The 72,089-nt window shown below is 45.0% G+C and overlaps 1 protein-coding gene across 3 annotated transcripts; it reads right to left on the bottom strand.

The window, feature by feature from the left end:
- Positions 1–15,504: 15,504 nt before the first annotated feature.
- LOC141173049 (phospholipase A2 inhibitor gamma subunit B-like) lies at positions 15,505–68,459 on the bottom strand. Of its 3 annotated transcripts, none has more exons than XM_073657682.1 (8): positions 68,318–68,459; positions 68,201–68,237; positions 57,449–57,505; positions 47,267–47,383; positions 45,395–45,550; positions 45,109–45,252; positions 44,275–44,402; positions 15,505–17,061 (listed from the first exon to the last, which is right to left on the bottom strand). In XM_073657682.1, exons 3-8 carry the CDS (start codon positions 57,492–57,494, stop codon positions 17,041–17,043), a joined length of 612 nt encoding a protein of 203 aa, XP_073513783.1. In that variant the 5' UTR covers positions 57,495–57,505; positions 68,201–68,237; positions 68,318–68,459; the 3' UTR covers positions 15,505–17,040. The 3 variants fall into 3 exon arrangements, with proteins under 3 accessions (XP_073513783.1, XP_073513781.1, XP_073513782.1); XM_073657680.1 differs by having other exon boundaries at positions 15,506–17,061; positions 57,449–57,557; XM_073657681.1 differs by lacking the exon at positions 68,201–68,237 and having other exon boundaries at positions 15,506–17,061; positions 57,449–57,557.
- Positions 68,460–72,089: the final 3,630 nt, after the last annotated feature.

Raw genomic sequence — 72,089 nt, 5'->3', positions numbered from 1 at the left:
TTCCCCCAGTGGCACTAAAAACACGCTCTGATAACACGCTAGTGGCAGGGCAGGCCAGGACCTCCAAGGCGTACAGAGCGAGTTCATTCCAAGTGTCCAGCTTGGATACCCAATAATTAAAAGACACAGAGGAATCACGGAGGATGCTGTTATGGTCGGCAAGGTACTCCCTCACCATCTTTTGAAACTTTCCACTCCTTGTGAGAGTACCCCGTGCCTCAGGGCCTGTAAGCTGGGCGGGTCTCAGAAAACTGTCCCAAAACGTTGACAGTGTTCCCCTGCCTCTGTTGGATTGGAGTTGCGTCTCTCTCGCCTGTACGCCTTGGTTGGGCAACGAACTGTGACCTCTGTCGCTAGAGTGTTCAGATGGGAATTTTTTTAACAGTTCTGCAGCAAGGACCTTTTGGTACTGCCCCATTTTTGAAGACCTCTCCACCTCAGGAATAAGAGAGTGAAAGTTCTCCTTGTAGCGGGAGTCTAAAAGTGTCACCAACCAGTAATGACTGTCACCCAACATTTTGACAACGCGAGCGTCACGGTTAAGGCAGCATAACATAAAGTCAGACATGCGTGCCAGATTGGTAACGGGCAAGATGATGACTGACCATGCTCTCCTCCTCCTCCTCCCCCCTGTCCTCAGGCCACCCACGCTGAACCGACAGTATGACAGTTGTACAGGTACTACCGTCTGCAACGTATGATACCAGCTCCTGTTCTTCCTCCTCCTCCTCCTCCTCTCCCTCAATGTCCCCCAATTCACATTGGGATGAGATGAGGCTGGTCTGTGTGTAATCGCCCGCTACGCCATCTTGATCCATCTCATCATACTCTGGCTGCAATGCCTCCTCTTTAATTCTCTGCAGAGAGCCTTGCAAAAGACAGACAAGTGGGATGCTGATGTTAATGATGGCATCATAGCCACTCTCCATCTTGGTGTACTCCTCAAAGTTTGTCAGGATGGTACATACGTCAGACATCCAGGTCCACTCCTGAGGTCTTATGTGAGGAGTCTGACCTGAATATTGACGCCCTTGCTGCAGCTGGTACTCCACAACTGCTCTCTTCTGCTCACAAATCCTTTGCAACATGTGGAGGGTAGAGTTCCAACGTGTGGGGACATCACACACCAGTCGGTGTGCTAGAAGCTGCAAACTCTGCTGTAACACAGCAAGGGCGGCGGAAGCTATAGCCGACTTTCGAAAATGAGCTGACAGGCGGTGTACTTTGACGAGCAGATCTGGCAACTCGGGGTACGATTTAAGAAACCGCGAGGTTAAGCACATGAGCCTGGCATGGTACGTGTGTAATCTCGCCTCAGAGCCGCCACCAGGTTAGGGCCATTGTCACACACGACCATGCCTGGATGTAGGTTCGGCGGTCTCAGACACACATCTGCCTGCTCTTTCACTGCTGTCCACAGCTCACAAGCAGTGTGAGTTTTATCACCTAAGCTTATGAGTTTCAGCACAGCCTGTTGCCGCTTGGCTGAGGCAGTACTGCAGTGATTCCACCTTGAAACTGATCTGGTGATATCTGAGATGGAGGCTGAACATGAGGAGGAGGAGGATGATGCACAGGATCTGTACACTGTGGGGGCAACTCTGACTGACATAGGGCCCGCAATTGAACGCTACGGTGGGATGTGGACGTGGACTTTGATGCTGTTTCTGGAGAAACTGCCATAACAAGTGAAGACGGAGAGGAGGGGGCATCTTTGCATGCAGTATGGACGGGGGATTGCCTTGAACGCACAACAGGGGATTCTCTTACACTCACAACAGTGGAAGAAGCAGTGGTGACACCCGCTGACACTGGTCGTGGACCCTGAGGTTCACCCCACAAAGTCAGGTGCTTTGCTGACATGTGTCTGATCATGCTGGTGGTGGTCAGTCTGGTAGTTTTGTCACCCCTGCTGATGCTGGCATGGCAGGTGGTACAAATGGCCTTTTTGGGGTTATCAGCAGAGTTTTTAAAAAAATTGCAGACTCTGGAAGACCTACCGGTTGTACTGGCAAAGTCCCTCGTGTTGGTGTTACGGGGAACTGTTGCCCGTCTTCTGTGTGCGGCCACCACACTGCTTCTTCCTGCCTGTTGGGGTACTCTGCCTCCCTCCCACTGTGTGCTGCTGGCCTTGCTCTGCGTGTCCTCCTTCCACGTTGGGTCAGTTACTTGATCATCCACCACCTCCTCCTCTTCCACTTGCGCACCACGATCCTCCTACTCACTTCGTGGCAATTGTGTCTCGTCATCGTCCACCTCTTGTGACAAATTGCCAGCGTCGACTTCCTGAGGCCGTGGCTGTTTAAATATTTGTGCATCGCTACATGGGATCTCCTCTTCCACCACTTCAAGCGGAGCAGGCGAGGGGCACAAATATGGAAATGGACCAGTGAACAGCTCTTCAGAGTGTCCAACTGTGGGATCAGTTGTTGTCTGATGACACTCGGCATGGTGGGAGGAAGGAGCATCAGGGTGAGGAGAATTATACGGTCGAGACTCACGGCTACTAAAACTTGACTGTGTGGAACACAGACCGGAGGTGGTGGTGCCCAGGTAACTGGAAGTATTATCTGCTATCCAATTAATAACCTGTTCACACTGATCAGTTCGCAATACTGGTATTGTAGTGTGGTTCCCTAGTAATTCAGTTAAGGATTGGGAGCGAGAAGATGTGGCTTTTGGTTGTGGCACATTTTCACCTTGGCCACGGCCCCGTCCTCTACAAGCACCATCACTAGAAAGTCTAGTTCCACGTCCGTTGCAACGCACCTTGCCCATTGTAAAAGAAGTAAAATAGCTTCAATTCGCGCTATCAATGGAAAAAGGGTAATAAAAAGGAGTTTGTAACAGTGGAAGAGGAAAACCACAGTTCTCTTTCTCTGGCCTACACCAGAATCTTTTAAACAGATATATTTGTGTCTGAACACTGAGCAAGACCCTGAATTATTTTTTTTATGCAAAAAAGTCCAAAAGCTGGATAATACAGAGGTTTGAACTGTGGAACTGCAAAACTACAGTTCTAGTTATGTGGCCTACACCAGAATATTTTAAACAGATATATTTGTGTCTGAACAGTCAGGGAGACACCATTACTGTTTTTTTACGGAAAAAAGGCCAAAAGCTGGATAATACAGAGATTTGAACCGTGGAACTGAAAAACCACAGTTCTAGTTATCTGGCCTACACCAGAATCTTTAAAACAGATATATTTGTGTCTGAACAGTAAGGGAGACACTATTACCGATTTTTTTACGGAAAAAATGGCAAAAGCTGGATAATACAGAGATTTGAAACGTGGAAACGCAAAACCACAGTTATAGTTATGTGGCCTACACCAGAATCTTTTAAACAGATATATTTGTATCTGAACACTTAGCGAGACACTATTATTTTTTTTTATGTAAAAAAGGCCAAATGCTGGATAATAGAGAGATTTGAACTGTGGAACTGCAAAACCACAGTTATAGTTATCTGGCATACACCAGAATCTTTTAAACAGATATATTTGTGTCTGAACAGTCAGGTAGACACTATTACTGTTTTTATTTACGGAAAAAAGGCCAAAAGCTGGATAATACTGAGATTTGAACCCTGGAAGTGCAAAACCACAGTTCTAGTTATGTGGCCTACACCAGAGTCTTTTAAACAGATATATTTGTGCCTGAACAGTCAGGGAGACACTATTACTGTTTTTTTTTTAACGGAAAAAAGGCCAAAAGCTGGATAATACAGAGATTTCAACCGTGGAACTGCAAAACCACAGTTCTAGTTATCTGGCCTACACCAGAATCTTTTAAACAGATTTATTTGTATCTGAACAGTCAGCGAGACACTATTACTGTTTTTTTTTATGGAAAAAATGCCAAAAGGTAGATAATACTGAGATTTGAACAGTCGTACTGCAAAACCACAATTCTAGTTTTCTGGCCTACACCAGAATCTTTTAAACAGACATATTTGTGTCTGAACAGTCAGGGAGACACTATTACTGTTTCTTTTACTGAAAAAAGGCTAAAAGCTGGACAATACTGAGAATTGAATTGTGTTACTGCAAAATCACAGTTCTAGTTATCTGGCCTACGCCAGAATATTTTAAACAGATATATTTGTGTCTGAACAGTCAGGGAGACACTATTACTGTTTTTTTTTACGGAAAAAAGGCCAAAAGCTGGATAATACTGAGATTTGAACTGTGGAACTGCAAAACCACAGTTTTAATTATCTGGCCTACACCAGAATCTTTTAAACAGATATATTTGTGTCTGAACCCTGAGTGAGACACTCATTTTTTTTTTTTTTTATGTAAAAAAGGCCAAAAGCTGGATAATACAGAGATTTGAACCGTGGAACTGCAAAACCACAGTTCTAGTTATATGGCCTACACCAGAGTTTTTTAAACAGATATATTTGTGCCTGAACAGTCAGGGAGACACTATTACTGATTTTTTTCACGGAAAAAAAGGCCAAAAGCTGGATAATACAGAGATTTGAACCGTGGATCTGCAAAACCACAGTTCTAGTTATCTGGCCTACACCAGAATCTTTTAAACAGATTTATTTGTATCTAAACAGTCAGCGAGACACTATTACTGTTTTTTTTATGGAAAAAATGCCAAAAGCTAGCTAATACTGAGATTTGAACCATGGAACTGCAAAACCTCAGTTATAGTTATGTGGCCTACATCAGAATCTTTTAAACAGATATATTTTTGCCTGAACAGTCAGGGAGACACTATTACTGTTTTTTTTTTTTACAGAAAAAAGGCCAAAAGCTGGATAATACAGAGATTTGAACAGTCGTACTGCAAAACCACAATTCTAGTTTTCTGGCCTACACCAGAATCTTTTAAACAGACATATTTGTGTCTGAACAGTCAGGGAGACACTATTACTGTTTTTTTTTACGGAAAAAAGGCCAAAAGCTGGATAATACTGAGATTTGAACTGTGGAATTTCAAAACCAAAGTTCTAATTATCTGGCCTACACCAGAATCTTTTAAACAGATATATTTGTGTTTGAACAGTCAGCGAGACACTATTACTTTTTTTTATGTAAAAAAGGCCAAATGCTGGATAATAGAGAGATTTGAGCTGTTGAACTGCAAAACCACAGTTATTGTTATCTGGCCTAAACCAGAATCTTTTAAACAGATATATTTGTGTCTGAACAGTCAGGGAGACACTATTACTGTTTTTATTTATGGAAAAAAGGCTAAAAGCTGGACAATACTGAGATTTGAATTGCGGTACTGCAAAATCACAGTTCTAGTTATCTGGCCTACGCCAGAATATTTTAAACAGTTATAATTGTGTCTGAACCGTCAGGGAGACACTATTACTGTTTTTTTTTACGGAAAAAAGACCAAAAGCTGGATAATCCTGAGATTTGAACTGTGGAACTGCAAAACCACAGTTCTAATTATCTGGCCTACACCAGAATCTTTTAAACAGATATATTTGTGTCTGAACAGTCAGGGAGACACTATTAGTGTTTTTTTATGGCAAAAAGACCAAAAGCTGGATAATACTGAGATTTGAACCTTGGAACTGCAAAACCACAGTTCTAGTTATCTGGCCTACACCAGAGTCTTTTAAACAGATATATTTGTGTCTAAACACTGAGTGAGACACTCATTTTTTTTTTTTTTACGTAAAAAAGGCCAAAAGCTAGATAATACAGAGATTTGAACCGTGGAACTGCAAAACCACAGTTATAGTTATGTGGCCTACACAAGAGTCTTTTAAACAGATATATTTGTGCCTGAACAGTCAGGGAGACACTATTACTGTTTTTTTTTTACAGAAAAAAGGCCAAAAGCTGGATAATACAGAGATTTGATACGTGGAACTGCAAAACCACAGTTCTAGTTATGTGGCCTACACCAGAGTCTTTTAAACAGATATATTTGTGCCTGAACAGTCAGGGAGACACTATTACTGTTTTTTTTTTACGGAAAAAAGGCCAAAAGCTATATTTGTGTTTGAACAGTCAGCGAGACACTATTACTGTTTTTTTTTCCGGAAAAAAGGCCAAAAGCTGGAAAATACAGAGATTTGAACTGTAGAACTGCAAAAACACAGATCTAATTATCTGGCCTACACCAGAATCTTTTAAACAGATATGTTTGGGTCTGAACAGTCAGGGAGACACTATTCCTGTTTTTTCTACGGAAAAAAGGCCAAAAGCTGGATAATACTGAGATTTGAAGCCTGGAACTGCAAAACCACAGTTACAGTTATGTGGCCTACACCAGTATCTTTTAAACAGATATAGTTGTGTCTGAACAGTCAGTGAGACACTATTACTGTTTTTTTTTTTACAGAAAACAGGCCTAAAGTAGGAAAATACAGAGTTTTTAACCGTGGAACTGCAAAACCACAGTTCTAGCTATCTGGCCTACACCAGAATCTTTTAAACGATTTATTTGTGTCTGAACAGTCAGGGATGCACTATTACTGTTTTTTTTTAACGGAAAAAAGACCAAAAGCTGGATGATACTGAGATTTGAGCTGTGGAACTGCAAAACCACAGTTCTAGTTATCTGGCCTACACCAGAATCTTTTAAACAGATATATTTGTGTCTGAACAGTCAGGGAGACACTACTACTGTTTTCTTTTACGGAAAAAAAGGCCAATAGCTGGACAATATTGAGATTTGAACTGCGGTACTGCAAAACCACAGTTCTAGTTTTCTGGCCTGCACCAGAATCTTTCAAACAGATATATTTGTGTCTGAACAGTCAGGGAAACACTATTACTGTATTTTTTTTTTATGGAAAAAAGGCCAAAAGCTGGAAAATACAGAGATTTGGACCGTGGAACTGCAAAACCAAAGTTCTCGTTATCTGGCCTACACCAAAATCGTTTAAACAGATATATTTGTGTCTGAACAGTCAGCGAGACACTATTACTGTTTTATTTTATGGAAAAAAAGCCAAAAGCTGGATAATACGGAGATTTGAATCATTTAACTGCAAAACCACAGTTCTAGTTATCTGGCCTACACCAGAATCTATTAAACAGATATATTTGTGTCTCAACAGTCAGGGAGACACTATTACTGCTTTTTTTTACGGAAAAAAGGCCAAAAGCTGGATTATACTGAGATTTGAACCGTGGAACTGCAAAACCACAGTTATCGTTATGTGGCCTTCAACAGAATCTTTTAAACAGATATATTTGTGTCTGAACAGTCAAGGAGACACTATTACTATTTTTTTTTAGGAAAAAAGGCCAAAAGCTGGATAATACGGGGATTTGAACCGTGAAACTGCAATACCAAAGTTCTAGTTCTCTGGCCTACACCAGAATCTTTTAAACAGATATATTTATGTGTGAACAGTCAGCGAGACACTGTTACTGTTTTTTTTTATGGAAAAAAGGCCAGAAGCTGGATAATATACAGATTTGAACCGTGGAAATGCAAACCCAAATTTATAGTTCACTGGCCTACACCAGAATCTTTTAAACAGATATATTTGTGTCTGAACAGTTAGCGAGACACTATTATCGTTTTTCTTTACAGAAAAAAAGGCCAAAAGCTAGATAATACTGAGATTTGAACCATGGAACTGCAAAACCACACTTCTAGTTATCTGGCCTACACCAGAATCTTTTAAACAGATACATTTGTGTCTGAACAGTCAGGGAGACACTATTACTTTTTATTTTTACGGAAGAAAGACCAAAAGTTGGATAATACTGAGATTTGAACCGTGTAACTGCAAAACCACAGTTCTAGTTATCTGGCCTACACCAGAATCTTTTAAACAGATATATTTGTGTCTGAACCGTCAGGGAGACACTATTACTGTTTTTTTTTTACAGAAAAAAGGCCCAAAGCTGGACAATACTAAGATTTGAACCGTGGAACTGCAAAACCACAGTTCTAGTTATCTGGCCTACACCAGAATCTTTTAAACAGACATATTTGTGTCTGAACAGTCAGTGAGACACTATTACTGTTTTTTTTTACAGAAAACAGGCCTAAAGCAGGAAAATACAGAGTTTTTAACCGTGGAACTGCAAAACCACAGTTATAGTTATGTGGCCTACACAGGATTCTATTAAACAGATATATTTGTGTCTGAATAGTCAGGGAGACACTATTACTGTTTTTTTTATGGAAAAAAGGCCAAAAGCTGGATAATACTGAGATTTGAACCATGGAACTGCAAAACCACAGTTATACTTATGTGGCCTACACCAGAATCTTTTAAACAGATATATTTGTGCCTGAACAGTCAGGGAGACACTATTACTGTTTCTTTTTATGGAAAAATGGCCAAAAGCTAGATAATACAGAGATTTGAACCGTGGAACTTCAAAACCACAGTTCTAGCTATCTGGCCTACACCAGAATCTTTTAAACGATTTATTTGTGTCTGAACAGTCAACAAGACACTATTACTCTTTTTTTTTTACGGAAAAACGGCCTAAAGCTGGATAATACAGAGATTTGATCCGTGGAACTGCAAAACTAAAGTTCTAGTTATCTGACCTACACAAGAATCTTTTAAACAGATATATTTGTGTCTGAACAGTCAGGGATGCACTATTACTGTTTTTTTTTAACGGAAAAAAGACCAAAAGCTGGATGATACTGAGATTTGAGCTGTGGAACTGCAAAACCACAGTTCTAGTTATCTGGCCTACACCAGAATCTTTTAAACAGATATATTTGTGTCTGAACAGTCAGGGAGACACTACTACTGTTTTCTTTTACGGAAAAAAAGGCCAATAGCTGGACAATATTGAGATTTGAACTGCGGTACTGCAAAACCACAGTTCTAGTTTTCTGGCCTGCACCAGAATCTTTCAAACAGATATATTTGTGTCTGAACAGTCAGGGAAACACTATTACTGTATTTTTTTTTTATGGAAAAAAGGCCAAAAGCTGGAAAATACAGAGATTTGGACCGTGGAACTGCAAAACCAAAGTTCTCGTTATCTGGCCTACACCAAAATCGTTTAAACAGATATATTTGTGTCTGAACAGTCAGCGAGACACTATTACTGGGTTTTTTATGTAAAAAAGGTCAAATGCTGGATAATACAGAGATTTGAACTGTGGAATTGCAAAACCACAGTCATAGTAATGTGGCCTACACCACAATCTAATAAACATATATATTTGTGTCTGAACAGTCAGAGAGACACTATTACTGTTTTATTTTATGGAAAAAAAGCCAAAAGCTGGATAATACGGAGATTTGAATCATGGAACTGCAAAACCACAGTTCTAGTTATCTGGCCTACACCAGAATCTATTAAACAGATATATTTGTGTCTCAACAGTCAGGGAGACACTATTACTGATTTTTTTTACGGAAAAAGGCCAAAAGCTGGATTATACTGAGATTTGAACCGTGGAACTGCAAAACCACAGTTATCGTTATGTGGCCTTCAACAGAATCTTTTAAACAGATATATTTGTGTCTGAACAGTCAAGGAGACACTATTACTATTTTTTTTTAGGAAAAAAGGCCAAAAGCTGGATAATACGGGGATTTGAACCGTGGAACTGCAATACCAAAGTTCTAGTTCTCTGGCCTACACCAGAATCTTTTAAACAGATATATTTATGTGTGAACAGTCAGCGAGACACTGTTACTGTTTTTTTTTATGGAAAAAAGGCCAGAAGCTGGATAATACACAGATTTGAACCGTGGAACTGCAAACCCAAATTTATAGTTCACTGGCCTACACCAGAATCTTTTAAACATATATATTTGTGTCTGAACAGTTAGCGAGACACTATTACCGTTTTTCTTTACAGAAAAAAGACCAAAAGCTAGATAATACTGAGATTTGAACCATGGAACTGCAAAACCACAGTTCTAGTTATCTGGCCTACACCAGAATCTTTTAAACAGATACATTTGTGTCTGAACAGTCAGGGAGACACTATTACTTTTTATTTTTACGGAAGAAAGACCAAAAGTTGGATAATACTGAGATTTGAACCGTGTAACTGCAAAACCACAGTTCTAGTTATCTGGCCTACACCAGAATCTTTTAAACAGATATATTTGTGTCTGAACCGTCAGGGAGACACTATTACTGTTTTTTTTTACAGAAAAAAGGCCCAAAGCTGGACAATACTAAGATTTGAACCGTGGAACTGCAAAACCACAGTTCTAGTTATCTGGCCTACACCAGAATCTTTTAAACAGATAAATTTGTGTCTGAACAGTCAGCGAGACACTATTACTGTTATTATTTACAGAAAAAAGGCCAAAAGCTGGATTATACTGAGATTTGAAATATGGAACTGCAAAACCACAGTTCTAGTTATCTGGCTTACACCAGAAACTTTTAAACAGATATATTTGTGTCTGAACAGTCAGGGAGACACTATTACTGTTTTTTTTTACGGAAAAAAGGTCAAAATCTGGATAATACAGAGATTTGAACATTGGAACTGCAAAACCACAGTTATAGTTATGTGTCTAACACCAGATCTTTTAAACAGATATATTGGTGTCTGAACAGTCACAGACACACTTAATTTTTTTTTGGGGGGGGGGGGAACCAAAAGGTTAATAAGATGCGTATTTGTACAGTCTGACTGAGGAAAAAAAAAATACTGGATTTAGATGAAAAAAAAAAGGATTTTTCCTGGCCCCTGAGACTGGGGGATACGTCTCGCAGTTTGACCAGCAGGAGCACACAGGACTGTAATGCACTGTTTGTTGGTATAACCATTGCGTCTCCTATGCAGCCTGCCTGCCTGATATCTGGCATGGATATTAGTCCTGAGAAGGACTTTTTGTTTGATTTGGCAGGCTTTAGAGACCCTTCATTACCTTTTTCGCAGTATAAATCTCTCCCTAGCTCAGCAGCACTGACCCTACACTGTCTGATCCGGAGCGACTGTGTCCAAGATGGCGGCGCCCGGTTTTAAATACTCGAGGTGACGCTGTGGAGCCAGCCAATCACTGTAATGCCCACAAACAACATGGCTTATGGCATTACAGTGACTGGCTGGCAATCCTTGCATGTCCATTGGCTCTGTAAAGAGCGCCAAACGTTCAGGGCGGAGACCCGAGCTCCCGCCTGAGTAACCCGGAAATGCTCGGTGCTCGCTGAACATCCCGAGTAGTGAGATGCTCATTCGAGTACTAAGCAGTGTCGAGCATGCTCGCTCAACACTAATTGGTGCACTTTAATGAAAGCAAAATCCCTTCAGTAACATTTCTCTCATAAACTTCTTAGCATTAGAATCAGAAGTACCAGTAATATCCCCTTAACAACAGTTCTCTTATAGATTCAATAGTAGTGGAATCAAACCACAAGTCTCAGCAGAATGTACTCACTCCTTGATGCAGACATTTTCTGGACACATTGGTCTGCAGCTTAAGCCTGCAGCATTCAGATACCTGAGAGCACATGGAGTGAGGGCAGGATCTTTAACAGTGGTAGACCAGGCAGCGGTGGGTTTCTCCTGGTAGCCTGGCTTGTCTGCAGGTGTGGTTCAGCTGCAGGATTATCTTCTCACCTCACACACTGGGCTGCGGGGCTGTCAGCACTCACTCTGTGCCTTTGTTAAATAGGAGAAAAGGTTGCTGGGAGTTGTAATCCAGGGCAGTGCAACAAAAGAAGCATTAGTGTATGCTGCTGTGAACATCTGTTTATTATCACTGCCTGGACTACATGGCACATGAGCCCTGGTCGAACTGTAGCGCCCCGAGGGTTCGTTCGCTACAGAGGTATTGCATCTCACCCAGAGGTGTGATATCTCACTTCCGGGTAAGGATGGAGTGTGGCTCAGGACCCAAACACCCACATGCACTACACCACATTTCCGGGGGGCAGGGCGACAATGCTGTCAAGAGTGAGCACAACTGCCCCTGTCACTGGCTGGAGTGGGGGGAGGGAACACCTAGAAAGGGGGGAACCCGGTAGTGTGTGGGTGGGGAGAGTAGATCCAGGGTGCACTGGAAGGAGGAGTATATAAGGTGGGCACCATCTTGGAGTCAGGGAGAAGAGAGAGAAGAGAGAAGAAGACTGGGAGCTGGGGCTCTATACGGGCTCTGCTAAGCAGGGAGGCCAAGTCTCAAGGCCTGAGCCTAGAGAAGAGAAGAGCTGCTGAGTTCTGTCAGAGAGGAGAGGAATGGAGGAGGCTCCAGGAGAGGAGTGAAGGGACCCCAGGGGTGCGGACCGGCCAGTCACCACCGTACGCCCGCCGCTACCAGAATAGGGGGGTTAGGCCAAGAAAGGGAACTGGATCCCTCATCTAGTGGAGGAGAGCAACTACCCTCAGCTAGTAACCGGAGGCCGTGGCATTGCACGTGATACGGCCCCTCACTACACCCGTTAGGAAGGCACCATATAGGGCCCAGGGAAACAGAACATACATTTGCCCACCAAGGCCCGAGGCAGCTGGACAGAAACGTGGTCAATTGTGGGGTATGACGGGCCAGAGAAAGGACACATGAAGGGGGTCCTGAAAAGCATCCAAAAGGTACGTGGGAGCTGGCCGAGCCCCTCACCTGGTGAGCACATTACGACGTGGGCAGCCATTACCTGCAGAAGTGGCTTGGAGTGTAAAACTGTGAGTAAAGACCCTGGACTGCATCGCTGGACTCTGAGTCATTACTGTTGCCCCCGCGCACCATCACCCCCACCATCTGCACTCACTGCCCTGAGGCTATACTCCTCCCGTGGGGAGTTATACTACCCTCTGCTGCGCACATAACATCAGCCTCAGCGGTCTGCCCCGCAGCGGCGGTTCTCAGTGACCGCAATCCACGGGTGGCGTATTCGGACATTTAAACATTAAAAACCAAATTAACAGATCCGCCACTGGTTTGACCACCCTGAGCAACGGGACCGGGTCGCCGCCACAGAGACTACAAACCCCCAGTATTACACAGAGACCCGGCTCCAGGTATTCCCCCACACACGGCCCAGGGGGCGCGTCACATCCACACTAACTCCTCTGGTAAGCAGCTCACCTTCAATAGACAAAGTACACAGAAAGCTAGGGTGTGGGCGGGTGAGCCTTCTGAGCTCTGCTTCATGCTGCATCTAAAAACGCTGATTGTGTAACAATTGCTGCACCCAGTAAGCTAAGTGATACATCGTTGGAATCAGGGTCTCTTTTCTTACATTATGCTGCTTTCAAACCAGGTAGCAAAAACTTATTAGCAGATTCCCTTTAAGTGTGACAAGTTTAAATAATTTGAAACAAGTTTTGACTGTCTCCGGTACAGCAAATCTGTTCTCTCATGCAAAACTGTGTAACGATCAAGCTCATTGCGTACTTGTAAGCAGAAGTATTCATTTGTAAGCTTTCCATCCACTATTCCTGTGTGTGGAACCAGTCTAAAACCAGATAATGTAATATTTAAAGGGGTACATTATCCTACATATCTTTTGTCTGGAGGGTCAATTTCCTAAAACACACTATAAGGACCACCACTTTGACATAAATTTTAGGTTAGGTTCTAGAATAAGACAGTTAAGAATCAGAGCAACAACAAAAGTTTTGGTCATTTCGAGAGTGAGAAAAGGGCTTATTCTGCAGACATTTCTCAGGTGCTGGTGACATAAGTGAGCACGTTATTAACTATAAAAAAGAGAGGGGAAGATTGCACTCAAACTTAACTTTACGAGAGGAGACAGTCTGCCAAGGAGCTATGATAATTAAAATATCTGAACATTTATGGAGTTATGGTAGTAGCATACGCTGAAGTGGAAACACCAGATTTAGTTAAGTGGAAACATGGAAAGTATTTCTTTAAAAAAAAAATCTGTTTTAGACAAAGACATGATTTTAGAGCTAGCGGACAGACAATTGTTTTTTTTTTAAGATAACACTGAGTACAATGTCACAAGAAGAAATATACAATCCTCCACTTTGAAACTGCAACACCAAGAAGGAAAAGTCTTGGAGTTATGGAAATTACAGGATGGATAGACATGATAATGATCTGCAAATGATGGAAACATGGAAACAACATATTCCAAGCATCTTGATTTATTCAGTCTGGAGTATGAGCATCATTTCCAGAAATCCCCACAATCAGAGCATCGGCTGCTATCAGTGAGATTATTAACGGTTGTCTGAGAAAGGGTCTGCTGCTGAATGCTCTAGGTAAAATCATCCCCATCCGCTGTTGGAAGCTCCTGTGTAATGCCTGACCAATGATGTTTCAGATGTGCTCAAAGGGAGACAAGTCTGGAGATGCTGCAGGCCATTGTGCACGTTTAGGACAAGCAGGTTGTTCACAGCAGTATGAGCAACATGCGGCATAGCGTTGTTATGTTGAAAAATATCTCCTGGAATACTTACATATTCTGTCATGAAAGCCTCTTCATGGAGTTCCCCACTTGGTCTCTAGACCAATCTCAGACTATCACTGCATCTAACACAAAAGCATGAATCATCGCTGAGGATGATAAACCTCCATTCCACCCTTCATTGCCAACTTGCTTTGCACCATGGCAGCCTTTGAGGTCAATGGAACATCTGTAGCTGGACATCTGTCTCATAGCCCAATGTTGCCTTCTAATGGCTTGTCTAGACACTGTGTGACAGTTTAAACTTAGTATGTGAAGTCTAATTTCACTAGCAGTACTGAATGGATCACTATGCACCATTACTGTAATCTGATGAGACCACGTGGAAAACACCATGAAGAGGCCTTCACAATGGAACATCACACTGGTCCAGCACCAGGGATTATGGTGTGGTTTGCCGGAATGCAAAGTTGGCAAACCCTTCTAGTCTTTTTTCCAGGTTCCCTAACAACTCGGGGTTACATTGATTTGGTGATGGAACCAGTGGTGTGACAATTTCTCCAAAGTGTCCCAGGAATTCTTTTTCAACACGACATCACCAGGCCACATGCTGGCAGCCAATTACTGAGATCAGTGCCTTGTGCCATCTACATAGGCAGATTTGTTGAACTGAGTGATTGGCTGCTGCGGTAATAAGTGCCGCAAAACACAAAACTGCACCCAAAACACAAAGACCAGAGCAGTGGTGGAGAACTTGGCACAGGACATGGTCAAGGTACCTGCTATGTTTGATATTTTACGTGTACAAAAAGCGTTTACGGACCACTTTTGTTAAAGTGGAAAACCACTTTGAAACAAATGTATCAGAAAATAAATAGAAGAATTTATTAAAAACAAATGTTAAAAAGCAAATAATAATCTCACTTCAAATCTCTACTTCAGAGGAGGAAAAATCATTTTTGCTGAGGGCATTAATCAACCAACCTTTTCAGTCGAGAAACATGAAAATGGAATTAGCCTAAGCTTTTCTCACTTGAAGTCATTACTTCCTGCTTAATTTTATGGCAAATGAGCCAAATTGCTAGGGAAAACACAAACTAAAAATATCAATAGTCTAAAGTTTACAGAATCACAGCATACTAGACTTCCATTTGTCGAGAAGGACCCAACATTGTTCTCTATGGGCTTCTAAAATGAGCAACCACCCTGTACTTGCTGAAAACAAAGAAAAATGGTCACTGATGACTTAAGAAATAAATATTTAGAATATTTAGAATATTGACAATATTTTATTTGGTTTGATATGAAAAGTGTCCAGAGAGACTCAATCTCAAGAAATTTAGAAAGTTCATTTAGAAATGAGGCTACAACAAAAATAAATACAGAGAAATAAAGAGATCAATGGAAAGGAGATTCCCTATAGTAAGAAATCTGAAGCCCAGTTCCAAGGCTTGGTATTTTAAGTGTTTCGTTTCTGGATACCTGCCATAAGGAACTTCCTTGCCCAATATTGGCCAATTAAGCAAAGCACCTACATAAATTCATTTTAATTAATTCATGGGTCATTTTATGTGAAACGATCAACATTGTCTGGTCTTGTATTAATATCTAAGTCAATTTTGTCCATGAGCGGTCTAGTCTTAAATGGGAAAGACCAGACAACCAAGAACCGAGGTTTCTACACTTTCAAGGTCATTTTAACAAAGACATCTTTTCTAGAAGACAGAGAAATGTACAACACAGCAAACATATATACTAATTAAGAATATAATATGCTAATTGATTAATTTGATAAAATATTATGATTTAAGAGGACCCTTTAAAAACATTTTAAATATAACCTGTATGATAGGACAACTGTCACGATTGAGCCTATAGGTGTGTCTGAAAGCAGTGAGTGACAGTTCAGCCATCCAATCTAGGATAGGGGCGTGCTGAGCTGTCAGTATGGTGATGGACTGCTGAACTGTCCAATCAGAGACTAGGGCATGCTGAGCTGTCAGTATGTGGAGTGACAGTTCAGCCGTCCAATCAGGGCCGGGATGTGCCGAGGTTTCTGCCATGTGTCAGCTATACAAGTGATTGTGATTACCTGGCTATTTAGCTGGCTCTCTGCCTCCAATTAGTGCCAGTTGTAGCTTTTCTCAAATGGTGTGCGCTTGTTTTGTTCTCTATGTTCCTGTATTTGATCTTTTCTGCTCGAACCTGGACCTTGCCTTCACTATTCGTTCGCCTAGCCCCCTTTATCTTGATCTTCATCCTTCCAGGAATTCTGACTTCGGACTGCGACCTGGTTACTCCTTTTGCCTTATCCCTTTATTTATGACAAGCCTTCTTGGCATCTGACACTGGACCTCTTGACTACCCAGCCTCACGACTTGTCTGTAAGTAGTGACTGGCATCACAACAATATTTCCATGGTCAACATAAAAAGGATCCAAAAAAATCTTTTCATGGTGCTGCTTGAAGGATGTCTCAACATGGTTATCCACTGACTATTTAGTTGAATATAATGATGGGTGTCTCCACCCAGTACAGGGATAAACCTATAAAATTCTGTAAAAGTCCCTCAATTTTAAAACTTTTTTATGTAAATTTTAAAAAAAGTGTTTCCTTTATATCTCATTGCAATATTAAATGAATGGAAAACATACAAATAATAAATCAGGAAAAGTCAAAAATAAATCTAACAGAAAAATCTAAAATCTTTTATCCCAAAATTATATTGCATTTTGCATTGCATTACATTGGAACATATATGTGAAGATATTCATTATCTTCCCCAGGGGTCTTCAAATTTTCCCGTGGTACTTCTGTAAAAACACAAAAATAATATAATATTTTAATGTCCAAAAAAATAATGCATTTTGATTAATTTACAACAGATCAAATAATTGTGGATGTCGCAGAGCTTGGTTTGTCATTTGACATTTGTCAATTTTTTTTATATTGTGAATGATGTGTTATCCATGATTTTCAATAAGATTGCATACAAATTTTTGTTCCAGTAAATCTAAAGTAAGATTAAGCAACTCGATGGATACATGTGTTTTTATACAAAGTTTATGCATACAGCTCCTATACAGAACTATGTATTTCCGTTGAAACTGACTATATGCATAGTTTGATCCTATAGTTTTGTGATACATTTATATTAATAATGTTATCATTATTTTACATTATAGTTATTTTACAGTATTATTATTTATATTATATTATGTTTATATTTATTTCTAGTTTGGTATGACATTATTATTATTATTAATATTATTATTATTGAATGTTTTTACACTGTTATTTAGATTTAAATAATTTTATATTACTGTCATTTATATAATAATATTTTGATGATATAGTTATATTATGTTTATATTAAAATTTCTTTCATTATTTTATATTATAATAGATTATTATAATTTTCCACCAATTTTATATTTATCATATTATTTTATATTTATTTATAGTTCTACTACATGATAATTATCTTTACTATTAATCTTTGATATTTATTTTTAACTTTTATTATTATTACTTATTTATTTTATTTATTTATTATTGTAATTGTTTTATATAATTATATTATTTATATATTAAATTATTTATATGTTACATATTTATATATTGATTATATTTATATATATATATATATTTTTATACATATATATATATATATATATATATATACATGTATAAATATATATATATATATATATATATATATATATATATATATATACAAACCAGAGAAACCTGACCAGCACCTCCTAGTGTGAACTGGTGCCAGCTGCCGTAACTATAAAATATATCAAAAGAATGCAGCAGCACTCCATATGGCCAAGATACGTCTTACCAATGAAAATAATGAGAATATTAGCTCTAAACTGTTTTGCTTAGCAACAAGTACTTACAAACAATGAAGGTTTTTAGAGCATAAATTTGCCAATTCATGTGTGCCCATCAACCACGGCAAGGTAACCTCCCCCTGATGGGTAACTACTCTGCCTAACATGCCACTTTTGGGCTGCAAGCCTACAACTAAACGGACAAACATGTCTTCTTCTGGGCTAAAAACACCTACATTTAAAGGGCAAGCAGAGCTGTTTATACAACACCTGCTGGTTCACACTAGGAGGTGCTGGTCAGTTTTCTCTGGTTTGTATTACTATAAGGGGGTGTAACTGCCTCTTTCCAGATTCTGCACTCCTCCCATTAACATGCATTCTTTTGATACACACATATATATATATATATATATATATATATATATATATATATATATATATATATATATAGATACATATATTTATAAATTGTATTACCGTATATATATTTATATTTATATACTATTTATAAATATATATGTATATTTAATTATTATATAATAAAAATTATTATTATTACTATTGCTGTTATTATTAGTAGTAACTAGTGTTGAGCAAGCACTAAAAAGCTCGGGTGCTGGAAGCTCGGGCCGAGCACACCGTGATACTCGGGTGCTCGACCCGAGCAACGACCCCAACGTTAGTCTATGGGAGACCAGAGCATTATTGCGGCGGCACCCCCGGCAGTCTGTAGAAAGCCTAATAAGTGCCCAAAACGATAGTGACAGTGCTCAAAAGACATGAGGACAAAATGGGCATCGCCCCAGGAAGCATTTCTAACCCCCAGGTCACTGCTGTCAACAACGTGGTCAGAGGTATTAAGCCACTTTTACGGGCTCACAATAAAACGTTCAAAAACGAAACTGAAACTGTTTTCCTGTGAAATATGTAAGGAACATCCTTTCCAGGGTAAAGACTTGTGTATAAGGTAAAATAAATAACCAAAAACAAAAATACTCCTCCACACCTTGGGCTATGTTCACAAGTAGCATTTTTTTTGCGTTTTTGCACTTTTGTATTGCTTTCAACCGTGACAAATGCATTCACCGGGAAATGTCATTTTAACATTTTACAACCTTATCTGGCCATGTGCTGTGTGACACATGCATACAGTGCTGAAAAGACATGGTAACAGCATGGAAGCATCTCTGACACCCAGGTCACTGCCTAAAAATGTGCCCATCAGAATGATTCTTGCCGCATCAGAAGATGCAGACTTGCAACTATCCCCGTGCAAGTCCTTGTTCCAGGGCAGTGTTCAATTGTACCTCCCCCATTCCTTGCAATGCAAGCGCAAATATGCAGCCAACCACCCACCCACCCCCAGGCTGCAATACCATACTGCTAGCTTGCACTTGAAATGGGGCCTTTAAGTTTGGAGGAGGCCGAAGCTGGACACTACCTCATGGCTGCTTCAGCAGCGAGGTCTCCATACTCAGTCCCCAGTCGCCACTATTTGTCCAGGTAACCTTCCCCACACTTTTCTTAGCCTGGCCTTCTTTAGGGCAGCATTGGATGAGCCCACCAGACAACCAGACTCCTCCAGGGGGCCCTGGCTTCTCCATCAGGGGAGTTGAGAGTGCCAAGGTGAGGAGCATGATGATGATGATAGAAGTTAGCATCTGCTTTGTTTTCTTGGAATACAAGTGTAAGTGTGCAGCCTGTCACCCACCCACCCCCAGGTTGCAATACCATACTGCTAGCTTGCTTGCACTTGAAATGAGGCCTTTTAGGCTTGTGGAGGCAGACGCCGGCCACCATGTCATGACTGCGTCGGCGGCCTGGTATCCATACTCAGTCCCCAGCCGCCCAGCGCTGGGTGTCCACACTCGGTCCCCAGCTGCCAGGAGGCGACCGGGTGTCCATACTCGGTCCCCAGCTGCCCCTATTTGTCCCGGTGCGCTTTATACACAAGCGCACATACCAAAACATTACCTGACTGACGCCTTCACACTGAGTTAATATTCTGGAAGCCTGGACACAGTTGGTCACTGGAATGCAACACGTCCTCCAGACATAGAGGATTGCAGGTCCTGGCTCAATCAGGCTTCAACACAAAGTTCAGAAGGTAGACAGCAGCAGTGGTCGGCCTCCTACACAACAAGTAAATTATTCATGATCATGAGGCCATCCATCTCCTTAGCTTTCTGTTCCTTGGAATGCAAGCGCATGCATGTAATAGCGGCTAGGCCTGAGGTGGTCAGCGTTTTGGCGCATATCCTGCCTCCTCTGAGGATTGCTGTATGATTTCATGCTACTATCCCAGTTCTATGACTCCAGTTAAAACAAAGCTTCAGGTGATGAATGATGGATGAGGTGGTGGCAAAGGAGTAAGAGCAGGAGGAACAGGGACCATTCACATCAATATCAGGCCAGTCAACCACACATGTCTTGTAGGATATGTTTCTGTACCAAAAGGAGCAGTTCAGCTACACAGTTATAGGGCATACAGTGAGTGCATTGCCTACCAAAAATTTCGAGGAACTCCAATGCCCCTTGGAAGTGACATGGAGGTCAGAGGGCCTTAACTAAACCGTTTTTTCCATTTATAGCAACTGGGTCTCCTGTACACTGTTGGCCTAAGCAGTGAATGGAAGGCTTTCCAAAAATTATGAGGAACTGCAATGCCCCTTGAAACAAACGTGGATTACAGCATACTAAAAACCTTCAACCCATTATTGGGGAGTGGCTCTCCCTTAGTGTTCGCCTTTGCATTGAAAAGCAAAAGCTGACTAAAATTAGGAGGAAATACAATGCCCGTTGTAAGAGTCGTGGAGGTTAGAGGTAATTAAAAACAACATTTCAATGCCCCTTGGAAGAGCTGTGGAGTTCAGAGTGGTTTAACAAGACGGTTTTAATGCCCCTTGGAAGAGACGTGGAGGTCACAGTAGCTTAACGAGATGATTTTAATGCCACTTGGAAGAGACATGGAGTTTAGAGTGGTTTAACAAGACGGTTTTAAAGCCCCTTGGAAGAGACGTGGAGGTCACAGTAGCTTAACAAGACAGTTTTAAAGCTCTCCTCCTCCCCCCTGTCCTCAGGCCACCCACGCTGAACCGACGGTATGACAGTTGTACAGGTACTGCCGTCTACAGCGCATGATAGCAGCTGCTGTTCTTCCTCCTCCTCCTCTCCCTCATTGTCCCCCAATGCACGTTGGGATGAAATGAGGCTGGGCTGTGTGTAATTGCCCGCTACGGCTTCTGGATCCATCTCATCATACTCTGGCTGCAATGCCTCCTTTTTAATTCTCTGCAAAGAGCGTTGCAAAAGACAGACAAGTGGGATGCTGATGCTAATGATGGCGTCATCGCCACTCACCATCTTGGTGGACTCCTCAAAGTTTGTCAGGATGGTACTTATGTCAGACATCCAGGTCTACTCCTAAGGTCTTATATGTGGAGTCTGACCTGAATATCGACGGCCTTGTTGCAGCTGGTACTCCACAGCTGCTCTCTTCTGCTCACAAATCCTTTGCAACATGTGGAGGGTAGAGTTCCAACGTGTGAGGACATCACACACCAGTCGGTGTGCCGGAAGCTGCAAACGCTGCTGCAACACAGCAAGGGCGGCGGAAGCTGTAGCTGACTTGCGAAAATGAGCTGACAGGCGGCGTACTTTGACGAGCAGGTCTGGCAACTCGGGGTCCGATTTAAGAAACCGCTGAATCACGAGGTTAAGCACATGAGCCAGGCATGGTATGTGTGTGATCTCACTTCGCCTCAGAGCCGCCACAAGATTACGGCCATTGTCACACACGACCATGCCTGGATGTAGGATCAGTGGTCTCAGCCACAGATCTGCCTGCTCTTTCACAGCTGTCCACAACTCACAAGCAGTGTGAGGTTTATCACCTAAGCTTATGAGTTTCAGCACAGCCTGTTGCCGCTTGGCTGAGGCAGTACTGCAATGCTTCCAGCTTGTAACTGATGTGCTGATATCTGAGATGGAGGCTGAACATGAGCAGGAGGAGGAGGAGGATGATGCGCAGGAGCTGTACACTGTGGGGGCAACTCTGACTGACATAGGGCCCGCAATCCTCGGTGTGGGGAGGATGTGTTTTGTCCCAAGGTCCGACGGGGTTCCGGCTTCCACTATGTTTACCTAGTATGCCGTCAGGGAGATGTACCGTCCCTGGCCACAAGCACTTGTCCACGTGTCCGTTGTCAGGTGGACACTCCCAGTAACTGCGTTGTTGAGGGCACGGCAGATGTTTTGGGACACGTGCTTGTGTAGTGCGGGGATGGCACACCGACCAAAATAGTGTCAGCTGGGGATCGAGTTCTGAGGGAGGGCCACCGCCATAGGGTTGCGGAAGGATTCCGTCTCAACCAGCCTAAAAAGCAGCATTTCCAACGCAAGCAGTCATGAAATGTGCGAATTTAGGCCTGTGGCCAGTGGGGCGTTGGCTGCGAATTTGCGATTTCAGTCAAATGTCTGGGATATGGACAATTGAACGCCGAGGAGGGACGTGGACGTGGACAATGATGCTGTTTCTTGAGAAACTGCCATAACAAGTGAAGAAATAGAGGAGGGGGCATCTTTGCATGCAGCATGGACAGGGGATTGCCTTGCACGCACAACAGAGTGTTCTCTTACACGCACAACAGCGGAAGAAGCAGTTTTGACACCCGCTGATACTAGTTGTGGACCCTGGGGTATGCCCCACAAAGTCGGATGCTTTGCTGACATGTGCCTGATCATGCTGGTGGTGGTCAGGCTGATAGTTTTGTCACCCCTTCTGATGCTGGCCTGGCAGGTGGTACAAATGGCCTTTTTGGGGTTATCAGCAGAGTCTTTAAAAAAATTCCAGACTCTGGAAGACCTACCGGTTGTACTGGCAGCGTCCCTCGTGTAGGTGTTACGGGGAATGGTTGCCCGCCTTCTGTCTGCAGCCACCACACTGCTTCTTCCTGCCTGTTGGGGTACTCTGCCTCCCTGCCCCTGTGTGCTGCTGGCCTTGCTCTGCGTGTCCTCCTGCCACGTTGGGTCAGTTACTAGATCATCCACCACCTCCTCCTCTTCCACTTCCGCATCACGGTCCTCCTCCTCACTTTGTGGTAATTGTGTCTCGTCATCGTCCACCTCTTGTGACAAATTGCCAACGTCACCTTCCTGTGGCCGTGGCTGTTCAAATATTTGGCCATCGCTACATGGGATCTCCTCTTCCACCACTTCAAGCGGAGCAGGCGAGGGGCCCAAATATGGAAATGGACCAGTGAACAGCTCTTCAGAGTGTCCAACTGTGGGATCAGTTGCTGTCTGACGACACTTGGCATGGTGGGAGGAAGGAGCATCAGGGTGAGGAGGAGTATGAGGTCGATGTTATGTTCTGCTACCAAAGCTAAGGAAAGAGAGGAGATCTGTCCCTACTATAAGACTCAGCTGAATCCCTACGATGTAACAGGGAACCTGATCCTGCGATCAGACCTGCTAAAGTCCTAATCTAGTCTGTACGAAGACCTATAGATGTGGGGAGGGAATCCCTACAAGTACTAAGGACTGGGAGGAATATGGGACACCTCCTAACAGAAATAGTAGCAGACAGACGAACAAACAAAATAGATAGAACATAGAGGTCCGTAGACCAAGCAAACTAACAGAGCTAGATACAGAGCACAGGCTAGCTAGAAAGTAGATATACAATGAAGTCCAGCAAAGCCAGAAGGGCGGAGCAGGACTAAATAGGCCAACAAGGTCATGTGACCAGCAAAGGAAAAAAAACCTAACAGCAAGGTTCTAACAGTACCCCCCCTTCTAAGAGGATCCTCCGGATCCCCTAGGACCAGGCTTATCAGGAAATCTCCTGTGAAACGCTCTGATAAGTCTGGACGCGGAAACATCATCTGACCTCACCCAAGAGTTATCCTCGGGTCCGAAACCTTTCCAGGCCACAAGATACTGCAAACAACCTCTATACCGTCTAGAGTCAAGGATGCGAGAAATTTCATATTCCCCGTCCTCCACCACCGGAGGAACAGAGGCAGAGGCGTCACCATCCGACACAACAGCTTTTTTTAACAGGGAGACATGAAAGACCGGATTAATTCTCCAGGAGGTAGGAACCTCCAACCTAACAGCAGATTGGTTGACAACCTGAAGCACCTTAAAGGGCCCTACAAACTTGAGACCCAATTTCTTAGAAGGAATCCTCAACCGCAGATTCCTAGAGGACAACCAAACCATGTCACCAACAGCGAACAAAACCTCCTGTCGTTTCCTATCAAAGTAGTCTTTAGATTTTCTGTTGGCCTCCTGAAGATTACCACGCACATCCGTCCAAACTCTTTCCAAATCACCGGAAAAATTCTCCTCCTCAGGCACGGCAGATCCCAACTTGGAGAACGACCCAAACGACGGATGTCTCCCAGAACAACAAAAAAAAGGCGAACAACCAGCAGAAGATGTATGATTGTTCAGAGCAAATTCGGCAAGTGGCAGAAACTCAGACCACCCCTCTTGATTGTCTGCCACAAAACAACGCAAGAACTGCTCAACATCCTGGTTTTTCCTTTCTGTCTGGCCATTAGATTCAGGATGATATCCGGACGAAAACGACAAATGAATTCCCAACCTGTCACAAAAGGCACGCCAAAAACGAGCCACGAACTGAGGACCCCTATCAGAAACAATGTCAGTAGGAACGCCATGAAGTCTGACAATTTCCTTGACAAAGGCCTTAGCGAGAGTTTTAGCGCAGGGCAGTTTGACGAAGGGAACCAAGTGACACATCTTGCTAAAACGGTCCACGACCACCCAGATGACAGTAAAACCCTCAGAGGGGGGAAGGTCAGTTATAAAGTCCATAGCCAAATGTGTCCAAGGAGCACTGGGGACCTCCAAAGGACAAAGCAACCCCGCAGCAGGAGTATGTGAGGACTTAGATCTAGCACATATAGTACATTGGCGCACCCACTTAATGACTTCCTTCTGCCATCCAGGCCACCAAAAACTGCGACCCACCAGTCTCTTGGTCTCAGAGATTCCGGGATGACCTGCCAACCGAGATTCGTGACACTCAACAAACAAATCTCTCCTAAAGGTCTCAGGCACAAACAACCTCCCATGAGGAGTGTTAGATGGGGCATTCTCCTGAGCTTTAAGAATCTCATCTTCCAAAACGGAGTCTAAAGCAGCTATCACAACACCTTCTTGTAAAATGTTTTCCTCTTTCTCAGCACCGACTATGGGAGAAAAACTGCGAGACAAGGCATCCGCCTTAACATTCTTAGTACCAGGGATGTAAGTAACGGAGAAATTAAACCGCGAGAAAAACAGTGCCCACCTAGCCTGACGGGCATTCAGGCGCTTGGCAGCATCAAGATATATCAGATTTTTATGATCCGTAAGAACCTGAACGGGAAATTCCGCACCTTCCAAGAAGTGGCGCCAGTGTTCAAATGCGAGTTTAATAGCCAATAATTCCCGATTACCAATATCGTAATTCAATTCAGTCTCCGAAAATTTTTTTGAAAAAAAGGCACAGGGATGTAATCCATCCCCGTTATCCTGAGACAATACTGCGCCAACCCCCACAGAGGAAGCATCAACCTCAACCAAAAACGGCCTAGTAACATCAGGCTGCATAAGGATGGGAGCAGAGGTGAACCTCTCCTTGAGATACACAAAAGCTTCAATGGCCTCAGAAGACCACTGAACCGCATCAGCACCTTTCCTGGTGAGATCAGTCAGAGGTTTGACAATACTAGAAAAATTTTTTATGAACTTTCTATAGTAATTGGCGAAACCCAAAAACCTCTGTATCGATTTCAAACCAATAGGCCTAGGCCATTCCTGCACAGCCTGAACCTTAACCGGATCCATCTCAAAACCTTTGCTGGAGATAATGTAGCCCAAAAAACTAATTCTCTGTACAGCGAACTCACATTTCTCCAGCTTAGCAAAAAGCGAATTGTCCATTAATAACTGTAATACCTCACGCACGCTCCGCCAATGAGACTCCAGATCTGGCGAATAAATCAAAATGTCATCCAAATACACAACCACATTTTTACCGATCAAAGGTCTAAGGATGTCATTAATCAGATTCTGAAAAAATGCAGGAGCATTAGTAAGACCAAAAGGCATAACCAGATTCTCAAAATGACCCACAGGAGTGTTAAAAGCAGTCTTCCATTCATCACCCTCCTTCATGCGCAACAGATTGTATGCCCCCTTAAGGTCAATTTTAGAGAACCACTTAGCCCCCAATAACTGGTTAAACAGATCAGGAATCAATGGCAGTGGGTAAGGATTGCGTACCGTAATTTTGTTAATCTCACGAAAATCCAGACAAGGACGTAAACCGCCGTCCTTTTTTTTTACAAAAAAAAATCCAACCGCCACAGGAGACTTAGAGGGCCTAATGTGACCGGCGGCCAAGCTTGTCTGTATGTATTCCTCCAAAGCCTTCCTCTCAGGAATAGTAAGGTTAAATAAACGACTCTTAGGAAGAGTCGCTCCAGGGACAAATTCAATAGAACAATCATAGTCTCTATGGGGAGGCAAAACCTGCGATTCCTTCTCAGAAAAAACTCTCCAAAAATCCTGAATAGGAACAGGCAATTCTCCCCTATCCAAAGCTGCAATACGCCCGTTACAACACTTGTCATAACATTTATGGCTCCAGACCAATCCAGTACAGGATTGTGAAATTTTAACCAGGGCAAACCCAATATTACTGGAGAAGGCAAGTTATTCAACACTACCAAATCCAATTTCTCATGGTGAACACCATTAATAGTGAGAGGAAATTCACTGACCTTGAGAGTAATATTCTTCAAAGGGGAGCCATCCACAGAAACCACAGCAATGGGGGATGACAAAGGTTCAGGTTTTAAATTGAGTTTTTCCACGAATCCCCCATCAATTACATTCAGTGTAGACCCGCAATCAACAAACACCCGAAATTCCATTAATTTTTCCTGAGCAATCGTGGAAGCAGCTAAAAATATACCCTTGGAATTTAAACAGGCAATACGGGCGTGACTGACCATTTTTTTTTCTTTCTTCATACGAAGCTCACAGCCTTTAATCAAATGACCAGATTTTCCGCAATAGAAACACAAGCCTTGCGAAAAACGACGGTCTTTTTCTTGAGAGCGAGGTGCCACCGATCCAATCTCCATCGGTTCACCACTGTTAGTACACACATTATCATAACCAGAAACTGACATAGCAGAGGATTTGCTCTCATTAACCCTAGCACGCAGTCTTCTATCCACCCGTATAGCTAATTGCATAGCCTGTTGCAAATCTTCAGGTGTAGGATAAGCAATTAGCAGGTCTTTAACCCTTTCACTTAGCCCAGCAAGAAATAGACTTTTCAGAGCAGAATCGTTCCACCCTGTTTGAGTGGACCAACGACGAAAATGTGTACAATATTTTTCCACATTACCCGATCCTTGTTTTAGACGTCTCAACTCAGTCTCAGCTGATGCGACACGGTCAGGATCATCATATAATAGTCCCAAAGCAGAAAAAAAACTATCCACTGATCTGAAGCATGAATCACTAGGTTGCAAAGAAAAGGCCCACTCCTGAGGCTCTTTGCGCAAAAGTGACATTATGAACCCTACGCGCTGGGATTCATCCCCAGAGGACTTAGGTCTCAAACGAAAATACAATAAGCAAGCATTTTTAAATGAAAAAAATTCTCGGTGTTCACCAAAAAACAAATCCGGCAAACATACCTTAGGCTCCAAGAAATGTGCTCCAGGACAGTTACTCACGTGCTGACGGAGCTCGGCCACCTCCAGAGAGAGTCCCTGCAGGCGATGAGTCAAATCCTGAACCGACACCATGATGGAACAGAAAAATCTTTCCTTAGAGAATTTGCTGGCTGGACTTACTGTTATGTTCTGCTACCAAAGCTAAGGAAAGAGAGGAGATCTGTCCCTACTATAAGACTCAGCTGAATCCCTACGATGTAACAGGGAACCTGATCCTGCGATCAGACCTGCTAAAGTCCTAATCTAGTCTGTACGAAGACCTATAGATGTGGGGAGGGAATCCCTACAAGTACTAAGGACTGGGAGGAATATGGGACACCTCCTAACAGAAATAGTAGCAGACAGACGAACAAACAAAATAGATAGAACATAGAGGTCCGTAGACCAAGCAAACTAACAGAGCTAGATACAGAGCACAGGCTAGCTAGAAAGTAGATATACAATGAAGTCCAGCAAAGCCAGAAGGGCGGAGCAGGACTAAATAGGCCAACAAGGTCATGTGACCAGCAAAGGAAAAAAAACCTAACAGCAAGGTTCTAACAGTCGAGACTCACAGCTGCTAAGACTTGACTTGTGGAAGACAGACCGGAGGTGGTGGTGCCCAGGTGACTGGAAGTATTATCTGCTATCCAATTAATAACCTGTTCACACTGATCAGTTCGCAATAGTGGTGTTGTGTGCTTCTCTATTAATTCGGTCAAGAACTGGAAGCGAGAAGATGTGGCTGTTGGTTGTGGCACATTTTCACCTTGGCCACAGCCCCGTCCTCTGCACGCACCATCACCAGAACATCCAGTTCCACGTCCCTTGACACGCGATTTGCCCATTGTAAATGAAGTAAAATAGCTTACACTCGCACTATCAATAGCAAAAGGGAAATAAAAAGGAGATTAGAACCGTGGAAGAGGAAAATCACAGTTCTATTTCTCTGGCCTACACCAGGATCTTTTAAACAGATATATTTGTGTCTTAACAGTCAGCAAGACACTCAAACTGTTTTTTTTTTATGGAAAAAAGGCAAAAAGGTGGATTAAACCCAGATTTGAACCGTGGAAGAGGAAAACTACAGTTCTAGTTCTCTGGCCTACCCCAGAATCTTTTAAACAGATATATTTGTGTCTGAACAGTCAGCGAGTCACTCAAACTGTTTTTTTTTTGTGTAAAAAATGGCAAAAAGGTGGATAACACCCAGATTTGAACCGTGGAAGAGGAAAACCACCGTTCTAGTTCTCTGGCCTATACCAGACTTTTTTAAATAGATATATTTGTGTCTGAACAGTCAGAAAGACACTCAAACTGTTTTTTTTTATGGAAAAAAGGTAAAAAAGTGGATAATACAGAGATTTGAACTGTGGAACTGCAAAACCACAGTTCTAGTTATCTGGCCGAAACCAGACTCTTTTAAACAGATATATTTGTGTCTTAACACTCACAGACACACTCAATTTTTTTTTGGGGGGGAGGAATTCCAAAAGTTTAATAAGACGGGTATTTGTACAGTCTGACTGAGGAAATAAACTAAAAAAGAGGATTTAGATGAAAAAATAGGATTTTTTCTTGGCCCCTGAGACCTGGGGCTAAGACTAGCAATTTGAGCCGCAGCAGCAGCACACAGGACTGTAATGCAGTGTTTGTTGGTATAACCACTGCGTCTCCTATACAACCTGCCTGACTGCCTGATATCTAGTACTGTTTGTTTGATTTTGCTGGCTTTAGAGACCTTATACTACATATTTCACAGTATAAATCTCTCACTAGCTCAGCAGCACTCTCCCTACACTATCTGATCCAGAGCGACTGTGTCCAAAATGACGGCGCCCAGTATTAAATACTAGAGGTGACGCTGTGCGGCCAGCCAATCACTGTAATGCCCACAACCAACATGGCTGCGGCATTACAGTGACTGGCTGGCAATCCCTGCATGTTCATTGGCTCTGTAAAGAGCGCCAAACATGCAGGGCGGAGATCTGAGCTCCCGCCCGAGTAACCCGAAAATGCTCGGTGCTCTCCTAACATTCCGAGTAGTGAGATGCTCGGGCGAGTGCAGAGCATTGTTGAGCATGCTCACTCAACACTAGTAGTAATTAATAATAACAGCAATAGTAATAATAATAATTATTCTTATCCATGTAATAATAGTTTGATCATACATTTATTTTAATTTTGTTTTAATATATTTATAAATATGCTCTTTTATAATTATTTTATTACTATCTATATATCACATTTGTAAGTGTATTATTATTATTAATAATAATAAAACACTTATAAATATATATAGATAGTATTAAAATAATCATAAAATAGAATATTCATTAATATATTAATATTTTAAAATAAATGTAAAATAAATGTTTGATTGAACTATTATAATATAGATGATAATATTTCAATCATACATTTATTTTACATTTATTTTAATATATTAATAAACATGTTATTTTATAATTAATTTATTACTATCTATATATCACATTTATATGTGTTTTTGATATTATTATTATTATTATTATTATTTTATTTTATATTACTCTCTACATTATATTAGTTCTAGTTTTCATCCCACCCCACCCCCCACCTGTAAATTTAGGATTGTACAACATTGATTTTTTTTTATGTATTGGAACGCTAAACTTTAACTGAAGGTATCGCAAGCTACAAAAGTAAGAGTTTAATTTATTATATTATTATTATCTGCATAGTTTGATCATACATTTATTTTAATTTAACAAATATGCTATTTTATAATTATTTTATTACTATTTATATAATAGGTACTGCAAGCTACAAAAGTATCAGTTTAATGCCCAATTTGTCTCAACTATATCACTAGCATGAAAAGTTATGAAAATGCTAAGACAAGTTATGTCCCGATATACTATTAAAGTTATTTTCAATTTATCTTAGTAAATTATGTTAGTGCACAAAATAAATTGTTAGATGACAAACCCAGCTCTAACACATTTATATGTCCTTAGAGCTCTTGAAAAACCTGTTGGGGCACTGCTGGGAGTTTATCATTTTTTGGGAGGACACATTTGTACCTCTGGAAAGAATTGATGTTTCCTTAGGCATGAAGAATTACAATGAGTCTACTGTATGTGATATACGCCACTGCTTACAGGCATAAAAAAGGGAAATTATAGGGAAGAAACCTTTTCCGACACTGGATTAAAAAATTCCTTTAAGTGGAAAAATTGCAAAAACATCTAAAATATTTCAATTATTTAATTTTGAAATAGCAACTTTAATATATGGAAGCATAAAACTGCCTTGTAAATTTTAATCTCATAGTTTATTAGTCATGTAAAAATACTCTAAGTAAGTTCAACTGAGATAAGAGAGAGGTTAAAGAGAAGATGCAACCATAATGCATGAACTAATCTGCCCTCTTGGTCCTAAATGTTGATCAACTGGATCTAAATTCAGAACAAAAACACTCGGTGCAGTTTTAGCATTTAGCATTGCCCAATTTTATTTTACATGCAGTACCATACCTGACCACAGGGTGTACCATAAATTAGCATGCTCTACAGCAGTGGTGGGCAAACTTTTTTGCACCAGGGACCGGCTTTAAGCAAGACCAGTTTTCAATGGCCCGGTGGGGTTGGGGGCGGGGCTTTGGTCATATGTGGGTGGGGTTATGGAGGGGTGGAGCTTAGTGCATACTTATCATATAATTATGACATTTATAATGAGAATGTGATTCAACTTACCATAGGTTCAGAATGAGTGGGAGCACCAGGCTTGTTTCCCTGGATCAGTGGGAGCACTGGGCTTGTTTTCCTGCAACAAGACGGTCCCATCTAGGTCCCATCTGATGACCACTACTGCTGCTACTGGACACAGCCACTGCTGCTATGAATTTTCACTGTTATTTGCTTTTTTCACTTTAACCAGAAAATCTGCTGCTGGGCCGCACGACACCAGAACACAGCTACAGGAGTCATAAGGGTGGGACACCTGACGTCATATCTAGCTGCCCATTAGCATCCAGAGCCCCTCCCCCTCCAACTCGCAGCTAGCAGGAGGGGAAGGAGCGCTGGACACACATGACCTGCTTGTCCCTGCTCCTGCCTGAGCACATTCTGCGAGTAGGGCCGCATGGCTAATTATCTATTCACTGCCAGTCCCTCCTCCTCTTTTCTTATAGGCTACTGATCACATGCTGGCTTTCTCCCTGCTGATCCTCAACAACTGTCAGCGGCGCCGCGGACCGGCTGAAAAACCCCAACGGCCCGGTCCTGGTCCGCGGACCGGCGGTTGGGGACCTCTGCTCTACAGCACATCATGTGGCCGCACTTGGTATTGCAACCATAAAATTTGTTGCAGTGTAAAATAATATATCTGAAAATTAAAAAAAAATTGTGTTTATTGAAAAATAGAGATAAAGCAGAATTGAATTTACTGAGTAAAGGAGGATGATCTGTCACAATGAATAATAACTATAGAATGGCCAATTACAAAAAATCAAAACTAATGGGTTTATATTTATACAGAAAAGGACAACAAGAAGCAGAGAAGACAAAAGCAGTATACTTGAATAAATGAATTAAATCAGAATTCTGGTTTCCATCCAGGCACATCCTTATACCTCTTTATGACCATAAATCCTGGCCTGACTGTGGTTAAATTCAAGTGGAATCGAATCTTACAAAAATGCACATTTGCCGAAATATGGATTTTTTGTAATGTGCCTTTGCGTGGATCTGACAAAAAGATGGTCGTTGGCCGCCATTTTTCTGAACCATAAAGGGCTATCAAAAAGTACCCGCCCAGGAGCATTTTCCGATCACCATCAATTTCTCTGAAATCCTCGGGCCTCTCACACTGAGCTATGACTTCCAGCACTAATGAAGTCCGGGATCAATCTGCGCATGCATTAAGATCTTGCGCAAAAACCTCCTCATCAGAACTTGTGAGAGGCCCAGAGATTTCAATGTGAATGGTGGCGATCAGAAGATGTGATGAGGATCAGATGGGTGATGGTGAAGAGCGGATGGGCTGGAGAGGAGAGGGGTAGGAGAGTATAAGTATTTTATCTTTTTACATCTAATGTTTATTATGTTCTAGGGTCTATAGAGCCCCAGCAGGATAATAGGGGACATTAAGTGTGTGCAGAATAACTTCTCTGCAAATTAAATTGCCCAGGAAAAAATATGTGGTCTGGCGAATTCGAATTTTGCCTGAACGGCTCATCTCTAGTAACAATAGCAGCAAGACCAAATCTAAAATTAGCTTTACCATCACACACACAAATGGTGGTAACACTTTCAGGCATGGTGCTGTGAAATGTGCATACTTGTAAACTTTTTGAGTGGGCTGTTCTTGAAAAGGTTGAGAAAGGAACACAATTTTTTCTCTTAGGGTGCTTTCACATTGCGTTTCGGCACCCGTTCGGTGGCCTCATCGGGGCTTACATCTGAACTTCCAACAAAACAGGATTCGGACATATGCGCTGATGGGGCTAGAGTATAATGGTGCCATCAGAGCAAATGTGCAATCTGCCGTGCATCATTTTAAGGCATATATGCCTACTAGAGGCGGACACTAGAGATGAGCTTTGTTCGACTCGAACTGTTCGCCAATCTCAAATTCGAGCTGTTTTGGGCGGTGTTCGAGCCGTTCGGCGAACACGAACGATTTGAGAAAAATTCAGCTGTTCGAGGTTATGTTCGATAACTGTTCGTGCACCAAAATCATAACTAGATTTTTTCTCAGTAATGATGAAAATTAATGTTAATACGCAGTTTGAGTGTACAGCGGGGTGGGGGGAGGGGCAGGGGATGGATCTCTGCAGGAATAATGAAGATCTCCATTTTTTTTTCTCTTTCCCGCATTTACAGTGGGGAGGTGCAATCTGTCAGCCTATCAGCAGAGCACACATGGAGCGAAGTGCTTTTTTTCACACAAGCAAGGGCATGTGTCATTGGCAGTGTATGTCACATGTCCTTGCCCTATAAGATCCAGCCATTTTCCCCGTCGCCACCATTTTCTCACTGCTGCAGCTGCGTGTTAGACGGCACCGCTGTTGCTGTGTGCGCTATACCTTGTTAATTTTAAGCCAATTTTCGCACAAATCTACAGATAGCTTGGGAGTAGGGAATAGTTGTGATTGCAGTCCTTTTAAGGACTACGTTACATCATTTCCTACGACTTTTATCAGGCTGGTCTGTGCTCTTAAATAGATAGGTTGGGAGTAAAGACTAATTGTAATTGCAGTCCTTTTCAGGGCTAGGTTACATCAGTTCCTATCACTTTTTGCCAGGCAGGTCTGTGCCAGTGCTGTGCAAGTTTTTTTCACAGCATTTGGCTGAATCTAGCAAAGCTAATCCTTTTTGGCCTATAATTTTTATCTGCATCTAGCTCTGAAAAAATATTTGGCCTTCTAGCAGTGTGTGGGACTCATTGAATTAGGCCATCTATACCAAGCTCCACCAGCTTTTAAATTAATAATAATTTTTAGCTGCATCTAGCCCTGAAAATATTTTTTCTTCCCAATAGTGGTAGCAATAGAAATATGGGGCGCGCGCCTGGCTTACAAAAATATACGCTTCATAACAAAAAACACCAGCCTAGCGCACTGCATTAATAAGATGGCATCATCGTCTCTCCCAGTGCTAGGCCTACTACCCAGGCTCGCATTCCTGTGCCTAAAACACAATGTATGGGTCCGCGCTAGCCACTATGCTGAGGGGTCTAAAGCTGCTGCTAACGCTTTATAACAATTCAATTGGCAGATTTTCACAGAGCTCATCCACAACGCCCACCCATCGGGCAACAGTTGCCCACCTTCCCTATGGGATCTAGTGGCGAATAGTTGATGCCATTAATCAGAGCGTCAGTTGCTCCGTTGACGTGGAAAGCATACGGTAAGGCATGGGAAGAGTGGACACGACTAGTAGCAGGCCGACGGGTTGACCAAAGTGAACAAGCCAGATCACAAGTCACCATAGAATTTCTCCACCAGCTAATTATGAGGGGCATATCAGGGGCGTCAGCGCAGCGGTGTCTGACCGAAGTAGCATTTCACTTCCAACTACTGAATTGGGGAGATGTGACAAAGGTTCATCATCAGACAATCCATAAAAGGGTAGAAAAGGGGTCAGCCAAGTCAGGAGTGTAGACGTCCCGTCCCGTGTCACTAAAACTGATTTCTCACATCATATCCCTAACACCATTAACATGACACTCACAATTTGAAGCAACACTACTGTCTACTGCATTTGTGATCGCCTTCTTCGGGGCGCTATGCATAAGCGAATTAGTCCCTCAATCCAAAATTACCACCAGTGGAGGCTTATTACACCAGGACGTAGTCATAGCCAATAATGCAATACGTCTACGCATACACAAATCGAAAACGGTTCCAGCGGGCAGGGGCACTTGGGTACTTCGACAACCCACAAACGGTACACTGAGTCGGGTAGCAATAGTAAAAACATATCTAACCATCAGATCACAAAGTAATTTTTTCCTATCACACATTGATGGAATGCCATTATCAAGATACCAGTTCCAAGCTATATTTAATAAATGCATAGCATCGGCAGGGAACCACCCCAAAGATTACGGGACACACTCATTGCGCATAGGCGCGGACACGGAAGCAGCAAGAGCAGGACTGTCAGAAACGGAAGTTCAGAGGATAGGGAGATGGCGATCCACGTGTTTGGCAAGATACATAAGACCGGACTTGTTATCCTAACGTGGTTTGTTTCTTTTACAGGTGACGCTAAGCCAACAGTGTGGGTGATAGGCCACTCGTATATGTATTGGGCAGAAAAAAGGGCGAAAGTCTGCCCAGGTGGGAGGAAATTAGAGTTTCATAACACATATTTCAACTAGAGAGGTATTAGAGGCCTGCTATGGCCACAGGTACTAACGGAGGTAATCAAGGTAGGGAGAGAGGCAAGATGTCCGGCCATCTTAGTTATACAGGCCGGGGGAAACAACCTAGGTCATCATAACGGCGCATAACTAATGGCAATAATGAAACTAGACACTGAGCGCTTCAGAGAATTTTTCACAAAACTAGCTATAGTATGGTCAGAGATTGTGCCGATAGCGGTATAGCAAGGTGCGCGAGACATCACGGCCATCGAACGGACAAGGCGGGTAATAAATATTCGGATGGCAAAATTTAGAAGAGACAGAGGCGGTGTAGTGGTACGACACCAACAACTGGAAGGAGATAAAGCAGGCCTCATACGGCCCGACGTTGTTCACTTAATGGATATTGTACTGGAGATATTCCTGTCAGGACTCCAGGACGGAGTGGAGCAAGCGTTAAGAGTGATGGGTGGGGGTCAGAGTCCTGCATACGAGTATGCAGGATCCTCCGTGGCCTGGAAATAGAAAGGACATGTTGGAGAGTTACACTTGTTGGCCAACTTGCCGGAGTAGAGACCCAGGGCATGTTGCAACAAGCTGATTTATTTTAGAAATAAAATGCCTTTCTAATGGAATGAGTATAAAGAGTTAATAAAGCTGTGACTGATCCTCACCCATCCAGTTGTAAGAGTTACATTATTATATTGTCAAGGAAGGGGGGGCGGTAGGGGGGCTGAGCGTCTGGGTTTGGTTGGGGGTCCCCACAGTCTGCCTAGGCTAGATGCATTTAAAAATTCTTATTAGATACACAGGCGGTGCAGCTTGCTTCGCAGCTGGGCTACTACACCCAAAGCATTGCCTAGGCTAGATGCAGTTAAAAATTCTACGCTGACTAGCAGACACTGAAGATTTGGAGCAGACCTCTGAGTAAACAGCTCTTCAGACTCAACCATCTGTGTTACCCCAAGCCATAGTGTATGTAGTTTCTTACAGTTAAAAAGGGGGGGGAGCGACCCAACCCACCTGGAATTGACGATGCCAACGTCACGTAAGACACAGCAAGGGGACTCCAAAAAGAGTCTCCATTTTTTCCCAAAATTGTGGCACAGACACCACTTAACCCTAGAACGCATACCTGGGGCCTCGCAGGCCCGCCCTGTAAATTGTTTTCTATTTTCTGCAAGATTACTTTAGTTAGAATTTTGAAACTCTAGGTATTCTTCATGTATATAGTTGTTTATCATTTGAGTTTGAGTTATTCCATGTTATTTGCACACGGGCCTAAAAGGCCCCAGGTATATGAAAGTGTAGATCCTTATGGTCATGCGTTCTAGGGTTAAGTGGCATCAATTGCCCCACAGTTGCTTAAAACGGTTGGTGAGGTGATTTTACCAAATCCTCAAGGTTTTAGTCTCCCCAGGATAACACAGGGGTAGAAAAGTCCTTGCGAATCCATGATTTGTTCATCTTTATGAACGTGAGTCTGTCTACATTCTCAGGGGACAGACGCGTGCGCTTATCTGTCAGCACACCACCAGCAGCGCTGAACACACGTTCAGAGAGAACACTGGCTGCAGGGCATGACAAGATCTCCAAGGCGTTTAGTGGCGAGCTCCGGCCATTTTTCCAGATTGGAATACCAAAATGAGCAAGGGTCCAGTGACACAGTCATGGCTTCGATGTTCACTTGGAGATACTCCTGCACCATCCTCTCTAGGCATTGACTATGTGTCAGACTTCTTGTCTCCTGTGGCCTTGCAAAGGATGGTCTAAAAAAGTGGTGAAACGATTCCACAAAATTGCTGTTAATAGCAGATACGGTGTTACTGTTACGGTTTGAGTGATGAAGACTCGACAGTCCCACGGTTGGCAAGTTAGAACTGTGAGATTCACTACGTGCACCACTGGTGTTTTGTGGAAAAGCACATGTAAGATTCTGCAACAGCGTCTGCAGATACTTCTGCATGCGTCAATCCCTTTTTATGGCAGGAATTATTTCGGCAAATTTACTTTTGTACCGGGGATTTAAGAGTGTGGCAACCCAGTAGTCGGGATTACTTCGAATTCTGACAATCTGAGTGTCATGTTGCAGGTAGTGCAGCAAGAAGGCACTCATGTGTCTTGCGCATCCAGGAGGACCAAGTCCTTGTTGTGTTGGTAGCGAGGTAAGAATCATGCTTCCTTCCTCTGCCCTCTCAACCTCGCACAACAGAAATGTGATCAAGGTCTCCCTCATCTGATGAGTTTTCCATGCCCATCGCCACTTCGTCCTCCACTTCTTCCTCGGCTCCTGCACCTTCCTCAACAGTTTGGCTGCTACCATGTGCCCTGGTTAATCCCTCTCCCCAACCTCCCATGCCTGCCGCCTTGGTGCTGCCAACCGTCTGGACCTTGGAGATGTTATTCCTTCCGCATACGACTCCTCCTCTACTTCCTCCACCTCCTCTTGTCCCACCACCTGACTCTGAATTCTGTTTAATGTGTGCTCCAGCATGTAAATCACCGGAATTGTCATGCTGATAATGGCATCGTCGTCAGCACTAAACATCTTCGTCGCCATTTCAAAACTGTGCAGAAGGGTGTGTGGCGCCCTTGAGTGTTCAGTCGCCACAGAGTTACTGCATCTCACCCAGAGGTGTGGTATCTCACCCTCAGGTAAGGAAGGCATATGGCTCGGGACCCTAACACCTGCATCCAACACATACCCGCAGTGGGGGTAGGGCGAGATTGCTCCTAAGGGAGAGCAAAGTCCCAGGTCCCTAGCTGGTGGGAGGGTCCTATGTAGTGGGTGTTTGGGGAGCAGCTTAGCGGAGCACATGACAGGGAGAGTATAAATAGGAAGCCATCTTAGAAAGAGCAAGCCAGTCAGAGGAGGAAAAGTGACAGGAGCAGAGGCTCGGCATGAGCTCTGCTCCAGAGGCGGGCCTAGCCTGGGAGGCCCAGGACTGAAGGAGAGAAGAGAGGAGTGGGAGTAGGAAGGCTCCAGGAACCGAAGGGACCCTAGGGCTACGGGCCGTGCAGAAGGCCACCCGTACTCCTGCTGCTACCAGGAGGTAGAGGGTTCAGGCCAGATAAGGGGAACCGGTCCCTAACTAGAAACCGGAGGCTGCAGCATTTCATGTACTGCAGGTAAAAGTCCACACCAGTCTCACTAAGAAGGTAGCCACATAGAACCCAGGGGACGGAACACAAGTCGCCGGCCAAGGCCCGAGGATACCGGATAGAAGTGTCACTGGGTGTGAGGTGCAGGGAGAAGGCCAGAGAAAGGACACACAGAAGGGGGTCCTGCTAAGAACTCCGGAGCTATCTGGGGGTGGACTGAGCCCCTCACTGAGTACGCACAGCACGACGGGTGAGATTGCTCTGGTACCTGTAATCTGGACTGCAACAACTGTGAGTAATCTTGGGACTGCATCACACGGACTATGTGTTCATTACTGACTCCCTGCACTACAACCACCATCATCCACCCACACTGCCCTGAAGCTACACTCTTCCTGTGGTGAGTAATAATACCATTGCTGCAAAACCACCAGCTTCAGAGGACTGTTCCGCAGCGGCGGCCCCTTTTGTCCCACTCCAGAGGTGGCGTAGTCGGACATTATAAAACCCATATATACAAATTACCCTTGGATTGACCGCCCTGGATCACGGACCGGGTCACCGCCACAGTGACTACAACCCACAGCGTCTACCGGCCCGGCTCAGGGTACCCCACGGCCCAGGGGGCGCGTCAACTTCAAAGGTCCCTGATCTGAGACCACTCCTGCAGCGTGATTTGCCCCACCTCTGGATCTCATTGGCCCAGGCTATACGTCAGAACGTATTGCACCAGGGCTTGTCGGTGCTGCCACAGTCGCTGCAACATGGTCAGAGTTGAATTCCACCGTGTCGGCACATCGCATTTCAGCCGGTGAACTGGCAGGCCCAACGACTTCTGTAGAGATGTAAGTCGTTGAGCTGCGGGATGCGAACGGCAGAAGTGAGCACACAGCGACCTTGCCCTCTGCAGAAGACCATCTAGTCCGGGATAGTGGGCTAACAATTTATGGACAACCAGGTTCAACACGTGAGCCATACAAGGCACGTGTGTGACATTGCCCCGGCGAAGGGCCGCACCCAGGTTTGCAGCATTGTCGCACACGGCCTTCCCTGGTTGCAGCTCCAGTGGAGACAACCATTCATGAAACTGGGTCTCCAGAGCTGACCACAACTCCTCAGCTGTGTGACTCACATTTCCCAGACATTTCAAAGTAAACACTGATGCGTTGAGCCCTGCTGCCAGCATAGTAAGGAGGTGTGCAGGATTCCTTCTGCGCAGTTAGAAAGCAGGTGGCATTACCAGACAGGCTTTGGGTGCAGGTGGAGGACCGAGAGGAGGTTGAGGAGGCAGAAGCAGTGGAGGAACTTCGAGATAAAGAGGATTGACGCACAACTCGTGGGGACGGTAAGACTTGGACAGCAGCCCCTTGTCCTGCTGTCACCATAGTTACCCAGTGCCCAGTCAGCGACATGTAACGCCCCTGTCCATGCTTACTCGTCCAAGTGTCTGTGGTGAAATGCACCCTGTCACACACAGAGTTTCTCAAAGAAGCGGTGATGTTGTGTGCGACATGCTGGTGGAGCGCAGGCACACCTTTCTTTGAGAAGTAGTGCCGACTGGGCATCTTGTACTGGGGCACTGCAACGGACATAAGGTCTCGAAAATCCACTGTGTCCTCCAGGTGGAAAGGCAGCATTTCTGTAGCCAAGAGCTTGCAGATGGTGAAATTCAACCTCTTAGCTTTCTCATGGCTAGGAGGAAATGGTATTTTACTTTTCCATATCTGAGGGACCGAGGGCTGGCTGTTGTGCTTAGACGGGGTTGAGTAGGGTGTCCCCGGCAAACTGCCGGTCTGTGAGGAAGATGCAGGCGGACATGTTAGGTTGTCTTGATCCAAAGGTGGTGCTCTCGATGTCAGAGAGCGCTCAACACCAGCAGGTGTTTCCACTTCCCAATAAACTGACGACCTGCCAATCACACTGGCTGTTGCAGTTAAAGAGGTGGCAGGTCTGCGTCCAAAAACATGTGTGACTGCTGTCCCCCCAGTCACAGAGGATGAGGAGGCCGCGGATGCACAAGATGGGGCAGACGGTGGTTGGCCCAGCCTGCTAGGCTGCATTGTAGCACAGTGAGCTTCCCACTGCAACTTATGCTTCATATCCATGTGACGGTACATGCATGAAGTACTCAAACTATGGAATTTTTGGCCTCTACTTAGCTTTTGGTGACAAATATTACAGATAACACGAGTTGGGTCATCCTTATCATTCTGAATAAATGCCCAGGCTATGCAAGGCTTAGAGCCCATGCGACCAGAAGAGCCACTACGACTTGTGGTCAGAGGCAGAGTTGTGGTTGAAGATGCAGTTGTTGACGTGCTTCCAGTACTCCGTCTCTGTCCAGTAAGGCGCAACCTAACCTCGTCGTCAATAGCATCTGTGACGCCCCGCTGTGCTTGGTATCACAGATCCTAGAAGAGTGCATTGATGGAATCCTCCACAAGAGGCCCCCATAAACATTCACACATCTCCACCTTCCACCTCAGACCAGCAGAGGGAGCCCATTAGGGATATAAATAGGGAAGGTGGAGCTAGGCAGTTCAGTTCCTCTGAAGAGTTCCTGCAGTAGAGAAGCCTAAGAGAGGTCAGTCTGCAGTGGAGCTCAGTCTAGTCTAGAGAACTCAGTTAATATTTCAGCAGTGGAGCACGAGGCTCCTGCTAGCTAGATTCAGTAAGGCATAACCGGAATCCCTGGAGAACTACAAATCCCAGGATCACTAAGGTGCTGATACGTAACAGAGCCAGGAGATGCTTAGGCCCCGCATAGTGGGAGCGTGAACTCCAAGAGAAGGCCCTACCACAAGGTCAGCCAGCGCAGGACAGAGACAAAGTTAGGCCTAGCTCCAGGCAGGTCAGAAACTTACTACGCAGAGGCAAGAAACAGGAGGCCCTACACCCGCTCATTGGGGAGGATCCTGATATTCACCCTTCACCCTACAGTGCTCCGGGATGTGCCTGAATTTCCTCCAGTAAAAGGTACTGAAGTGACTACCGTGTCCGTTCCCGTTCTTGCTCTGACCCAGCTGGGTCTCGCCTGTCCTGCATTCCCCCTGCATACGCTGCCCTGAGACCTAGCTCCACCTGTGGGGAGCTATACCATCGAGCTGCCTTATCACGGGTCTCAGTGGACTGCTGCAGCGCTGGTGCTTCCCACCAGATACCACAGGTGGCGTCTCGAACTCTTAGAAAATTAACAATTATCCACTCTTTTAAAGAGTGACCCCAGGGTACGGGCCAGGGAGCTGACCACCGCGACATCTCCAAGGCCAGGCAAAGGCCCGGGTACCGAGTCATCCCCATCCCCTGGGCTAGTCACATCCTCCTCCACCTCCTCCGTTGACCTCATCGACTGGCTGACTGTGGGTTGACAGTAAGTGGGATCTCCAACCTCGTCATCATCACCCTGTGTGTTATCACACCCGTCGTCCTCAAAGCCAACCTCTTCCTGCCCTGACCGAAAAGTCAAGTTGTCGCTCCAATCAGGTATTTGAGTCTCATCATCGTCTTCATCATTGTCTCCACCAACAGGAGTGACAGTTTGGGAACGAGGGTCTACATTATGCTCAGAACCTTCTTCATCTGGTCCTGGATCCGACTTATAAAGATTCTGGGCATCAGTGCAGATCATTTCCTCGTCTGGATTAACAGAAGCTCTGGAGCAGACCTCCGTTTCCCAGGCTATAGTATGAATAAACAGCTCTGCAGACTCAACCATCTGTGTTACCCCATACTCAGACGGGCAGCTGGAGACTTGGGAGCTGTGAGGAAGCAAGTGCGATTGGGGTGACACCTCTGAGGACTGGAGTATTTGTGATGTTGAAATTGAGGTGGAGGAGAGCCCACTTGAAGGAGCACTTGATATCCGCTGAAGCACCTGCTGTTTTTGTGCCTCATCTGAAATTTGTAGCGATGGGCGTGTTCGTAAGAAAGGGATCGTATCACATTGTCCACGAAAAGAAGTCGACATCTTAGTTTGGCAGGAAGATGGTCTTTCTTCTGCAGATGTTATCCCCCCCCCCCACCATGGGGGGGCTCGACCCACCAGCGGACAGGCACCAGTATTGGGAGAGGGGGGCTGGCCGTCAGGGTCCACTGCTGCTCTGGCACAAACCCGGCGACACGGAGGTGGCACGGGCAGGAACGAACTGGCTGTGTCGGCTTCTCACTTTTTGGATTTTAGAAGAGCATGACATGCCTATATCTGTGTCTCCCCCTCCTTTTACTCCTCCACCTCTTTTCTTTTCGCATGACTATATGTACTTGTCACTTTTCCATGTGTTAGTTAAGTCTTCAGAGCAGTTTGTCAGCTTTTGGACACCTTTGAAGGTGTTTTCTATGTGTTTCTATGTGTTATTGTTTGCCTGCCATTGGTTTTAATGGTGTTCGAAGGTGTTCGACGAACAGTTCGGCGAACACATGGGTGTTCGACGAACCGAACCGAACTCGAACACTACGGGGGTGGCTCAACACTAGCGGACACTCAGATATAGTAGACTTAAGCCCCGACGGGGCCACCAAATAGGTGCCGGAATGCAATGAGAAAACACCCTTACTGCTGACCACACTTCTTTTTAAGGTTACACCCTCTATGCTGTCATGGGTGTGTCAGGTTTGACAGACAGTCATTCTGGATCCGGCTGTAGAAAGTCACTGCGCTTGGCCTTGCAGACACCTTCTTGATCCTTTCATCATCCCTCCCTCTCTAGGACCTAGCAGTGATCTTCACCTTCTGCTGCTAATTAACACACCTTTGCTAGATCTTTAAATACACTCAGTTTCTCCAGAGAGTTGCTGGTGATAGAGTAAAATCTTCTGTTTAGGTCTGGAGTTCTGGCAGTCAGCTGTATTCTCCTTGGAGTTCCTTTGTGGATTGTAGTCGTGATTTCTCTGGTGTATTCTCAAAGCTAAGTGTATCCCCTTGTCTGTTTCCCTGGTTTGTCTTTAGTTGCAGTGGGGCTGACAAGTGCTCACTACCTAGGGTCTAGCTCTAGGGTCAGCCAGGGCTAATATATCCTGCTTGGCGATAGGTGCGGAAACTATTTAGGGACGATAGGGAAGTCAGGGTGTTGTTAGATCTGCTTAGGGGTCTCCACTCCCCCTTTCCCTAGTTACAGGGCTTCCCCCCTTTTCCCATCGTCGTACACTGGGTTCTTCCCATACCCAGCATGACATATGCCATATGTCTTTGCTAAAATAGATGCCATGCACTCCATCTAATGACTAAGCACATGGCATCAGGCACAAAACACATTCTAGAAATGCTTGTTTCTGGGTAGTTTATGAGAGAGGAAGTTAGGTGTTGCATTTGAGATTTGCCAATGACTCTGGAGGTCCTGGCGGTCTTCCATTTTTCTGTGACTCTACCAGATGTTTGAGGAGAGTTGACAACTTTGCTCTAAGGGCAGCAGCAGTAGGTATTGAGTGACTATTGTTTAATGATATAATGTTACTAGAAGGACCAACCATACTTAGAACTGACCATGGCGTTCTTGCATTCGATAGTTATCTTCATTTGCCCAGTGGTGCTTGTGGTGGCATGGCCATCGTAGTTTGAGCACATGTTTTCAGTGACACATCCTGCCATGGCCAAGATTGGTTCTGAAGGGTCTAAAAAGAAAAAAACAAAGAAATGTAGTATTTACATTTCATGCTTACATTTTTTTAAAGAGAACCTAGCAGCAGGATTTTACTAAGTACAGACATGGCCATATTGGCTCTGTCATACTGATTAAAATGATAACTGTGATGAAGAAATCTGTTTTGTGGATTTTGTATCATCATTGTTTGAAATTTACTTACAATGATATATTCATGCATCTAGGTGGGACTGTGGGTAGGGTCTTATCTTGGTGCTCTTACACTTTGTCTGACTCCTGTTTTTGCATGACAGGTCCCTGATCCGTCAGTGACCTGCCTCTTATCTTAAATATTGTGCAAATGCCTACATTAGGTGTCCAATAAAATGACACCGTAGGTGGCGCATGCGCAGTTGCATCCACATTGGTCACCAATAAGATGTCGGCATGGATGCGGCCACACATGCGCCGACGGTAATTCCATTTTATTGGAGACCTAATGCAAATTTTTTTAATATATCAGAAGAACTCAGTTCCACTCAAATATATTCCCTAATCTGTAGAAGACAGCTATTGAAGATTTATGGGTACCTTAATACCTATCAGATAAAGATGGTGCATGCCTCATTAAATAATGCAGAGTGATGGACTCTGCTGAATTTTAGTTGTAATACCACATTTGACCACTGGATTTGCTGTTCATAGAACGTGCAGGTATCACTTATCTTAGTACTTACCAGTGACAGTGCTGATTGAGTATGAAGTGCAGCGGTTTTCATTTCCAGTGCACTGAATTCGGGTATCTGGTTGACATGTGGAAGATGTTATTGTAAAACAAGAAGGGCAGGCAAGACCATTTTTATCTGTTTGTTCAGATAATGCTGAAAAGAAAGTGAAAATATAAAGATGAGTCAACTGGTTTATGTAAGTATTAACTATAAAATTACAAAATGACAATTATATTGTACCGTGAAAAGTTAATAAAAATATTGAAATAATAATTTGGGGAAAAATGTAAAATACCTGTTGGTGCAGTCGGGGTACATTCATCAGTTTGGCAGCAGACAGTGTTCAGAGTTATGGAAATAAACTGATTACTCAGACTCTTTGGATTATTGCAGTCGGAAGACTGTCCACATCCTCTTACATGGGAGTAAGTTGTTAGTCCCAACACTGTCACTAAAGAAAAAAAAACATTTTTTTTTTTATATTAATACAATGATTTTGTAATTAGAACTTCCAAAGTGCTATAGGAAGTTCAATACATATGAAAAAAAGTACAGAAAGATAAAAAAAGAAAGAGGAAAGTGATAGAAGAGAGTGAGAGGAGAAAAGGAAAGGGAAGGGAAATGCGGAGGGAAAGAGTAGGAAGAAAATGATAGGGAAGGGATGGAAAGGAAAGGAAAATAAAGGGAAAAGAAGGGAATGAAAAAGAATTATGGAATACAAGGAATTGAATAAAACTAAGGGAAAAGGAAAAGGCAGGGAAGAAAATGGTAGGAATGAGTGAGAGGAGAAGAAGGAAAAATAGAGTAAAAGAAGGGATTTTAAAAAGGAAAGGGAAGGGAAATGGGGAGGGAAAGGGTTGGAAGAAAATGACAGGGAAGGGATGGAAAAGAAAGGAAAATAAAGGGAAAAGAAGGAAATGAAAAAGGAATGTGGATTGAAAGGAATTGAAGAAAATTAAGGAAAAAGGAAAGGGCAAGGAAGTAAAGGGTAGGATAGAGTGAGAGGAGAAGAAGGAAAAAGAGAGTAAAATATGGGATATTAAAAAAGAAAGGGAAGGGAAATGGGGAGGGAAAGGGTTGGAAGAAAATGACAGGGAAGGGATGGAAAGGAAAATAAAGGGAGAAGAAGGGAATGAAAAAAAAATATGGAATGAAAGGAATTGAAGAAAATTAAGGAAAAAGGAAAGGGCAGGGAAGAAAATGGTCGGATACAGAGGAAAAGTAGAGGAAGTGATCTGGTAGGAAAGGAAATAAAAGATCAGAAGGAAAGGGATGGGAAGACTGATAAGGATGGAATGAGAAGTTGAGAAAGTGAAGTATAGGAAATGAATGAAGGAAAGAAAAGGAAAATGAGAAGGCTATGAAGATAATAGGGAAGGTATAGAAAGGGAAGGAAATTAATTGAAGTCAGAAGAAAAGGAAAGGAAACAAAAGGGGTATTGAGAAAGGAATTTAAAAGGAAGAAGGGATAAGATAACATTAGTGAAAAAAAAGAAAAAAAAAATGGCAGAAAAGGAGAGGTAGACAAGGAAAAGAAACACATAAAGGTAAAAAAGGAGAAGTGGGGCAGTAAGAAAAATACTTACATTAAATTGATTAGAATGCAAAAAAACAAGAGAGAACATAGAGCAAACACATAGGAAAGAGAAGGGGAAGTAGAGAGACGGATGACACATGGGAGAGGATAAAAAGAAAGGGGAGAGCAAAAGAGATGGGAAGAAGTAAAGAGACAGAGGAGGATTGAAAGGAAATATAAAGAGATTCCAAGGAGTGCAGGAGGGGAGAGAAACAAATAAACGACAGAGCAAGAAGATGAGGAGAAAGTAAAATGTGAGAGAAAGAAGAGAAGAAAACAAGTTAAAAGATGTGACAGGGATGAAAGAAAGAAGAGGGAAAGTTAAAAGGAGGCAAGAGGGGGAGAATGAAAGAAGAAAGAGAAACAAGATTGCAAGGAAGAGAAAGGGAGAAAAAGAGAAAGAGAAAGAGAAAAGAATAAAGAGAGAAAAGGAGAGGTGAGAAGACTGTGAGAAGAAAATAAGATCACATGGATTTGAGAGAGAAATAGGGAAGAAAATGAGAAATATCTCATAGATTTTTTCCACTAGGAGTAGTAGTCAGCTGTGTGACCAATCTTGTAGGAATAGAATAGAAGATACATAACTCTTACTTTTGGTTTCAGTGTAGATGGAGGTGCAGACGTCTTCATTGGCCGCACATGTGACTGCAGCCCCAGTGCACGGAGTTTGATCTGCGCCGGTACAACTTATACACTTGAGAGAATAACCTGCAAAACATGTAGAAGAACAGTAACATGACATGACTTGGCTACTCCAAAAATTAATCTGGGAAGCAAAAATCTCCAACTCTGAATATTCAGAAGCTGATAACCCTGAACTTATAATGCCCTGCTCACATAGACCACCAAAATCCTGTTTAGCAGTAATCTAATGTGCCAGCGCTGACAATCTAGCTTTAGGACCTTATGTAAATGAGCCTGGAAGGTCCTTGGGCGTGTGTCCATGCACCATCCATAAGCTTTTACTACAGCCGTATGATGGATATTTATGGGATGTTCTGCTTTAAATTCCGATTGCAGACAAAACGTGAGCTGGATGGAAATTATTTACTAAAGATATATCTTTTACCCATGTTTCATTGTCACACTGGTATTCTCTCTCGGTGATCTGATAGTGCTTAGGTTTCCATCCATGCAAACAACTGTCACACTATGCAGTACTCTATGTGTTGCCAGACTATATATGAATTCATTATGTATTTTCTTGGATTTATGTGTCTATATTTATTTAAATACAAGGATTAACGTAATTAGACCTCAGGAGTAAGCAGGGCACAATATGTTCCACACACAGGCGTTGGCAATGGCTGGCAATCCTTATAATTAGGCGCCGAGCTCCCCTATCTCATACTGCATGGTCCTTTGTACAATTTTATAAAAATAGAAACGTGAAGGCTCCATGTGTGCTGCCTCCATGAAGAAAAGCAATCCAGAGCTATTCTTCCCTAGAAGCAAGGCCAATGAATTTAGAAGAATAGTGATGACCTATAAATGTTTATGGCTGCCATATTACAGTTAGAAGGTCTATGGTGACGACACAGCATTTATTCTTAATTAGACCAGACATATTTTTCAATAGGTCAGGAGACATAGACCATTGTTCATATGAGCCTCAACGTTACCTCTTGAATTGATGTTTAGCCTTGGGAGACAAGGATGCAAGGTAACTAAACAATTGATTCATGCTAAAATGTTGATTACCCATTGTATCAGTCCATGTAGCTTGTTGACCTGCAAACATTGATGGACACACTAAGCAGATTGATTAAATGATCGAACAATGAGAGTTGACCTCATCCAACCTTCCTCCTGACCTGTGGATGATGGCCTGAAGGACAGATGTGGGTATAAAAAGGATCTAAATCCTTCTGCAAAGAGACTCTACAGAACAGCAGCCAAGGTAGCATGGCTCCAACCGGAGGAATACATGATGCCAGCTTAAGGGTCCAGAGCCCCAGTTGGAGGAATACAGATCTGCTTCATTGACCATCACTTAACCCATGGAGATGTTTGGGGAAGCCAGGTTGGGACAATCAGGTCACCTGGCCCCATGGAGACATTTGGAGAAGCCTGGTTGAGATAATCAGTTCACCTGGCCTCATAGCTTAGTGAACTGTCAGCTTCCTAAGCTTGTCGTTACCTCTCTCTGTGGGTGACCACCAAAAGCAGGATATTACTGATAGGGGTAGATGGCCCTGGAAGTCTCAAAGTCACAGCTGCTCTAATCCTTGCAAGTCAGCAGAAGGGCGAGACTCTTTAATTTGCAACATCTTGTGTATTTGCTGGGAGTGTTCTATATGTTATTGTCTGTTGAGGGTTCAATAAAGTATTGCCACACTGTGTTACCCTTACCCTATGTTGTCTAAGTATTATGTGTAACATCCATGGCGGAGTGCAGGCATGGCTTACCACCTCCCACCATGCAAGACCGCCATCTTACCTATCAGTCCTGGCTGCACACTTTGCTCCAGTATCTGCTGTGTGCATGTCTCTTGTCTGATTGCTTAGGGCGGCGGCACGGTTTTTGTCTGATTCTTATAGTTACTGTGTGCGCACTCCTAATGCATCCCCAGCCTATTGTTGTGAGTCACTGGATACTTAAACCCCCTCTACCCAGTAGGAGGTGCCTGAGCAACACTTTCTTTCAGTGTGTTCTGTGCAACTTAGTTGCCAGGTCCGGTCCTGTATCTTGTCTGTTTCCGCCACCCTGGGGGGCTGAGTACCCAGGCCTGTTGCCTGTATCTGTGACTTCTAGTCTGTTCTGCCACCCTGGGGGCTGTATAGCCGGGCCCGTTACTTGTATCTGTGACTTCTAGTCTGTTTCCGCCACCCAGGGGGCTGAGTTCCCGAGCTCGATCCTGTATCTTGTTCCTGGCTCAGTTCCTGTCTGAACAGTGTCCTAGCCCATTACTTGTTTGTCTCTATGTTTGTATCTTCCCTTTTACTGCAGTGTCTGAACCTGCACCTAACTCCAATTCGTTGTCTGTGTACTTCTGTTTGTGAGTTTAGTGTTCACTCGCTACTTCATTGTAAGTACCTAGTGTGTATCTGCTCTGCTTGTCTACCGCACCTGTGGATTTTGCTTGGCTCTGCTTGTCTACTGCACCAGCGGTTTTGCTCTGCTCTGCTTGTCTACCGCACTTGCGGGTTTTGCTCTGCTCTGCTTGTCTACCGTACCTGCGGGTTTGCTCTGCTCTGCTTGTCTACCGCACTTGCGGGTTTTGCTCTGCTCTGCTTGTCTACCGTACCTGCGGGTTTTGCTCTGCTCTGCTTGTCTACTGCACCTTCGGGTTTTGCTTTGCTCTGCTTGTTTACCGCACCTGCGGGATTTGCTCTGCTCTGCTTGTCTACCGCACCTGCAGGTTTTGCTCTGCTCTGCTTGTTTACCGCACCTGCGGGTCTTGCTCTGCTCTGCTTGTCTATCGCCCCTGCGGGATTTCCTCTGCTCTGCTTGTCTACCGCACCTGCGGGTTTTGCTCTGCTCTGTTGTTTACCGCACCTGCGGGTTTTTCTCTGCTCTGCTTGTCTACCGCACCTGCGGGTTTTGCTCTGCTTGTCTTCCGCATCTGCGAGTTTTGCTCAACTCTGCTTGTTTACCGCACCTGCGGGTCTTGCTCTGCTCTGCTTGTCTACCGCACCTGCGGGTTTTGCTCTGCTCTGCTTGTCTTCCGCATCTGCGAGTTTTGCTCTGCTCTGCTTGCCTACCGCATCTGCGGGTTTTGCTCTGCTGTGCTTGTCTACCGCATCTGTGGGTTTTGCTCTGCTCTGCTTGTCTACCGCATCTGTGGGTTTTGCTCCGCTCTGCTTGTCTACCGCATCTGCGGGTTTTGCTCTGCTCTGCTTGTCTACCGCACCTGCGGGATTTGCTCTGCTCTGCTTGTCTACCGCACCTGCAGGTTTTGCTCTGCTCTGCCTGTTTACCGCACCTGGGGGTCTTGCTCTGCTCTGCTTGTCTATCGCCCCTGCGGGATTTGCTCTGCTCTGCTTGTCTACCGCACCTGCGGGTTTTACTCTGCTCTGCTTGTCTACTACACCTGCGGGTTTTGCTCTGCTCTGCTTGTCTACTGCACCTGCGGGTTTTGCTCTGCTCTGCTTGTCTGCCGCACCTGCAGGTTTTGCTCTGCTATGCTTGTCTACTGGACCTGCGGGTCTTGCTCTGCTCTGCTTGTCTACCACATCTGTGGGTTTTGCTCTGCTCTGCTTGTCGACCGCACCTGCGGATTTTGCTCTGCTCTTCTTGTTTACCGCACCTGCGGTTTTGCTATGCTTTGCTTGTCTACCGCACCTACCGGTTTTGCTCTGCCCTGCTTGTCTATCGCACTTGCGGGTTCTACTCTTCTCTGCTTGTCTACCGCACCTGCGGGTTTTGCTCTGCTCTGCTTGTCAACCGCACTTGCGGGTTCTGCCCTGCTCTGCTTGTCTACTGCACCTGCGGTTTTGCTCTGCTCTGCTTGTCTACCGCACTTGCGGGTTTAGCTCTGCTTTGCTTGTCTACCGCACCTGCGGATTTTGCTCTGCTCTGCTTGTTTACCGCACCTGCGGGTCTTGATCTGCTCTTCTTGTCTACTGCACCTGCGAGTTTTGCTCTACTTTGCTTGTCTACCGCACCTGCGGGTTTTGCTCTGCCCTGCTTGTCTACCGCACCTGTGCATTTTGCTCTGCTCTGCTTGTCTACCGCACCTGCGGGTTTTGCTCTGCTCTGCTTGTCTACCGCACCTGTGGGTTTTGCTTTGCTCTGCTTGTTTACCGCACCTGCGGGTCTTGCTCAGCTCTGCATGTCTGCCGCACTTAGGGGTTTTGCTCTGCTCTACTTGTCTACCGTACCTGTGGGTCTTGCTCTGCTTGTCTATCGCAACTACGGGTTTTGCCTTGCTCTGCTTGTCTACCGCACCAGCGGGTCTTGCTCTGCTCTGCATGTCTGCCGCACTTAGGGGTTTTGCTCTGCTCTACTTGTCTACCGTACCTGCGGGTCTTGCTCTGCTCTGCTTGTCTTTCGCAACAACGGGTTTTGCTCTGCTCTGCTTGTCTACTGCACCTGCGGTTTTGCTCTGCTCTGCTTGTCTACCGCACCTGCGGGTTTTGTTCTGCTCTGCTTGTCTACCGCACTTGCGGGTCTTGCTCTGCTCTGCTTGCCTACCGCACCTGTGGGTTTTGCTCTGCTTTGCTTGTATACCACACCTGCGGTTTTTGCTCTGATCTGCTTGTTTACTGCACCTGCTTGTTTTGTTCTGCTTTGCTTGTCTGCTGCACCTGTGGGTTTTGCTCTGCTCTGCTTGTCTACCGCACCTGCGGGTTTTGCTCTGCTTTGCTTGTCTACTGCACCTGTGGGTTTTTCTCTGCTCTGCTTGTCTACCGCACCTGTGGGTTTTGCTCTGCTTTGCTTGTATACCACACCTGCGGGTTTTGCTCTGATCTGCTTGTCTACTGCACCTGCTTGTTTTGCTCTGCTTTGCTTGTCTGCTGCACCTGCGGGTTTTGCTCTGCTCTGCTTGTCTACCGCACCTGCGGGTTTTGCTCGGCTCTACTTGTCTACCGCATCTGCGGGTTTTGCTCTGCTCTGCTTGTCTACCGCATCTGCGGGTTTTGCTCTGCTCTGCTTGTCTACCTCATCTGCGGGTTTTCTTTCTGCTCTGCTCGTTTACCGCACCTGCGGGTTTTGCTTGGCTCTAATTGTCTACCGCATCTGCCAGTACCCACCTGTCTGCATACCAGCCGTGCCTGCCAGTACCCATCTGTCTGCATACCAGCCGTGCCTGCCAGTACCCACCTGTCAGTATGCCAGCCTAACTTGCCTGTTCCTATATTCCCCGGTGTTGGTCAACAGCTGTGACCAGGGTCTGACCTGGAGTTTCACCTGGTCCCTCTGCTCGGTTCCTCCCTGGTTCACGGAGTCGACTGAGCCGCCGTTTGACCTTGGTCGGACCCAGTTAATACTTATTCATGCCCCTTCAGGCACTCCTCGGTTCATGGTCCAGTGGGATCACTAATCATGCTCACGCCAGTCAGTCCGGGCATGTGCCTAACATTATGCTCACCGGGAAGGAGTGCTGGCGTTCAGTGGGATGAGCCCTGGTCCATGCGGTCTTTCAAAAGACAGCCGGGCCAGTGGACGAGAGCACCCACTGACCTCCATGTAGCATAGCCACTGGCTATGTTGATAAATATTATTATTGCCTTTGCTTATTAGATACATTTCAAGGTTACGTAGTTCTTCTAGGGTGATGAGAACCCTTTGGTTTCACCATGAGTTGGCTTATCAAGTCATACATGATCATGTCACCTTTATTTCGAGATGATATGCTTGCTTAGTTAATAATACTGCAATGTTTGTCCATTATAATGAAGGCGTTATACAATGAGTCATATAGGCGAAGGTGCAACGGCTCGGGTTCTTTTCAGTAGAGTGTCATCACATGTTCCCATCTCGGATCAAAATCTACTTACTTATTGATATTGACATGTTCTTCATGTGAAAGAAAGAAAATTGTGTAAAGTCCTGGGTTCTGGCTGGTGATGATGATATGCTACGATTGTGATAAGCTACGAGATGACCCTGGTGGTAAGGGAAGAGTCAGATGGCTGGATAACTCAAATGAGGATCGCAATGCAATGCTCAGACTGACCATCAGCTCTCCCAACCCAAGCATGAAGTCTCCATAGAAATACATGTTGTTATGCTTGGGTTGGGAAAGCTGACGGCCAGTCCGAGCATTGCGTTGCGATCCTCATCTGACTTATACGACCAAGTGACTCTTTCTTAAGGGGGATTTAATGCTGAGACTTGCAAGTAGTTATGTTCCTGGTTCTCAGGGAAAGAGAAGGGTCCAGAATGATAATACTTCTCTATTACCTTTTTATATAATAATTACGATCATGAAAATATTATTAATGTTTGTATTTTAAAGGGAATCTGTCACCAGGTTTTTCTACCTAATCTGAGAGCAAAATGATGTAGAGACAGAGATCCTGATTCCAATGAGGTATCACTTCCTGGACTGCTTGATTCAGTTTTGATAAAATCTCTGTTTTCTCTGATTTAGATATAGGTGTGCTCTGACTGCTAAGCTCTGTTTAACCCCGCCCACACCATTAATTGAGAGCTTTCTATGTACAGTGTCAGTCAGCTGCCAATCAGTGGTGGGGGCGGGGTTATACAGAACAGCTGGATCGGCTTGCACATGACAACTAGTCCTGCAGTGATAATATCCTGCTGATAAAACACTGAATGTGTTGAAACTACAGCAAGCTGCCAACACCCAGCTCCCCTGCCGATCAGCTGTTATCAGTGTCGGCGGCCACTGTCCAGAAATACTTACCGAGCTGCTTCGTCTACTTGTAGTGGCTGCCGCCGGGTACTACACGTCTGCCTATTGATTTGAATAGGAGGCGGATGTGCAGTACCAAGTCCTGACTACTACCAGAAGACGGAGGAGCTCTGCATGTGAGTATTTCCCAATGGCGGCCACAGCCTTCGACACCGATAACAGCTGATCGGAGGGGGTTGTAAAAGTAGTAGACAACCTCTTTAATTATAATAAAGCTGTTGCCAAAAATCTAAGGTTTTCCAGGTGTTGCCAGCCTTAGTCAGGGCATACTGGTAGATGTAGCTTTAAAACAGCTGGAGAGCCACCGGTTGGACTCTGTTGACAAGTCTACACTCTAATTCAGCTTTGCTCGGCTGTTCTCGACTTTCTCCTTTTGGAAGTGTTTCTAGCTTTCCAGTGCCGTAGAGTTACTTATTATGACATATTTCTTTTATTTTATTCATTCTTTATCTTTACACACATAAAATGCGAGAATATTTAATTTCATACTTTCCATGCTGTATAGACATATACTGCGCTAAATACATGGTAAATATAGTTGTATTCATTATGTACAGCTTCTCTGCTCCATCTTTAATAAATCCTAATTACCTGATACCTGCCTTTCCTGCAAACAGAGAAGGGGCAATGCTATTACTCTGCTGTCTCCATACGTCATGTAACCTCAGATAACTCTACTGCTAATTACACACCTGAGCACAAACGTGCTATTTCTGACGCCTCCGAAATTATTACATAAAAGAATTTAAAATATTAAATATAACAATTTAAAAGTATGAGATATAGTTGAGATATAGCTCTACTCTACTTTGTACTTACTGACAAACAAGTTTACAAAAAAAACTAAAAATATCTCACTTCTTTATGTGCAAAATACTATGATACAGACCTAACTGATTATAAGTTTGTAGATGGTTAAAAAACTTACAGTCACATATTATTCTGTTCTGTACACATTCTCTTTTACTGTGTCTATGTCACCAAGAAGACACTGAACAAGCAGGTGATAGTTAAACTCAGAAGAAACAAATAAAGTAGCACTCTGTAACTCTATAGCATGCAAATATGAAATATAGGAAATTGGAATTGCATTACTGCTCTAGAAAATAAGGAAAAAATGAAGAGACTTAGCACATAAATCAGCCAATTCATGTGTGCCAAGCAGCCAATGACAAGGCGATCCTCTTTGATGGGAACCTAGCCTAATGTGATTCCTCTTCTGTCTTTGATATTTGTATAGTTAAATTCAGAACCCCGCACTGTAGTTTCAGATAAGAATTACTTGGATCCTTCTGGCCAAAAGCATGCTAATATCCTGTATTATGCCAGGCAGTGAGGAGACTTTTTGGCCACAAGACAGTTATTAATATGTTAAACATATATCACAAATTAAGAGCCCAATGGGATGTCAAGTGATAACCTGAAGTATCTGGACCTAATGGATAAGTTCTATCTAGATCCCAATTATGTTGCTTCATTTATACCGTCAGTCTCCTCTAACGGGACAGAAGGACCTGTGGAAGCCATCAATCTTCAGAACTTAGGTATGACTCTGACTTTTTGAAACTCTTTAATCTTCTATTTGTGATCCAAACCTAAGACTTGCATATTTATTCACATGTGTCCTTCCTTACTTTTTCTTTTTAGTTTCACATCTCCTGAGATGTGCCAAGATGACACAATTAAAAAAAAGCAAAAAAATATAAGTTTGTGACACTCTGTAGGGAGATGTTTATACTATTTTTATCTGAGTGGCCGCCCTGTGGTTGTGATAAGAAATGCAATCTGTTGGCATTTTTTTACCATGTCAAAATAATATATTGAACTTGTAAATACTAGAATGATACAGAGAACAATATTAAACCAAGATCACTATCTATCTATCTATCTATCTATCTATCTATCTATCTATCTATCTATAATTCATCTATCTATCTATCATCTATTATCTATCTATCTATTCTATCTATCATCTATCTATTATCTATCTATTATATCTATCTATCTACCTATCTTAAGGTAATGCACTTGGGCAGAGGAAATAAAATGTATAATTATATGCTTAATTGTAAAACACTGGGCAAAACTGTAACTGAAAAAGACCTGGGTGTATTGGTGGACGACAAGCTAACGTTTAGTGGCCAGTGTCAGGCAGCTGCTGCAAAGGCAAATAAAATAATGGGATGCATTAAAAGCGGCATAGATGCTCATGAGGAGAACATAATTTTACCTCTATACAAGTCATTAGTGCAACCACACTTAGAATACTGTGTACAGTTCTGGTCTCCGGTGTATAAGAAAGACATAGCTGAACTAGAGAGGGTGCAGAGAAGAGCGACCAAGGTTATTAGAGGACTGGGGGGTCTGCAATACCAAGACAGGTTATTACACTTGGGGTTATTTACTGTGGAAAAAAGAAGGCTTAGGGGTGATCTTATTACTATGTACAAGTATATGAGGGGACAGTACAAAGACCTTTCTACTGATCTTTTTACTCTGAGGCCTGAGACGGGGACAAGGGGGCATCTTCTATGTCTGGAGGAAAGAAGGTTTAATCATAATCACAGACAGGGATTCTTTACTGTAAGAGCAATGAGACTATGGAGCTCTCTGCCGCATGATGTTGTAATGAGTGATTCACTATTAAAATTTAAGAAGGGCATGGATGCCTTTCTTGAAAAGTATAATATTACAGGTTATATATACTAGATTCCTTGATAGGGCGTTGATCCAGGGAACTAGTCTGATTGTCGTATGGAGTCGAGAAGGAATTTTTTTCCCCAATGTGGAGCTTAGTGTTTGCCACATGGGGTTTTTTGCCTTCCTCTGGATCAACATGCTAGGCTATGGGTTGAAATAGATGGACTTAGTCTTCCTTCAACCTTAAAAAACTATGTTACTATCTATATATAATCTATCTATCTATCTATCTATCTATCTATCTATCTATCTATCTATCTATCCATCTATCCATCTATCTATTATATCTAGCTATCTATCTGTCTCTCCAGTCTGAGACTGGGGTGCCAAGGGTCCACCAGTAACATTGACTCGAGGCGCCCACTGTTCAGCTACATGCAAGTATTAAATTCTCCTCATTCACAAATTTAGCTATGCTTTTATAAAATTATAAACTGGTCAGTATGATGAATGAATGATGAGATACTGGTTTAGTTTGCACATTGTGAATCAAGGGTTTTGTGCCTACTACTGCACATATAGTGTGGTGGGAAATCAGCTCCTGTAGAGCGGCCCACCGGATAATTCATCTGCTGGCCAGTCTTCTATCTATCTATCTATCTATCTATCTATCTATCTATCTATCTATCTATCTATCTATCTATCTATCTATCTATCTATCTAACTATCTATCTATCTTATCTATTATCTCTCTATTATATATTATCTATCTATTATGAAGGATTCAACATTAAATTAGGATTCTTACCTGTTGACATCATTATCATGAAGACCACGACTAGGAAGAACTTCATGGTTGAAGACCCTGTTAGAGGAGATGTTGACAGGTGCGTGGCTTATGAATTCTATGAGATGAACTGTATAGAAATATGTTTTAATCTTAGAAAAAGGTGCAGCAGAGTGTAAAGGTTGAACTCTATTCTTTAAATAAAAGGGTGTGAGCAATACATGTAAGTCATATGTATCTGAAAATAAATATTGAAGTCATGGTATTGAGCTGGACACAATAGCATGAAGTCACTTTTTAGGAACCTATGGAAACCACTACATGGTATCGTCGCCTTTTAGTATCTAATATTTTAGCTTTATAATACTATAACATAACTTGTATCAAAGGCTTGATTGATATTTCAAAATATCATGAAAGCCAACCCTTCATTATTTCTGTGGTTTGTACAGGGTAATGCTTATCAGTCCTTTTTCGTTAGAAGAATTCATACAAGCGGCACCTACAGCAATGTCATGATCCAGAAAAAGAAGTTTGACGGGAATCCATCCTTGTACATAGACGTCTTCCAACAATTCTACGTGCACAGTATTGTTTCCTTCAATAAAAAGAAGCTCTTTTTTTTCGTGGACCAATCTGAATATTAAGAACATGGGGCTTAGAAAGGGGGCAGTTGCAAAGATTAAGCCATCCCTTTACCATTGGGTTTTTTGTATTCTTTATGGTCAATGCAGATGGTGGAAAAGCAGACCGTCGCGTTGGCTGTACAAGCTAGAGCAGCTTGCCCACCTTGCTATCCTACTAAGACTACTACACCATGACAAAGAAACTAGCATTCCCACTCCTGAGACAGCCATGCTAGCAAGGGCAAGCTGCTCTAGTCAGTACATCCACTCTGCATAACAATGCCCGCTATGTGTACGGACAGGCAGCTAGCCCTTGCTTCTTGGGGATATGTTTTGAAACCAGGCAGTAGACTTGATCCACCAGCTTGTTGGTTCCTGCTTTGCACTTAAAATGGTATTGTGTCCAAGCACGCTGTCAGTCTGGTACTGAGCCTTGCTCACTTCAGTTTCTACACTGCCTAGAAGTTTATAAAAACAAGTATTACTCTTACTAAGGCTCCAGAGCTGGTCTTAAAACTTATGAAATCACTTGAGCTGCATAAACTCAAGTTGTGACTTTCCGAATTACTCCAGTGTTTGCTGGGTGAACCAGAAGCCACTTCTTAATGTAAGTCTATGAGACTCAGAACGAAGCTCACATATTCTTACATTAAGAGAGAAAGTAACAGTTAGTATTGACTTCTGACCAATCAGAGCTACGGTCACAAGATAGCGGAAAGGGACTAGAGTGTCACCGAAATCAGTAGAAGACGGCCACCAGTAGGTATTTTACTATTCACAGGGAATAAAAATTACTCATATCTACCTGGTGATAAAATAAAAAAAAACAAAGTGGTACTTTAAGGGGGTTAACCGGAACCTGTTTTTTCTCCCTATGGGGCTAAGCACTTATCAGCACATAGTTTTAACTACTTGCTTGTGCTGCCCTGTGACAATCTCTCCCAGCTCAGTTCCTTCTGCCGATTCTCCTGCTTCCTGTTATGTCACTTCAACAGAGCAGTTCCTTCCCTTCTGCCCTGCTCTGTCTAAGGGACATCACATCTGATGTCATGTGTCACGGGTGTGTCAGGTGTTATAAACAGTCACTCTGGATCTGGCTGTAGAATGTCTCTGCATTTGGCATTGCAGATGCCTTCTTAATCCTTCTTCCTTTAGGACCCATCAGCTACCTCTCTCCTGCTGTTAATTGACACACCCTTGCATGGTAGTTAAAAACTCTCAGTTTTCTATAGGAAATCGCCGGTGGTACTTTTATGTAACTTTGCGCATGCTTAGAGCACTATCAGTTGGCTGTCTACTTCTCTGGTGTCCATGGAGGACAGTTGGCGTTTCTCCTCTAGTGTCTGCTCAAGCTAAGTTCATCCTCTTTGTTTGCCTACTTTGTTGTCTTTCGTTTGTAGTGGGACCTGACCAGTGCTCATCCCTTCCCCTCCCTATCTAGGGCCAAGCTCTAGCGACTTACAGGGTTTAGGGTCCTGCTCGGTGATTGGTGTGGAACCAATATATGGACAGTGGGGTAGGCAGGGTGTTATTATATCTCCCTAGGGGTCTCCACTCCTCCTGTTTGGAATTCCTCTCCCTTTTCCATTTGTGTTGCACTTAGTCTTTCCCACACCTTGCGTGACATTATGTTGATTGACAGCTCACGCAGTCTTAGTCTCAATCAACATGATCGGCAATAATGACCCTTTTGACAGAGCAAAGCAGAAGAAAAATGAAATGATCTGTCAAACACGTCACAGGAAGCAGGAGAATTGATGGTGGGTGAGCTAGGAGAGGAGGTCACAGGGCAGCACAGGCAGGTAGTTAGCAACTAATTGCCGATAAGTGCTTAGCTCTCTAGGGTGAAAAAAAGTCTCAGATAACCTCTGTAAGTCTTTTAAGGGAAAACATCTTCCATATATTAGACCATCACAAAATACAACAAATGATAAATAATATGCTCAACAGAAAATGTAGTAATTGACTATGAAATATGTAGTATATCATATATGTAACGGGTCTGGGAGGCGGAACCTCTGAGCAACTATACAAGGGGGCGGTCCTTGTAAGGAAGCGGGTGGCTCCCGGGGAAGACGGGCAGGTAGTCACGGCAAGTGACAGGGACTGTCTCTGGGTAGAAGGGCAGGTAGTCACGGCAAGTGACAGGGACAGTCTCAGGGTAGAAGGACAGCAGGCAGGTGGCTGGTGAGCGCTCCCAGGTGAGCGGGCGAGAGTCTTTGGACAGGCAGGTGGTCACGGCAAGTGACGGCAGAGCCTCCAGGTAGGCTAGCAGGCAGGTAGCAGGTGAGCCCTCCCAGGTGAGCGGGCTAGAGTCTCTGGACGGGCAGGTGTTCACGGCAAGTGACGGCAGAGCCTCCAGGTAGGCTAGCAGACAGGTAGCAGGTGAGCGCTCCCAGGTGAGCAGGCAAGAGTCTCTGGACAGGCAGGTGGTCACGACAAGTGACGGCAGAGCCTCCAGGTAGGCTAGCAGGCAGGTAGCAGGTGAGCGCTCCCAGGTGAGCAGGCAAGAGTCTCTGGACAGGCAGGTGGTCACGGCAAGTGACAGCGGAGCCTCCAGGTAGGCTAGCAGGCAGGTAGCAGGTGAGCGCTCCCAGGTGAGCGGGCAGGCTGGTCCATAGACAGACTGACAGGTGTCGGAAGGCAGACCGTCGGACCGCAGGCTTGCAAGCAGGTAAACAGATATCAGGCAGGTATCAAGCAGGAATCTGGCAGGTGACTGGCAGGTAACTGGTAACGGGACCTGAGGGCTGAAGCAGAGTGAAGGCTTTGCAACAACATTGCTCGGGCACCTCTATTTTGGAGGAGGTGCCTTATATATGGTGAGGTCCTCCGGCCATTGGCCGGGGACTCCATAGGACGGCACGCGCGGCCCCTTTAAGAGAGGGGGAGCGCGCGCGCGCCCTAAGCACAGTGGCCGGGAAGCAGCGCACGCTGCCAGCAGAGCGGGAGGATGACGCCGGGCACGGAGTGGAGAGGTGAGGGGAACAGCGTCCCTGCCTAGCAGGAGGCAGGGACACCGACGCTACAGTACCCCCCCCTTTAGGCCCCCCCTTTTTTAGGCCAGACAGAAATTTATCAAGGATGAGAGGGGCATGGATGTTCTCCCGGGGCTCCCACGTTCTCTCCTCAGGACCAAACCCCTTCCAATCTACCAGAAAAAAGGTTTTTCCTCTTACCCTTTTGGTGGCCAGAATGTTCTCTACCTCAAACTCGTTTTCAGCGGAAACCGGAGCAGGAGGCGTACCTGTAGACTTGGAAAAAGAGTTAAGTACCACGGGTTTGAGGAGAGATACATGGAAGGAGTTAGGGATCCGCAAGTTGGCCGGGAGTTTCAATTTATAGGCCACTGGGTTGATTTGTTTGATAACTTCTAGTGGGCCGATGAACCGAGGCCCTAACTTGTAGGAAGGAATCTTGAGTCGGACATACTTGGACGAGAGCCAGACTTTATCTCCAGGACGGAATTGTGGAGGATCCAGGCATTTTTTGTCAGCGTGTTTTTTTATCCGCTCGGACGACTGAAGGAGAGCAGATCGGGTACTCTCCCAAATGGAGGAAAATTTGCTAACGAGAGATTCCGCAGCCGGATTGTCCACCGAGGTGGAGACGGTAAATGGGATCCGAGGATGCTGACCGAAGACTACAAAAAACGGGGATCTGGAGGAAGATTCGCTCTCGTGATTATTGTAAGAGAATTCGGCCCATGGCAGGAGATCCACCCAGTCTGAATGGTGGGCATTAACGAAGTGCCGGAGGTAACTGGTCAGGATCTGATTGATCCGCTCCACTTGACCATTGGACTGTGGGTGGTATGCGGAGGAGAAGTCCAGGGTGACGTCTAGCAGCTTACATGTGGCTCTCCAGAAGCGTGAGGTGAACTGAACCCCACGATCCGACACGATGTGGAGGGGCAGGCCATGGAGACGGAAGATGTGGCGGATAAAGTCTTTAGGCAGCTCGGCTGCAGATGGGAGGCCTGGCAGGGGAATGAAATGAGCCATTTTGGAAAAGCGGTCAGCGACCACCCAAATGACCGTACAACCGGCAGAGACATGGAGATCTGTTATGAAGTCCATAGCTATATGCTGCCAGGGGGCAGCAGGTACTGGAAGAGGAAGGAGGCGACCGGCTGGCAGGTGTCTCGGAACCTTGTTGCGGGCGCAGGACACACAGGCAGAAACAAAGTCTATTACGTCCTTGTGCAGGGTAGGCCACCAGTAGTGCCGGGTGATAAGCTGGAGGGTCTTTTTCTGACCGGCATGGCCAGCAAGCTTAGACGAGTGACCCCAGTGTAGGATCTTCTCCCGATCAGGTACCGTTACGAACGTCTTACCGGGAGGGAGACGATTTAGACTCACGGGGGCCACCTGCATTACTCTGACGGGATCGATGATGTGTTTAGGTTCCTCCTCAAGATCAGACACCAGGAAGGATCGGGACAAGGCGTCAGCTTTGATGTTTTTGTCAGCTGGGCGAAAATGAAGAACAAAATCAAAGCGAGCAAAAAACAAGGACCACCGGGCTTGGCGCGGGTTAAGTCTCTGGGCACTCTGGAGGTAAGCCAAGTTCTTGTGGTCCGTGTAAATTATTACCGGGTGAAGAGCCCCTTCGAGCAGGTAACGCCACTCCTCCAATGCCAGCTTAATGGCCAATAATTCTCGGTCTCCTAGAGAATAGTTGCGCTTGGAAGAGGAGAAGAGTTTGGAGAAGAAGCCGCAAGTTACCATTCTCCCGGAAGACGATTTTTGGGTAAGTACCGCTCCGGCTCCAGAGGAGGAGGCGTCAACTTCCAGGAAGAATTGCTTGATGCCGTCCGGGCGATGCAGCACCGGGGCGGAAGAGAAAGCCTGTTTTAAGGAAAGAAAGGCTTCCTCAGCTTCAGGCGGCCATTCTCTGGGATTAGTGCCCTTATGGGTGAGCGCAGAGATTGGGGCAGTCCGGGAAGAGAAGTGCGGTATGAAGAGCCGGTAGTAGTTGGCGAAGCCCAGGAACCGCTGAATAGCCTTCAACCCCTCTGGTCGAGGCCACTTCTCGATGGCAGACAGTTTCTCAGGATCCATTCGTAGGCCGGTCTGAGAAATTATGTAGCCCAAAAACGGAAGCGACGTCTGCTCAAAGAGGCACTTCTCATATTTAGCGTAGAGGTGGTTCTGCCTGAGCCTGAGCAGAACCTGACGAACATCCCTCCGGTGTGTAGGGAGATCCGGAGAGAAGACCAAGATGTCGTCCAGGTACACCACTACGCAGGAGTAGAGAAGGTCCCGGAAGATGTCATTGACCAACTCTTGAAAGACGGCGGGAGCGTTACAGAGACCGAAGGGCATTACCAGGTATTCATAGTGGCTGTCCCGGGTGTTGAATGCCGTCTTCCATTCATCCCCCTGATGGATACGGACCAGGTTATACGCCCCACGGAGGTCCAGCTTGGTGAAGATTCTAGCCCCCCTCAGACGGTCAAATAATTCCGGAATGAGCGGAAGGGGGTATTTATTCTTCACCGTGATCTGGTTAAGGCCTCTATAGTCTATACAGGGACGGAGTGAGCCATCCTTCTTTTTGACGAAGAAGAAGCCTGCTCCCGCCGGGGAAGTACATTTCCGGATGAATCCCCGGGCCAGATTCTCCTCAATATATTCTGACATGGATCGGGTCTCAGCAGCGGACAAAGGGTAAATGCGCCCACGGGGAGGAGCAGCGCCGGGCATCAGGTCGATTGGGCAGTCGTATGGTCTATGAGGGGGTAATGTCTCTGCCTCCTTTTTATTAAAGACGTCCGCATACGACCAATAAGGAGCTGGAAGACCAGGTAGATTGGCTGGAGTAGGAGAAGGACGGACAGGATGGACGGGAACTAAACAAGTCTTATGGCTGTCCTGTCCCCAGCGAAGGACTTCTCCGGTCTGCCAATCAAGCACGGGTGCATGTTTCTGAAGCCAAGGTAGGCCTAGCAATAGGGCGTGAGAGAGTCCAGGCAGAACATGAAAGAAGATGCTCTCAGAGTGCAGCATTCCCACCTGCAGGGTTATGTATTCGGTGATGAGTTGGATGGGATGTGGTAAGAGGCCCCCATCCACGGCAGCGACAGATAAGGGTACAGCTAGAGGTTTGGTGGGAATGCGGTATTTCTCTACCAGAGACTGAGAAATTAGATTTCTGGCAGCTCCAGAGTCAAGTTGGGCTAGTTCAAAATAACGGTTCTCCCCGCAGATGATAGAGACCGACAGCAACAGAGATGGAGAGGGTTTTCTCTTGTCTAGGACGACCTCTCTGAGCGATCCTAGACACAGGCGTTTCCCGACCTCTCCGGGCAGGAACGGATCTGGTGCTCCTTACTGCCACAGTAGAAGCAGCTCCCCTCGGCACGGCGTAACTCTTGACGGGTTTTGACCATCTTGGTCTGGTCGACCTGCATAGGCTCGGGTGAGTGCGCCTGGGGAGTAGCGGGAGAAGGGACAGGTTTCTGAAAGGTAGGGGCTAGACGTGGAAACCTCCTCTCACGGGTGACCTCTTTGGCGCTTTCCTGGAACCGGATGTCAATCTGGGTGGCCAGAGTTATTAAGTCGTCGAGAGTGGTAGGTATGTCCCGACCGGCGAGTTCATCTTTAATACGGCTGGACAGACCCTCCCAAAAGACAGACACCAGGGCGTCGTTATCCCAGGCCAGCTCAGAAGCAAGGGTATGGAACCGTATGGCATATTGGCCCACGGTGAGATTTCCTTGATGGAGGCGTAGCAGAGATGATGCGGATGAGGTCTTCCGTCCGGGTTCGTCGAAGACTTTCCGGAAAGCCGTGAGAAAGGCTGGCAGGTTGGACACCAGGGGTCTCCTCTCTTCCATAGATGATTTAGCCAAGCCAGTGCCTCCCCCGTGAGATGGGACATGATGAAGGCTACTTTGGCCCGGTCAGAGATAAACTGGTGGGACAGGAGTTCAAAGTGCAGGGTGCACTGGTTTATGAAGCCCCGAGCTTGAGTGGGGTCGCCTCCGATGCGAGGAGGTGCAGAAAGCCGGGGTCCTGGGCAGGATGCCATGGTATTGGTGGGCAGCGGCGCTGCCGGGCTGCGAGTCATGACACTAGCGGTGGTTGCTGGTGGAGCAGTCAGAGTGTCCAGGCGAGAGTTGACATTCCGCAGATGACTCAGGATCGACTCCTGTTGGGTCCTCTGACGGGACAGTTCATGACATAGGTCCGAGAGCGAGGGAGCTTGGGTGCCACCGGGTTCCATGGCCCGAGCAAACTGTAACGGGTCTGGGAGGCGGAAACTCTGAGCAACTATACAAGGGGGCGGTCCTTGTAAGGAAGCGGGTGGCTCCCGGGGAAGACGGGCAGGTAGTCACGGCAAGTGATAGGGACAGTCTCTGGGTAGAAGGGCAGGTAGTCACGGCAAGTGACAGGGACAGTCTCAGGGTAGAAGGACAGCAGGCAGGTGGCTGGTGAGCGCTCCCAGGTGAGCGGGCGAGAGTCTTTGGACAGGCAGATGGTAACGGCAAGTGACGGCAGAGCCTCCAGGTAGGCTAGCAGGCAGGTAGCAGGTGAGCGCTCCCAGGTGAGCGGGCTAGAGTCTCTGGACGGGCAGGTGGTCACGGCAAGTGACGGCAGAGCCTCCAGGTAGGCTAGCAGGCAGGTAGCAGGTGAGCGCTCCCAGGTTAGCAGGCAAGAGTCTCTGGACAGGCAGGTGGTCACGGCAAGTGACAGCGGAGCCTCCAGGTAGGCTAGCAGGCAGGTAGCAGGTGAGCGCTCCCAGGTGAGCGGGCAGGCTGGTCCATAGACAGACTGACAGGTGTCGGAAGGCAGACCGTCGGACCGCAGGCTTGCAAGCAGGTAAACGGATATCAGGCAGGTATCAAGCAGGAATCTGGCCGGTGACTGGCAGGTAACTGGTAACGGGACCTGAGGGCTGAAGCAGAGTGAAGGTTTTGCAACAACATTGCTCGGGCACCTCCATTTTGGAGGAGGTGCCTTATATATGGGGAGATCCTCCGGCCATTGGCCGGGGACTCCTTAGGACGGCGCGCGGCCCCTTTAAGAGAGGGGGAGCGCGTGCGCGCCCTAAGCACAGTGGCCGGGAAGCAGCGCACGCTGCCAGCAGAGCGGGAGGAGGACGCCGGGCACGGAGTGGAGAGGTGAGGGGAACAGCGTCCCTGCCTAGCAGGAGGCAGGGATGCCGACGCTACAATATACAGTTATGTCCATATATATTTGGACAGAAACAACATTTTTCTAATTTTGGTTCTAGACATTACCACAATGAATTTTAAACAAAACAATTCAGATGCAGTTGAAGTTCAGACTTTCAGCTTTCATTTGAGGGTATCCACATTAAAATTGGATGAAGAGTTTAGGAGTTTCAGCTCCTTAACATGTGCCACCCTGTTTTTAAAGGGACCAAAAGTAATTGGACAATTGACTCCAAGGCTATTTCATGGACAGGTGTGGGCAATCCCTTCGTTATGTCATTCTCAATTAAGCAGAGAAAATGCCTGGAGTTGATTTGAGGTGTGGAGCTTGCATTTGGAAGGTTTTGCTGTGAAGTAAACATGGGGTCAAAGGAGCCCGCCATGCAGGTGAAACAAGCCATCCTTAAGCTGAAAAAACAGGAAAAACCCATCCGAGAAATTGCTACAATATTAGGAATGGCAAAATCTACAGTTTCGTACATCCTGAGAAAGAAAGAAAGCACTGGTGAACTCATCAATGCAAAAAGACCTGGGCGCCCACGGAAGACAACAGTGGTGGACGATTGCAGAATAATCTCCATGGTGAAGAGAAACCCCTTCACAACAGCCAACCAAGTGAACAACACTCTCCAGTAGGTAGGCGTATCAATATCCAAATCTACCATAAAGAGAAGACTGCATGAAAGTAAATACAGAGGGTTCACTGCACGGTGCAAGCCACTCATAAGCTTCAAGAATAAAAAGGCTAGACTGGACTTTGCTAAAAAAAACATCTAAAAAGCCAGCACAGTTCTGGAAGAACATTCTTTGGACAGATGAAACCAAGATCAACCTCTACCAGAATGATTGAAAGAGAAAAGTATGGCGACGGCGTGGTACAGCTCATGATCCAAAGCATAGGCAGTGTGATGGCTTGGGCATGCATGGCTGCCAGTGGCACTGGGTCACTAGTGTTTATTGATGATGTGACACAGGACAGAAGCAGCCGAATGAATTCTGATGTGTTCAGTGCCATACTATGTGCTCAGATCCAGCCAAATGCAGCCAAACTGATTGGTCGTCGTTTCATACTACAGATTGACAATGACCCAAAACATAAAGCCAAAGCAACCCAGGAGTTTATTAAAGCAAAAAAGGGGAACATTCTTGAATGGCCAAGTCAGTCACCTGATCTCAACCCAATTGAGCATGAATTTCACTTGTTAAAGACTAAACTTCAGGCAGGCCCACAAACAAACAGCAACTGAAAACCACCGCAGTGAAGGCCTGGCAGAGCATCAAAAAGGAGGAAACACAGCGTCTGGTGATGTCCATGAGTTCAAGACTTCAGGCAGTCATTGCTAACAAAGGGTTTTCAACCAAGTACTAGAAATGCTGTAAAAATTAATTCATCGCACACTCATAGGAAGTTTTGCTTTTTAGTGCCAATTTATTTATACAAATGAAATGTAGGAAAAATAACAGTGGTGAAGGCGACAATAGGTAGACGTTTCGGCCACACTGGCCTTATTCATTAAGTCGCTACTGCAAAAAAGATAAATAGCATGATGAGAAAAAAATATAACAAAAGATGCATAATTGAAAGTCATACATAAGAATACATCTCGGTTGACACTGAGTTACGAAAGAGGTAGGTAACGGAATTGACGGTGTCAAAAAGGGAGGAGGGGAAAAAGGGGGGGGATGGAAAGGGGAGGGAGAGAGAGGAGGGGGGTTGGGGTTGAGGGTTGGGATAGGATGGAGGCAGAGGAATATTATATACAAATAAAAGCAGTTAAAAACAGTCAAGGTATACCAGGGGGAGCACAGGTATTGGGGGGTTCCATACTTCTATCAAGTTTGTTTTAGTAGGAAGGCACCATAGAATGTAGAGAGAAGTTCCAGTCAGAAGCTACAACAATGAGGGGATTCAGATCAGTATCATGAGGCATGGGGTAGAATGCCTAAGCTAGTGGATATAAGTACCTTAACAATGGACAGGGGTTCATCAGCCTGTGGAGAGCTGAAATAGAAGTAATGCCGGTTACCAGTGCTGACAAGGGGTTTGGATAAGGAGTAAAGCCCATAGGGGTCAATAAGTACCTGCAGATCCTGTATCAGGGGTGTCTCTAGATGGGGAGTCCCATAAATGGTAGAAGTGGAGGGTACAGGCAGCGTTCCCAGGTTAGGCTGTTGTTAGTGTGGGAGTCAGGCTGCCTTATGTACACAGTGCTGCAGGAAGTGCGTCATCAGGGGGCGTGTCCCGGAAGTGGCATGTTGCTGGTTCTCATGTGACAGTGGTTGTTTATTGGTAGCCATGGTAACCAGCCACATCACGCTGTGTAGGGGGTTGTAGTGAGAGAGGGAGTAACTGTGGGCGTGTACAGAGTCACAGAGCTCTGCATGGAGGGCTGAACTGGGAGTAGCAGTGGGATATACAGAGGAATGACGTGCTGTGAGCAGGTCACATGTGGGAGGTGATGCATGCAGGTTATCATGGTGCTGCGACCCTGATATTTGTAGTGTATGAACTGTAGTGTTGAGCCACCCCCGTAGTGTTCGAGTTCGGTTCGGTTCGTCGAACACCCGTGTGTTCGCCGAACTGTTCGTCGAACTGTTCGTCGAACACCTTCGAACACCGTTAAAACCAATGGCAGGCAAACAAAAACACATAGAAACACATAGAAAACACCTTCAAAGGTGTCCAAAAGCTGACAAACTGCTCAGAAGACACAACTAACACATGGAAAAGTGACAAGTACATATAGTCATGCGAAAAGAAAAGAGGTGGAGGAGTAAAAGGAGGGGGAGACACAGATATAGGCATGTCATGCCCTTCTAAAATCCAAAAAGTGAGAAGCCGACACGTTCAGTCCGCTCCTGCCCGTGCCACCTCCGTGTCGCCGGGTTTGTGCCAGAGCCGCGGTGAACCCTGACGGCCAGCCCCCCTCTCCCAATACTGGTGCCTGTCCGCTGGTGGGTCGAGCGAGCCCCCCTGTGGTGGAGGCAGCTCTAAGCTTTTTAATTTAAATTGTCTCTCTAATTTGAATAAATACACTTTAAATCCATTTACAAGGATCTATTGGAGGGCAAGTCTCATGCCAGCAGCCGCGTAATTCCAGCTCCAGTAGCGTCCACTAAAGCTGCTGCAGTTAAAAAGCTTTTATAAGGATCGAACTCGGCTGTCCACCGCAAGGCATCCTACTGCCAGTCCGAGCCCCTATGCCTTGGGGTGCCTCCTGATGCTCTTCACTGAGTATCCCGTGGTCCCGAAGCATTTCCTTTGAAAAAATGAAGTGTCCAAACTACAGGTGGTGTAGCTTGCTTAACAGCCGGGATAATCCGCTGACTAGCAGACCCTGCTACTAGGCACAAAGTATTTCCTGGGCTAGATGCAGTTAAAAATTTGTAATTAGATACTCTCGTTGGATGCTGAGAAAGCATTCTATAGAGTCTCCTGGCACACCATATATGATTCTCTTAAAAAGCTTGGGGTAGGGGTCTAGGGGACCCTTTTATAGCCAAAATCACGGCCCTGTATCGCAATACGTCACCTAGGCTGAAGATAAATGGAACTGTAGCACCCTGAGGGCTCGGTTGCTACAGAGGTATTGCACCTCACCCAGAGCTGTGATATCTCACTCTCAGGTAAGGATGTAGTGTGGATCAGGACCCGACACCTGCATGCATTACACCACATTGCCGTGGGGCAGGGCGACCAATATGCCCCTGAGATGGGCACGACAGTCCCTGTCCCTGGCTGGAGTGGGGGGATGGAACACTGAGGAAGGGGAACCCTGTAGTGCAGGAGCAGGGAGGAAGCCGTTCCTGGGTGCATTGAGAAGGGAGTATAAAAGGTGGGCACCATCTTAGTTCAGTGCAGAGAAGTCTGAGCAGAAGTGGCAGGGAGCAGGGGCTCTGCATGAGCTCTGCTCCGGAGGCGGGCCTAGTAACAGAGGCCCAGGCCTGGAAGAGGGAGAAGGAAGGAAGAGGAGCGGAGAAGGCTCCAGGAACGAGGAACGAAGGGATCTCAGGGGTGCGGACGGGCGAGTCGCCACCGCACGCCCGAATCCACCTGCGTGGATGGGTCAGGCCAAAGGGGGAGACCGGTCCCCGAAACTAGTGGAGGCAGGAAACGACCCTCAGCTAGAAACAGGAGGCTGTGACATTTTATGTGGCGCAGCCCCTCGCTACACCCGCTAGGAAGGCACCACATAGGGTCAGGGAAACTGGCGCCAAGTTTACCAAGAGGAGGTGCGAGGCAGCCGGACAGAAGGGTTGGTAAGAAAGGCCAGACAAAGGACACACAAAGGGGGTCCTGTGAAGCACTCTAAAGTTATCTGGGAGTTGTCTGAGCCCCTCACCTGGTGAGCACAGTACGACGTGGGCAGCCGTTACCTGCAGACGTGGTCTGGATAATAAGAACTGTGAGTAAAGGCCCTGGACTGCATCACTGACTCCGTGTCATTACTGCTGCTGCCCTGCACCATCACCCCCATCCTCCGCATACACTGCCCTGAGGCTATACTCCTCCCGTGGGGAGTTATGCTACGCTCTGCTGCACCCACAACACCAGCCTCAGCGGTCTGCCCTGGAGCGGCGGTTCACTCTGACCGCAATCCACGGGTGGCGTAGTCGGACATTTAAACATCAAAACCACATAAATAGTTCCGCCACTGGTTTGACCGCCCTGAGCCACGGAACCGGGTTGCCGCCACGGAGACTACAACCACCAGCATCCACCAAAAAGGGTCCGGCTCCGGGTGTCCCAAGGCCCAGGGGGCGCGTCAGAACATTTTCATCACCTTTCACAATCACCAATGGGACAAGGCAGGGATGTTCTCTGTCCCCTCTCTTATACATCCTAGTGACGGAGCACCTGCTCTCATCAATTCGCCATAACCCCAATATTAGGTGGATTGAGGTGGGAGGCACCGAGTACAAGTGCTCTCTATTTGCTGATGATGTCCTAGTATATATCACTCAATCACATATATCCATCCATGCTGTTATGGCTGAAATAGATCACTTTGTTACATGGTCAAATTTTAAAATCAATGCAGCGAAGTCTGAGGCCCTCGATGTCTCCCTCCCCAAATCCATATAGGATTCCATCCAGTCCAACTTTCCCTTTGCCTGGCCCTCACAGGGTATCAAATACTTAGGAATTCCTATTCATAGAGACCTCTCCCATCTATGTTATCTTAATTTTGGGCCCTTTATTGAACAACTCCATACAGACCACGGTTGGCAAGTTAGAACTGTAAGATTCACTACGTGAACCACTGGTGTTTTTTGGAAAAGCACATGTACACTGTGTTCCAAATTATTATGCAAAAAGTGTTTAGGAGTGATAAGGGAAGAATTTGTTTGTTTGTCAGTTAAACTCATTGATGGTGATGTGTGTCAGGGCTCTTTATATCACTGTAAGCAATTGCAGACACCTGTGCTAATTAGTTTGGCAGGTGTGTCCAATGAAAGGCAAGACTACTTAAGAAGGCTGTCTCACATTATTAAGCAGCCTACATTTTCTGCCATAATGGGAAAGAAAAAGGATGTGTCGGCTGCTGAGAAGCAACAAATTGTGGAGTGTTTAGGTCAAGGCATGACTACAATCAACATTGTGCGATGATCAGGATGAAGTGTCTTGGCAATCAAGAAGTATGTAGCTGATTCACAGTACACACGTGTGCGTGCTGATAAGGGCAAATTGAGGACTCTTTCCTACAGGCATTTACGTCAGGTTGAAAGAGCAGCGGCAAAAAAGCCTTGTCATAGCAGCAGACAAGTTTTTGAAGCTGCTTGTGCCTCCAACGTCCCCCGAACAACAAGATGCAGGGTCCTTCAGAGGTTTGCAGCTGTGCATACGCCATCC

Source organism: Phyllobates terribilis, unplaced genomic scaffold (assembly GCF_046119375.1).
Source record: "Phyllobates terribilis strain yellow unplaced genomic scaffold, ASM4611937v1 Scaffold_12__6_contigs__length_324123572, whole genome shotgun sequence".
NCBI lineage: Eukaryota > Metazoa > Chordata > Amphibia > Anura > Dendrobatidae > Phyllobates > Phyllobates terribilis.
This window is presented reverse-complemented; position numbering and strand designations above follow the sequence as displayed.

Coding starts and splice junctions, on each gene's coding strand:
- LOC141173049 (XM_073657682.1), bottom strand. CDS start 57,494: ATGAAGTTCTTCCTAGTCGTGGTCTTCATGATAATGATGTCAACAG. Junction 47,384..57,448: donor CATGATAATGATGTCAACAG/GTAAGAATCCTA, acceptor CATGTTTTGCAG/GTTATTCTCTCAAGTGTATA. Junction 45,551..47,266: donor CATCTACACTGAAACCAAAA/GTAAGAGTTATG, acceptor TTTTTTCTTTAG/TGACAGTGTTGGGACTAACA.